Source organism: Haemaphysalis longicornis, unplaced genomic scaffold (assembly GCF_048455015.1).
Source record: "Haemaphysalis longicornis isolate Haplotype H1 unplaced genomic scaffold, Haemaphysalis longicornis Haplotype H1 scaffold_30, whole genome shotgun sequence".
NCBI lineage: Eukaryota > Metazoa > Arthropoda > Arachnida > Ixodida > Ixodidae > Haemaphysalis > Haemaphysalis longicornis.
In genome coordinates this window covers 3,214,114-3,286,202 of record NW_027526336.1, presented here as the reverse complement: position 1 = coordinate 3,286,202, position 72,089 = coordinate 3,214,114, and the positions used below count along the sequence as shown (strand labels likewise).

Genomic DNA, 72,089 nt, shown 5'->3' with positions numbered 1-72,089 from the left:
TTAGTCAGCGCAAAATGTTGTCCATCATGCGCTCGAAAGTGGCAGGTGCATTGCAAAGGCCAAACGGCAGGACGTTAAATTCGTAGAGTCCGTCGGGTGTTATAAATGCCGTTATTGTACGATCAGCCTCTGCCATAGGCACCTGCCAGTACCCCAAACGCAAATCGAGAGGCGAGAAGTACTCAGCTCCCTGTAGGCAGTCAAGTGCGTCGTCCTCAACAAGATCACCTTCCTGGTGATCTTGTTGAGGCGGCGATAGTCGACGCAAAAGCGTATAGATCCATCCTTCTTCGTCACTAGAACGACTGGTGACGCCCAGGGACTGTTTGAGGGCCGAATAACGTCGCGTTGGAGCATGTCATCCACGTGGACATCATTAATGCGACGCTCTTTCGGAGAAACACGAGAGGGTCGTTGTCGTAGCGGTGGGTGCGAGTCAGTGTCTATGTTGTGTTCCACTGCTGATGTTCGGCTGAGCGAGGCTTTCACGCAGTCAAAAGACGACCGAAATCGTTGAAGATGTGCCAGCAGCTTAGCTCGTTGAGTTGGGGCGAGGTCGTTGTCGATGGCCTTACTAAATACGTCGTAGTTAGATGCGTCTTCTGCTGACACTGGGCTCAACTCCAGAATATCAAGGTGAGGTGGATCATCGGGCACGTCAACTGTGGCATTATGATCGACAGGTTCAATCCAGCCGAGCGTTTCACCTTGCAGCAAAGATAACGGATGGGAGTACAAATTTGTAACCGCATGCGGCTAGCACCAGCGTGGGTCGATAAGAGAGCCTACGGCAGTGGAAGACGCCTGCGGCGGTTGAAGAGCACAGATGGCGTAAAGAGCACAGTGGCGTCAGTATAAGAGGCACAGCCCAGAAGCACAGAGACAGAGCACTGCGGCGGAATGGTAGTGTCCTCGCTGACGAGAAGTTTAGCGGTGGTCGCATTGTCACTGTACGCGTCACACTGGGAAGTAAATTCAACCTCCGCACGCGCACAGTCAATGACGGCATTGTGGCGAGCGAGGAAGTCCCAGCCCAGAATAACGTCATGGGAACACGAAGGCAGCACGATAAGTTCGATTATGTACAAGAGCCCTTGGATGGTGACACGAGCTGTGCAAGCCGGCAAGGCTTGAATGTGTTGCGCGCTCGCAGTACGCAGCGAGAAGCCACCCAACGGCGTCATCACTTTTCTGATCATCCGACAAAAATCTTCACTAATCACTGACACAGCAGCGCCTGTATCCACTACCGCCTGTGTAGGTCTGCTTTCGACTAATAAGTCAAGTCAATAACGTTCAGGGTAGAAAAACGAGGACATGAACAGTTTGATCGTAACGCAGTTCTTGCCTCGGGAACTGCGGTTGCTAGTTTTCCTCTCCGGAAGAGGGTTGCCGTCGACGCATCAGAGAAATGCAGCAGCGACGCGGAGACGACGAGCGACGATTCCCAGAAGCGCGGTGGTCAGCAGGTGAGGAACTGGAGTGATATTCATCGGAGACCTCGTGTGGGACAGGCGGCCAGTTGGACAAACCTTAAAGGGGCACTGACACAAAAATTTTGCATCTTGTTTTTTTTGTTGCGATAAGTAGCTAGTGACTTACTTATAATCTGTAGAAACCTCATTTGCTTCAGCGTGCGACGGTTGTTTAATTAGAGGCATTTTAAATGCGGCCAGTCGCAGTTTCGGTTTCAGCGAGTGCCGCGAAACGATGGATTTTGTGGATTTTGTGTGCACAAAGCTGACCACGTGACCGTCGGAGGGATATCACAGAGCAGAGCCGCCGTAGCACTGTCGAATCCGCATCGACGGCAGTTTCTGCGAATGCCCCCACGTACTGATCTCGTGAGGCGCTTAATTAAAAAGCGACCGTGGATGTGACGCAGGCGCTGCGAGTGCAAATGCTACCGCGGCTAAAGAACGACGCGCGACGCTCGAGACGGTGGGTGGCAAGACGCGCGCTGGGAGCAGCCGGCCGGTCTGCCTACAGGTCCGCCTACAGATGTGTTCGGCTTAACACTGCGCGGATATTCGAGTGCCGCTCTCGTAAGCGGTGCAGATGACAATTTTAAATGCAACCCGCCATCGCATCATTAACTCCTTTCTCATGTAACCACCATGGTCGGGACTTGGGGGCAATTTCGTGCAGCGGTAACAAGCTATCACTCGAGCTACCTGCGCCGGCCTGGGCCACTGCGCGGCCGTGGCCGCCGCCTGCACAGCGACCGTGAGGCTAGCTCAGTGGGCTTTTCGTGCCTCCGGCACGTTTTCGCATCCAATGGTAATGAACAGTAATAGAAACAGAGTGCCTGGAATCGCTGTAGAACTTTGGTCGCGGCCAGCTACCCCATGAGCTGACGAAATCACGGCGTCTCCGCCGCCAACGATCGGGTCGTTCGTTCTCGAGAGCAGAAGCTCCGCCCTCCGGCCCTCCGATTGGAGCGGCCAGCCGGGTGTGCCAGCGAAAAACGCCGGCAGTGCGGAAGCGGCAAACACAAACTCGTGACGTGTTTGCATGTTGTTTATTTACACGATATCCTCGGGATGTAGATTGCGTGTGGTCCTCTGCTGGCAGGTCGGTTCAGTTTCGCACACTTTAAAATTGATTTTATATATGTTCTAGGCTGTATTCGCCGCTGATATTTTGCAGATGATGTATATGTGTTCCCGCCAATCTATCTCCGAAGTTATCTCGCCTTCAAAATTTTGTGTCAGTGCAACTTTAAGTCGGCGGTCGGCGAACAGCAGTGGCTGGCGGCGTGCGGCGGCAATATTTCGCGACATGTCCCGCATAACGGCAAAGGAAACAAATTGAGCGGTCGTCCCACGTTCGTCAGCCATTGTTAAAGGAGCCATGAAGAGAAAATGCAAGTTGGTTTTATTCGAAAGATTTCGTGTTTTATAGTGCCCCCAGCGCTTGTCCGGATACAAACGGTGCTTTATTCACTGAGAAATTAAACAATTTAGGTTAAAATTTTGATTTTCCCGCTCAATCGTGCGTTTTCGTGGTCCCAAATGACATCACAGGAACCGACCGCTCTGCAGCCTAGAGTACCTTCATTCACGCATTAGCCGTACAGGGTAGAGACACGTATACGCTGGCGCCGCCACTTTCGGTTGCTCGCTCGCCGCCGAAGTCATTGTGTCAAAACCGCGCTAAAATTATCGCCGCAACGCGGTTTACTGAAGAAGTTTGAATCATATTGTCTGTTTCGCGTTGCTAGGTCTCGTGGGAAATGAAAAGAATAACGCGTTGAGCCCGTTGGCCCAATTGCGGCGGCACGGGACCGTTCAAAGGTTGTCTCCACCCTGTACAGCGGTGTTGGTTTGTTCCCGCGTTTCTTTACGTTCCGTAACCTAGATGGCGCCACCATACCGTGGCAAGCGTTTGGTTTGTTTTTGCCCGCATTTAAACCTGGCTTGTTTTTGTTCTGGGAGAAAATATTCGTTCCCTGAAACAGTGCTCGCTCGACAAATGGGGTCACGTAAGACACCGTTGCTTGCGTCAATCGGCCAGTGTCGTCTGAGATAACCCCAAGCCACGTAGTGCTGTGCAGCTAAACCAAGCATGCTGTGCGCAGTACGAACAGCAGAACGCATCAGTACTTCTATGTTTACATGTGCTTTCGTAACTTCCACTGTTTGTTCCATCATTCTTATTGCTTTGTAAAGAATGTACCCTAAATTTAAGCGCAAATCGCTCGTTCGTCTAATTTGTAAGCTCTACCTAATTTGCGTCTGCTTCTGCCAGCCTCTGCCAATCGTAGAGCTTAGCTCATGTGACATCATATGTTCTGTTGCGGGAAATGAGCTGGTGGGTCGCATGACCATTCCCGTTTTTCCTAATTATGTAGCTTATTTGAGCGAAGCTTACGTTAAAAGTGGTGTCAGTATGATTCTAACGAGACAATCTTTTGAATGAACCAAACTTGTGTTTTCTCTTCATGGCTCCTTCAAACTGGGGAGGAGGCCGAACTGGAGCAAATGGGGTCATTGGTGGTACCAGGCGCTGATAAAATGGTGCGGCCGGACGTTGAGGAACTCCCATGGTGTCAGGACATGTCATAATCGGCACCGAAGGCGACCGGGTGACAGTTTCAGCATACGTCATCGGCGCGGTTATCGCAGTCATGTGATGAGGATCCACAACGGCAGTATGCGGCAGGGCTTCAGCTACTTGCTTCTGAATCACCCTCCTGAGTGTCGGCACAACACGGGACGGAGTCTCGGCAACGCAAGGCAGCAGAGAAAGCTGACGAGCGACTTACTCACAGACAAGTTCCTTTATGCGCGACAACAAGGAAGGGCTTTGGGGGTCACCAATCAAACTTGCTATAATGTTGTCAGAAGCTGAAGGCCGCCGCGTGAGGCTTAGCTGCATCCGAAGCTCGTCGAAACTCTGGCAGAGGTTTACTACGTCAGCAATTGAACGTGGGTACCTCGCCAAGAGCATCTGAAAGGCATATATATATATATATATATATATATATATATATATATATATATATATATATATATATATATATATATATATATATATTGTAACGAAGACGATAGGTCCGTGTCAAGGGATTAAACTCAAGCCAAAATTCAAGCTGAAGCAGGACAATCCCCACGGCCAATCCCCACGCATCAAGCGCGCAGCATTCGCAGCGTGATCGTGTTCAGTGCTGGCTGCTCTGCTTCTTCAGGTACTCGAGCTTCTTCGGCCTGCGTCGCTTTCTTCGGCCTGCGTCGCTTCATCCCGGGGGGCGCTGCGATCGCCGGAGCGTTCGGACGGGATTCACATCGGCTCCGCAGGGAATGCTCTATTTCGGCGGTTCATCAATCCCAGGTGAAATAATTTTGTCAGGTGCTCTTTCTACTAAGTGAGTGGAGCAATTTGATACCTAAGTTGGGCCGGAAGACCCATTTTAGAGTAATTAGGACAGTTTTAGTGGCTGAGGCGGGGGCGACCCCGCTAAGCCTAACGTCGCCAACGTGCTCCGGCCATGTGCACGGTCGGGGAAACGCAGTCCGAGGCCTTGATGGCCTCGCCTGAAGTCTTCATCGACCAAGGTGGAGAAGTGCAAGTGATCCAGGGCCCTTTTCAAGCTATGGATACTTCGTCAGCCGAAGATTACGAGGTTTCCGCGCAGACCCGGGGTACAGGCCAGCTAGGCCTAACCACCACCGGTAAGCGCGGAAGGCAGCCAACGGAGATCGACGGTCAAGGAGAAGCGGAATCCGCCTCGACGAGCCTCGAGAACGGTGTTTCTACCGGGAACGGTGCCGACGAGGACTTTCTGTGTTCTGACTATGACCGGGATCCAACGAACTCGTGTGCGGGGTGGATCGTTGTCGGTTCACGAAGACGCCAGAAAGCCACTACGAGCACGGGAACCTCTCCGCAGCGAGGATCGCCGTCTGAAGGTAAGCCAGGCAGGGCAGCCTCGGCTTTGATCACTAAAGCTAAAGAGAAGAGACGAAAGGAGCTAAAAGCTCAATACGTCGCTAAAGTCAACGCTAGTATGGCAAAGGCAGCTAGAATGCCCATTTTCGCCAAGAGAAGCGAACACCGCGTGGTGATAAGACCACGAGGAGGACTCGCAATGAACAACGTTAAGCTCTCTGAGCTAAGAGCGGCCGTAGCGAAAGCAGCGGGACTAACGATGGAAGAAGTGCAGGACGACTCGATCGCCCCGAACTTCGCACAGAACATTGCAGTGTTGAGTACACCCAGCGAAGAGAGATCCTTTAGATATGGATCGATCAGAAACATTGTATTGGGAGACCGCACGTATGAAGCATACGCTTACAAGTGCACTCCAGAAAACACCGCGAGAGGTGTGATTAGCGGCGTAGGAGTAGACGAGACGGAAGAGAACATCACTCGCAGTCTCGTAAACAAGCAGAACCCCAAAATTTTGGCGGCCCACAGGCTCGGTAGAACCGAGTCGGTGGTAATACTTTTCGACGGAGATAAAGTCCCGTATTACGTGAAGTACGACGGAGTAGTAGCGAAATGCACGTTGTACAGGCAACACAGAGAGGTTTGCGAAGTTTGCGGGAAAGTCGGGCACAGGAGAGACGTTTGTCCAACGCCACAAGTTAAGGTGTGTTTTGCATGCGGGCGGAACAACCCCGATGAAGAACACGTCAATTTCTGCAAACCGAGATGCAAGCTTTGCGGTGGAGCCCACCCTACCGGAGCAGGAAGCTGCAAGAACAAGTTCAAGGTCCCGCCACAGATAAGGGCTCGCTTGGCTGAGAAGAACAAGCGAGAAGACAAGATGGCGACGGGCAAGATGGCCATGAAAAAGGAAACGACCTTTTCCCGCCAAATCGAAAGAAGCTCCAGAAACCCGGAGAAGATTCGAGAAGCCCCCCCACAGCAACAAAGGGGAAGGAGCAAGAGCAAAAGTAGGCCAGAGGGTATGACGTGGGCTGACGTCATAGCCGAAGGGAACGCGCGCAATAGGAGGGACAAGAGTGCAGGCCCCGCCCAGAGGCCACGCTCGGTTTCCAAGAGCGACAGGAGGGAGAGAGCCGAACCCGACAGCGGGAGAGGAGGCACTCCTCCGGCAGCAGCTGTGCCGACAGAAGGCAAAAACAACAAGAATATGGCAAAGAGCCAGGTGGCGGGCAATAAAGAAGAAGCCCGAGAAACAAAGACGGAACTCTCGAAGATCCAAAGAGAGCTACAGGAGATGAAGGCCGTTGTAGAGGCCCTACAGCGTACCATCCATCAACAACGAGAGCACATCAACAAACAGGACATCTTGATAGCCAAACTCCGCAAGGGGGAGCTGGACAATGAAAGCGGCGACATGGAGACTCAGGAAGACTCCACAGACGGGTCAGAGGAGGAACCTCCTATGCGCCCAAGACCAAAGAAAGCCAGAAAGGGCGGAAGTTCCGGAGGGAAGCTAGAACCGGCCGCGAACGGAAACGAAACAGCCATTCAGGAGGAGATCATTCCTGAAGAAAGCGAAAAGGACGAAGAGTCGTCATCGGTAAAGTCCGAGGAGAACACACACAGCATAAGAATAGCCCGGAGCCCGATAGGCTATGCTGGACTAAACAACAGAATCGCAAGACTGGAGATCATTTACAAGAAATGGGACAGAAATCTCGACGCTATGGAGCAGAGAATCATCCAGAGGTGTACCCAACTGGTGCAACAGCAAATCGCTCAACAGTTTGAGCAGCTTCAAAAGCAGGTGACGTGTCAATTCGACAACATGATGCGTCAAATACGCGAGGTCCTCCCAAACACTAACGATGGATCGTCGTAACTCAATAAGAGTATGGCATTGGAACGCCAATGGCTTCCGACGCCGCAGGGCGGTCCTACAGCAACACATCAGATTGCTGGAACCGGACAGGAGGCCAGACATAATCGCACTACAGGAAACCCACATGGAGCAGGAACCAAAGCTCCTGGGATACAAATCGCACTTCTGCCCCCCCTCCAACCGGACGGCCGGGAAAGGGGCAGCACAAGGGGTATGCACCCTCATCAGGAAGGGGCTAGCATACACGGAATACCCACAGTTTCTTGGGGACAAGAACATGGCGATGGAGACCTGCGTAACGGAGATAATCCTCACGGGCAAAGGTTCGTCACGCCGGAGAGAAAGCAGGAAGACCAAGACGTCCTTTCTGCTGGCGAACGTATATAGTAACCCGTACGATCGCAAACAGAAATTCAAGTCTCTGTTTGGGAAGATCAGAGCAACGCAAGAGCTGGCCAAGAGAGAAATGGCCGGCACGGGCAATGCCATAGCGCTGGTGTGCGGCGACTTCAACGCTAGCCACCTGGAGCTAGGGTACAAACGCACGACGGCCAAAGGCAGGGACTTGCTTGCGGACGCCGCGGATGCAGGCTTCACCCTGCTAACGAACCCGACGCAGCCGTCGAGGGTAGGCACGTCGGTAGCAAGCGACACTAACCCAGACCTGGCTTTCGCACTGGTTCCCGAGGGAGGAGCGGCCAGGTGGAACAACACCGGCCACAACCTCGGCAGCGACCACTGTATACTAGAGGTGGAAATCCCGCTGGCCCACGAAAAGGGCCGACGAGGTAACAACAAGGAGCACAAGATTGTGGACTGGGACGCCTTCAGGCAGTTCAAGCCGGGCCGCGTAAGAAACATCGACGAATGGATCAAAAGCCTTCAGAAAGCCGCGGAGGACACGACGAAGACCATCGAATCGGACGAGGAGGTGGAAGCGATAGATTCGCGTCTAGCGCACCTCCTGGAAGCCAGACGGTCGCTGCAGATGCGGTGGAAGCGACAACGACACAACAAAAAGCTCCGCAAGCGCATCGCGGAGCTCGGGAGAGAGATAGAGAAACACAGCGCTCGACTGTGCAACCTACAATGGTCTGCGCTGTGCAGTAAGATAGACGGGCAACTACACCGCAGCAGCCCCTGGAAACTCCTGAAAACGCTCATGGACGAGACCAAGGGCAGAGAGTTCCAGAGCACGCGCATGACACAAATTCTCCACACCACGGCCAGGAGGCTAGGAGAAGAAGAAATGCATAAACAGCTAAACGACAGATACCTACCGGAAACGAAAAGGGAACAACAAGAGGAATACGATGGCCCTCCAAACGCACATTTGGACCGGGACATTGAAGAATGGGAGGTACGTCGGGCGACGCAAGCCCTCAACGGCAAGTCGGCGGCGGGCCCGGACGGTGTTTCGAACAAGACCCTTCGAAACCTCAACGACGAATCCATCACGGAGCTCACGATATATTTTAACAAGTGCTGGAGGAACGGAACTCTCCCCAAGGCGTGGAGAACGTCCAAGACAATTCTCCTGCCAAAGCCGAACAAGCCACCGGTTATAGAGGGGCTGCGACCGATCTCGCTCACGTCCTGCGTGGGCAAGGTCCTGGAGCACGTCCTCAACGCCCGGTGGAACGACTACATGGAAAGGCACGGCTACTACCCCGACACGATGCTCGGATTCAGAGCGAAGTTGGGGACGCAAGATGCCATGCTACTTCTGCAGAGAGAGGTACTAGACCCCCCGGGAGGCGTCCCTGGCAAGGACAACCGAGCCATCCTGGGCCTAGACCTTCAGGCGGCCTTTGACAACGTCAAACACTCGGCAATCCTCAAGCAATTCTCTCGTCTGGGCCTGGGCGAAAGATCTTACAATTACGTCCGCGCTTTCTTGTCGAATCGCACGGCAAGACTGTCGCTGGGAGACAGAAAGCTCGAGGAAAGAAGACTCGGAAGCATAGGAACACCGCAGGGCTCAGTGATCTCGCCGTTCCTATTTAACACGGTGATGATCGAGGTCGCCAAACGGCTGAAGGCGCTGGGCCCCGACGTCCGTCACTGCATATACGCAGACGATGTCACAATTTGGGTGACGGGAGGGAGCGACGGGAAAATCGAATCGGACCTTCAGGAGGCGGTTAGAGCGGTGGAGTCCGCTCTTTCGAGCACAGGCTTGCGCTGCTCACCGCAAAAATCGCAGCTCCTGGTGCTGCCGCCACCGGGGCGATACAGGAAGACGGCGGCGCAAAAGGCGGCCAAGAACATCGCCTTACGAACGGAAGACGGCGAACTCATCCCGCACGTCCCCGGCATCATGCACGTGGACGGTGTCCAAACCAACACCACGGCGCTGAGAAACATGATCACGAAAATCGGAATAACGACCCGCTTGGTTAAGCGAGTGTCGTCGAGATACAACGGCATGAACGAGCGAGGGCTCTTGCGCCTTCTGCAGACCTTCGTCGTTAGCCACCTCGCATACGCACGAGCCTTCCACCGATGGACGAGATCGGAGGAGGGCAAGATCGACGCAGCCATACGCAAAGCGTACAGGAGCGCCCTGGGACTTCTCCCGGGGACGAAGACGTCGGCCTTGCTGGATCTGGGAGTGCACAATACACTCTCGGAGATCAGCGAGGCCCAACGCATGTCCCAACTGGTGCGGCTGAGCTGCACGAGAACGGGCAGGAGCATCCTCGACATGGCTGGCATCAACCCGCCCAAAGGAGGGGAGAACAGCGACACGAGCGACAGAATACCGCTCGGAGACGAGGAGGCGAGGGGAATCATCGTGTTCCCTATGCCGAAGAACGTAGACCCGGAGAGGGACAGGGAAAGGCGCCTAGCAAGGGCGACAGCCCTGGCCAGGATCTACAGACACGACGACGCCGCGGCCCACGTGGACGTGGCGAAGTACCCGACTACAGCGAACGCTTTCACCGTAGCGGTGGTCAGATCGTCCACGGGCGAGCTGATCAACGCCGCGTCGGTGAGGGCGAAGACCCCGGGCCAAGCCGAGGAAGCGGCGATTGGCCTGGCGCTGGCGACACCCGGCGTCAAGACGATCCTGAGCGATTCAAAGACGGCGATCAGGAATTTTGCAAGGAGTACGGTATGGGAAGGAGCGGAACGAATCGTGAGACTCGGACGGGCCTCGCAGGATCCGCGAGCCCACAGCCCCGTAACGACCATCAAGTGGTTTCCGGCTCACATGGGCCGGCTGGAAAACGTCGAAAACCGCCAACGACGACGCAGACGCTGCAGCCCGCGAGCTCACCATGTGCCGGGCCGGCGAAACGCAAGTCACCGCGGATCCTGACGAAGAAGCAACGAGCGCCGTCCTGACGGACTACGGGGATATCCTCAGAAGACATCGGGAGGCGAGGAGGGAGTACCCGAACCCGCATCGAGACCTCTCTCGAGCGGAGACGGTGCTCCTAAGACACCTGCAAGTGAAGTGTGCTTTGACTCCCGCGTGGGCCAGGCACGCGTGTCCCAAACTTTTCGTGAGTGCTGTGTGCAGTGTATGTGACAGTGAACTCGCGACTCTGTGCCACATCACTAGGTGTGGAAGAACTGCTAACACGGGCGATCCCGCACGGGGCGAGGAAGCCGAAGACTGCGTGGCGGGAGCCGGGGTGCCAGGAGACCGGCTCCCGGAGGGACTAGAGCGGTGCATTCGCTCGGACAATTACCACCAGCAAACGTGGGCGATCCAGCAACTCTAGGAGGCTCTGGCAAGACAGAGAAGAACGGGAGACCACACGCCGGACTCACCGGCAGCGGGACCCAAATACCCCTGTCAAGGCACCCCCCTCCCTCGAGTCCAAGGCCCGGTGTGACAAGATACTTTATTCGAATCACACTAGAGACGTAGTGCGAGCCCTGCGTGGCCGCTGACTACATCTTGCCGGATCTATAAATAAAGTTCTTCTCTCTCTCTCTCGCTTCATCCCGTCGGTTCCTTGGCTGTATAAATAAACCCCACTACATTTTGGTGGAGTGTGCGGGTTCGAGCTCAGCTGCCATCACCCTGGAACTTCGAAATCGGCGGCTTCCAACCCCAACCATGCCCGGTAACGACAACGCCTCTCAACCGCAGCCGACGCCGTCGCCTGTGATCTGCTCTGGCGCGCTCCGGGAGCGGGATCCTGCCAAGTTCACCGGCACTGGCGACTATGACGCTGACGATTGGCTTTCGTCATACGAGCGCGTCAGCAACTACAACAGATGGGACGACCCGATGAAACAAAACAACGTGAGTTTTTCCCTCGAGAAGGTCGCAGAGCTGTGGTACAACAACAAGACCGGCATTCATACCTGCACGGACTTCAAAACGCGCTTTTTAGAAGCTTTTGATCGCCCTGCCGTGCGTAAAATTCTCGCCGAACAGCGCCTTCGCGGACGAGCCCAGCAGGTGGGAGAAAATGTCACCAGCTACATCGAAGACGTCGTGGACTTGTGTAGGCGGGTCGACCCCGCAATGACGGATGCCGAGAAGATCCGTCACATCTTGAAAGGCATCGACGACGGTGCTTTTCAGATGCTCATTGAGAGAGATCCCACCATGGTGAGTCAAGTTATAAGTCTATGCCAGAGCTACGACGAACTGCGCACGCACCGGGCCGTGGCCCGTCAATCTTTGGGACCAGTGAATACCGTGTCGGGCCTCACTCTCCCTTCGGAAAGCCCTTCCCTTTGGGCAAAAATACAAGATTTTGTGCGCGAAGAGGTGGAGCGCCAAATTTCTTGCGTGCCCCACGTTCAGGAGACGTCATCATCTCTAGCTCCTGCTCTTCAAACTGCTATTAAGGAGCAAATCGCCGAAGCGCTTCCGACAGCTGGGCTTTCTGCTCAAGACGCCGCACCGCTCACTTACGCTCAATTATCGGCCCGAACACCGCGCCAGTTCTCCAAGATTCGTCGTGTGGGGCCAACGTTATCACCGGCTCCTTCTCAGATGACGCCGCCAGTCGCCACTCCTCGGCGAACACCTGACAACCGGCCTATCTGCTTCGCCTGCCGCATACCGGGTCATGTTGCACGTTATTGCCGCCGTATGCCACTATCTCGTCCCGACGCACTTCGTGCCGCTGCCTACTCACCCCATCCCATGTCGACCTACGAGCCGCCGCCGCTTTGTTGTGGCGCACATCCTGGTCCAACTCCTGATCAGTTTCCGCCCACTCGTGCCGTTGACGCCAGCCGCCGTTCAGAGTCACCACGCCGCCGCTCACTGTCGCCCATGCGTCGCCGCCCCGAAGATGTCCAAGAGGGAAACTAACGTGCGCAGTTCACGAGGCACGAACTGCGCACCCATCGAAATACACAAGACCTCGATCGCCCCCAAGAAATGTCATCGACGTAACAATTTACGGTATACGCAGAGTCGCCCTCTTAGATACAGGAGCCGCTATTGCTGTGATAAATGAAAAACTTTGTCGCTCATTCAAAAAAGTTATCACACCCCTCACAGGCCTTTCGCTTCGTACCGCAAGCGCTGAACAAGTCGACCCCTTTGCGACGTGTACAGCGCGTGTAGTTCTTCAAGATGCCATTTACCCCATTGAGCTCGTCGTCCTGGCCTCGTGCTCCCACGACATTATCCTGGGCTGGGATTTCCTGTCTCGCCATTACGCGATCATCGATTGTGCCCGTGCCGAGGTCGAGGTATCTGCTCAATATTATGAGATTTTGTGCGATGTTTCCGCTTCGTCCTCTTCCAGTGACAAAATCATCAACTCCGAAGACACTCATATCCCGCCGTACAGCTCTATCCTCCTACCTCTGTCGTGCTACTCTACCTCCGATGACACGGTTCTGTTTACTCCATCCGAAGTATTCCTCCGCCGGAAAAACCTACCCCTTCCTTTTGCCGTTTTGAAGCTCCAGTCTGGCTGCACGTCAATGTGGATTACGAATCCAACCCCCTGCCCTTTCAGTTTGCTGCGGCGAATCCCTCGGTAATATTGAACCCATAGCCTCCATTCTCTACTTCGACGATGACGAAAGTACGTCTGCCCTGGACATCAACCCTCTCACCACTCCGTCCTCCCATGCCCATCCGCTACCGGCCGACGCTTTCGCCTCTTCGTTGGACAGCAGTTTGATATTAACGCAGCGCACACAATTTCTCGCACTGCTAAGCGCCTTCCATTATTCCTTTGACTCGAACCAAACTGCCTTGGGCCGTACGTCAACTGTCGCCCATCACATCGACACTGGCGCACAGCCACCTTTGCGCCAGCGCCCATATCGAGTATCACCATCTGAACACCCCGTCATTGGTGAGCAAGTGGAAGCCAAGCTTTGGCGAGATGTCATCCGACCGTCGCAAAGCCCGTGGTCATCGCCAGTAGTGCTCGTCACTAAAAAAGACGGCTCCATACGTTTTTGCGTTGACCCGCAAGATGACCCGCAAAGATGCGGAAGATGACCCGCAAAGATGTGTACCCATTACCCCGCATTGACGATGCCCTTGACTGCTTGCACGGTGCGGAATTTTTCTCTTCATTAGATTTGCCAACCGGCTATTGGCAGGTTCCGATGGCCGAACCTGACAGTAAGGATGGTTGTGGTTCGTTTCCCTGAAGTCCGGTGTCGATCAGGAACCCAATCGCCCGGGCTCCGGTTGATTTGGCAGGAGGCTGGCAGGGCGATGGTGTTGAAGTTCTTGGAGATGGTGGTCGAATTGACGAACTTGCGAACAGGCTATTGGCAGGTTCCGATGGCCGAACCTGACAGTAAGGATGGTTGTGGTTCGTTTCCCCGAAGTCCGGTGTCGATCGGGAACCCAATTGCCCGGGCTCCGGTTGATTTGCAGGAGGCTGGCAGGGCGATGGTGTTGAAGTTCTGGAGATGGCGGTCGAATTGACGAACTCGAGGCGTTGAGGTTGATTAAATGGAACGAAGAGTTTATATACGGCTATTTACAGTAGGATAACTGGGTACATGAGCCTCTGTACATGGCTCTTCCTTTCTTCGTTCTCCCCAGAGGCGTCTTTTCCATCTTTTCTTTCGCAGCGACGTCTGTCTTCTGCCTGTCCTACTATGCAGGATTAATGCGTGCACCCGCGGAATTTAAACTCCCGGGCGCAGCCGCAATAGCCGGTGCGAATAATCGCACGCCACCGCATACATGGCGATCGCTTATTCCCTATCATTGAGCGTGTATTGTGACATTACGAAGACCCGCTAAACATATTGTACTAACCCAGCAGATGTAGGACGCAACTGAACGACGACGACTTCAGAAGCACCAAAGAATGAGCAAGAGTAATATGGAACGCCACAACGTACAGTCTAGCGTGATTCTGCTTACGGCAAATCGATGCAGCGCAAAAATTACCCTCTGTTGTTGTCCCGCTCTCCGGCCGCGTGCTTAATTATTTATGCTGCTTCTGCGCACGAACAACGCCTACAAGGGTCACCCGGAGACTCCATCGGCAAATGGCAATGATACACACATTTCTGTGCCAATGACTGAATTGGACGGCTGCCCTATTGTATTAAGAATACAAAAACACTGTCCCCTTGATAAGGCACCCAAGAATATCAAACGCAATCTTCGTTGTAACTCATGCCGCACCTTACCGCCCGATGGTCACTGTCGCTGTACGGTCGTGTTATCTCGTCGATAACGCCGCGGACTCCAAATAAAATGCTGCGATTTGTATGGCTGCAATTTTGGGCCTACCAGGTTTCCCCGGCGTTTTTTTTTAAGCGGCTGACCAGCAAAACAACCGGCCCGTTAAACCTTTTCTTTCGGCGTGTCATCACCACAATAGGGTCCGGTGGAATTCAAATATCGCGAAATGAAGGCTTGTGAAAAGACCGCACGGCCAGGGCCTTGATCTTGAGCAGATTGAACAGGGAGCACTGCTGAACTGCTCTTTCCCCTACCTTTTTACCTCTCTCCCCCCAGGGCATCTGGCCTCCTTACCTCAATAAAGCAATTCTCTCTCTCTCTACGTCGCGGGCAGTCGCGGGTTGTGTTATCGCGTTTCGGTACTTTTCTGATGAGTGTGTGAGTGCCGGTCCGTGTTCTAGGCACACTCTGTTTTGGACGTAAGTTGGAGAACTACGAGAAAGCTGCGGGAACTTTTATAATCGCTATTGATCAGAATCAGTTGCTCCTTTCGCATTTTGTAAAACCTGTTAAACACAGCCGAATTGGTGTTCACAAATTTACAAAGCGGAGTCGCATTTTCGGCAAGCACTACGGAAAAGGTAGTGTTTGTATAGCAGCCATATGTCTATATGTAGTCTCTACATTTTGTTTTCCCACCATGCAAACCAATCCTTAACGCATCATTGCCGTACGACCACTCAATTCCTTCGGGTCCGGGTTACGCAGAAGGTGCTGTCGAACAAGTTAATCAAGCCGTGCGAAGGAGGAGCACAATGAACACGAAGCGGCGCCAAAGCAGGCCCAAAGCACTCCGTGCCCAAAACTACCGTCGCCGAAGCAGACGACAAAAGCCGACGGAATGCGTACCGCCAACGCACTCGCCGGCGCACGGGGAACGCCGGCCGCTTAGCCGGTGCCCCATTCGCTGCGCGATCTACATTGTGCTTCGCGAGTGATGGACATTAAGGGCCCGCCGGAGAGAGCGAAGTCGGCTCTCCTGTTTATCCTGCTCCGTGGCTACGATTACGCGCACTTCACTGTGCTCGGTAAAAGGAACGAAGTACGAGCACGACATGCGCGCACGCGCGGTCTGCTGCTTTCTGATTGCGCCTGCGAGCCACCCGGCGCTCCGACGCGACTCGACCAGCACCCCGTGTCATAGAGTTTCTTATAAAGTATACCAGAGAGGAAACTGCGCCTGGTAAGACAAGTCGCCATGGGAATTTATGGGAAGATTGATTGATTGATTGATTGATTGTAGGGTATAACGCGCCGACGCAAGGCAGGCGCGCGTAGTGGAGGGCTAATTTTGGCCACCTGGGAATCTTTAACGTGTGCCAAATGTTGTACGCACAGGTGTTGTTGCTCTTCGTCTCCAGCAGAAAAGCCGTCGCCGCAGCCGGGAATTGAACCCGCGCCATCGTGCTCAGCAGCACAACGCCTTAGCCATTGTGCCACCGCGGTGGGTTTATGGGGAGACCCCCGCTTTTGTCTTGGGCTTGGCATGACAATTGGGTTCTTAAGCGGTTTTGGGGATTTGCTTTCTTCACTATGCATTAACACTTCTACTAGCTACGAGGAAGCCTAAATCCTCGCTGCTTTGTGGTAGCCGTGTTCGGTGTAGCAGCAGGCAGTACGTTATCGTGCCTGACGTTGGTCGTGCCGCAGTCGAAGGACCGGGTAATTAGCAGCCGCGAAATTTGGACCGGACTAAAAAAAGAAACAAAACGTACTTCAACGAAGAGAAGATACAACAGACACGGGCGCCTGTATGCGTCCTACCTTGTCACCGTCCACGACTGTTTAACGCCACGTTTTCTTTTTTCTTCAAGTAAACTGTAGCTGACGGTCGGTGCACCGGTTCAACCCACCACGAAGGCGACGTTTTCATAGGCACGCTCAAAAAACTTCCCCAACTCTACGAACCACTTGTTAGTCGAAATCATGGTAAAATAATAAAATAAGTGTCTCTAATGAGTTTCTCCCTCAAATATTAACATTGTTCGTAACTACCATGTCAGGGGCTACGAAGAATTCGCTGGGGGCCGACGAACGAAAGGAAAAGTACGAACGGAAAGCGGAGAAACGGCCCTGTAGCGTATACGACACCGCCACAACTTACGCCCTGAGCAAGCGCAGAAACGCTTGCAAGACCGCGGCGCCTCGTGGTGAGAACTTAAATTACACCAACTGCCTCCCCGAGACGCCGCCCGTGTTTATTCGTACCATCACGCGGCCCCGAGACGGCGCCAGCATTTATACGTGTTGTGTGCGTGTGGCTCGGATTTCGGACTCTCTCTTCTGAGCGTGAACTTTGTGCGCGGAGAGTCGCCCCACCGCCGCACAACGCGACGGACGTTCTCAGTGCTATTTCCCCGATCCCATGACGCAATGTAATCAGTTTTCCTGTCATTAAACAGTTTAATCTCTTTCCAAGACAAGTCCTTACTAAAACCGGCCTCCCTCTGACATTGCGCAGTCGACTACGGAACTTCACGGCGACAATAGACCCTATGCACAGAGCCTTCTATTTACAAGAGTTCGGTCAGGGGGAGGAGCCTGTCATACTGTGACGTAACGATTACGAAGTACATCACGAAAAAGTGTTGTCCCACCGCCATATTTACGCACAACGTCATTAAAAATCGTTGGTTCCGCCATATTTACGCCGCGCCCATAGAGGAAGTATGGGAGTCGCCGCCGAAGGCTCCAGGGGAGGGTTCCGCGGAGGAGGGCAGCGTAAACATGGCGGCGCCCGGGTGTGTGAAGAAGCTCGATCGGTCATGTAAGAAAACAAGGCCGCGGAAAGCTATTTTCACGCCGATAAACAATCCCTGACGTAAATATTCAGCGCTTAGGCTACTGGCGTATGCGTGCAGAGTGTTACCGGTCTCTGTAAATGATATTTAGTTTTTGCGCGAGCTCATTATCGGCCGAAGTGTTCCGTACGTAGGCTTAATTTACGCGTCCATGTACGCGTCGACAGACTGTGGGGCTGCCGTTGAAAATGTTCTGTCGGCTGTCTTGGACCACGTTATTAAATTGGGGAGTTGGGAAGAAAAAAATCATTAAATCATTTGCGTGTGGACATGGGCATGTCGAAGTAACAGCGGTAACAGCGTGTATCCGCGCTACCGGCTTTGAAAATCGGGTGACCGCACCAGCTGTTGCGGCGGTCAGCTGTTACTGCAAGAAAGGCGCCTGGGTTGTGCCAAAGAAGTTGCTGTTACTCGGTAACGTAGCGGTGTTGTTCAGCACTTTTTCCCCAGCGTTTTAAGAGTGCTCAGGGTCACGTAGCTTATTTAGCCCCTAAATAAGGCTTGTTGAACGCACACGGAACATTTGGGCCGTGTTGGTAATGATCGCAACAACACTTAACGAAAGCTTGAGGAACAGGTTTTCATGCTGCCTTTTGTTATAAACCGTGACCCAGCATTACGTAATTGTAAAAGCGCCTTGTCAGATAGACGAACTTGAGTACCAAGTTTTTACGTTTGGTTAGCCTTGATCGTCGCCGACGGCAGGCATGCATGTGCACGAATATTTTGACCGGTTATGACTAATAGCTGGGTTAATATTTTTTTCCTTTTCATATTCAGTTCTGTAAGTTGTGGATATTGTTTTGCATGCATTAAAATGTTGTGCAAGCTGATTGAAGAGCGTTCTTGTTGTTTTTATCTTCACTGAAATAAATAGAAGTTACTGTACCAGTGCTTCATTTCGAGATATAACCACACTACAGCCTGTATATCTCCGAAAGTGCAGTGAAATATTGCAATACTCACCCTACAAAAATAGTTCCCTTTCTGAATTGTCTGAAAATATTTCAGACGTTCCACCTTGGTTTTACAGACTAAATGGGGAAGGCTGTATTCGTCAGTTTTGCAAGGGTAACAGAAGAGCTTAAACGTTCTCTCCACAAAGCACAACCGTTCAAAAACTGTCAAGTTATATTTACCTGAACTCTCACCTGAACTGGAGCTCACCAAAGTTTTCTGTCGGCCCTGTGCTTCTTCAGCGATTGCGTAGGTGTTAGTTTTTCATGCATTTTTTGATATGCCGCCTCTCACAACGTGCAACATGCTTGCAGACGTATCACTAGACAGCATGACATTTAATAAAGCAATCGTCTGAAAAAAGCCTCATAAATCTTTTGAAGTGTTTTATAGTTCTTACCGCAGCGTGCATGTATCTGCTTTTGAAGTAAGTGTCACCTATGGTGAAGCCAGTTTATTGTTCAAAAGGCTTTGTTATAATGGTGGTATACTGTACATAAATTAATTTGGCTTGTAAGAACAGCTTTCAATAAAAAACGTGCCTTGCAATGGTGACCCTAAAGATGTTTCAATTCAAACTTTCACCGAGGAAGTCACACTGGCATTCATGTTATTGAAAATAAGTTATAAGTAGTTTTTATTCAAGTAGATTTTGAATTAAAAAGTAAATTTACTTTTCTGAAGCAGGGAAGCAACCATAACCAATGATGACACACTGTTCTCATTGGCCTAGTCTACCTAAATTTCTCAGCGGTAATTCACTTATCACTAATTTTAGACATTACTTTTTTTGTAAACAGAGTACCTGTCATAAGTTATTTCCCTTTTCCCTGACTACTCTTCTCACATGGATTAGCAATGTCAGCCACAGATACACAGAAACTTTATCAGTCACAGGATAGCAGAACCAGATTAGAGGCCTAGGTCGAGGCAGCCGCTGAAAGCTTTCATGGTGTGGGTTGCCAGTTCCCGTTGTTCTTTGAGATTTGCCGCAACAGCCAACCACTCGTGTATTTGTGTGAATGTGTAGTCTTGTCCAATATCAATGGCCCATGAAAAACAATGTTTATGACAAAAAATGGTTAATTCAAATTGGCAATTTTTGCTGAGCAGTATGGAATAAAGCCAGAACAGGACACACAAACGCCTTTAGGGGCACTATGTACTGCAGACAGAGTTACATTAAATTTTCATAACCTCCATTCTGAGCAGGTGCATGTCAGAAAGGCAGTGGAAACAGTTGACTGCTTTTGGTGCACAATATGAGCAGCACACAAACCTTTCTTGAGGGAGGGGAGCAGTATTATTTCAAACATTTTAAATTGCAGTCAAACAAAAGTCAATCTGCCTGAGATCTTGAACACGCAAGAAACAGTTATTCTTGTTAAAAAACGTGTGTTAAAAAACTTTTGCTTTCATAGAAGTTGAGTTGAGGGCTTCTTCATTTTTTAAATATACACAAATGCTGGGAAGTCACAAGGAAGGCACGACAAGACCAGGTAGCAATTGTGTTAGCTGTTTTGCAGATGTTACCGGCCTTCTTGTTGGGAGGCGGGCAAAACCTTGGGGAATTAATCACAACGGCCTCTGCACAAAGTTAATCAATTCACTGTAACAGCTTGAGACTTGTGCCGTCGTACGACATCAAATACGCCACAGTGGTTTTACATTTCTTTTTTCAGTTTCAACAAAGGCTGCACTGTACACAAACTTCTTTTCAGTCTGTACCGTCCTAGATTCTCATGCAATGTCAAATGACACCGTTTCTGAGGACAACTTCATGCCGTAGCTTCCAGCTCCTATGTCTGTGTGAGGGCCACATTGCATCTAGGCCAACTCCAAAATCCCTGCGACACATTTTCTGACATCTTGCCCACTGAAGGAATAGCCTGCAAAGAAAAAACAAACAGATACCTGTTATTATTCAGTTTATTGCATATTAGTACAGCTGCTTCTTAGTATGGTAAATTTTATCTCACCACTTTGCCTAATCAAATTTAGAGGTCCCACCCAAAAACTCTGCGTTGTAGTTTGCCAATAGTTATTATATTTTCCGCTTAGCACGACCACCTTTTAGTGGTCCTACAGGAGTGTAATTAATGAGCGTAGAGTGTACATATTGCAGACTGAAAATGTTCAGCCTTATCAGGGCATGTTCAGACTGAATATGTTTACCTTTATCAGCTTTTCCATCAATCTTTATAAGAGGGTAGGACACCATGCTTGTAAGGAATGAGGGCGTATTTCTGTTTTCTCTTGTCTTCTTTCTGTTGCCGTACACGGATGCCCTCCTTACATTCTTTCAGAATGTCAGGCGCACAACTGTTATCAAGAGATGCTCGGGAACCAGTCTTAGGTCAGTTAAGTCCAGGCTTTCTGCCGTGTTGCGGGGACAAGATTTCCTGAGGCTGTTTAGAATACACAAGTTAGCTACACCCCGCTTTACAATCTGCGAGTGTCCAGACGACAAAGGAAGTAACGATTGGCATGCTCGAGGCTCGTACTGCCAACACAGACGGCCATCATTGAATCGTTGTTTTAGGTCTATCAATTTTATCGTGTTGTCCGGGATAAGTTCACGGGTTAAACTGAACGGCTGAAAATGCTGAGGGAAAGCAATGAGTGTGGCAGAACAACTTGGTTGATAGGCAACAGCACCTTTAAACACAAGGTAGTCGTGCACAAAGCGAACAAACTTAACTTTGTTCTAGCTTTGCTGTAGCAGTTCAAATAGCCTGTTAGTCGGTCAAAACCGGCAAAGAATACCTCAATGAGAACTGGAGCCACACAGGACACAATGCACATTTTGCTTGCTGGCAGATAAATGCTGTCACACCAATCCATGAAAGCTGACTTTAAATAAAGTGAAAGCAGTTCGAAAAACCCCTTCACTGTCAAACAAGCAGAATTTTTAAACTTGAGCACCGCATAAATGTCGATGTTGTATAAACTTTAACAGTCGACCGTAAGGTAAGCTGTAATACAAGTCTTTAATGTCGACCGAAAACACTGTGAACGTCTGCTCGTCGTTGTCCTTAAAGAACGTGGCCTCTGATCCCTTGATCGTGAACAGGCCATTCAAATTGGCCATTACTAGCTTCTCTCGAAGAAGCTAGTGAGGTTGTAAATCTACAAACTATCCGAAGCTTGAGTGACAGAGATATGCTGTACTGAGCAGTCACTCGCACAGACGGCGACTGTCTGTGCAAGCTGCCTGAACACTCTGGAACACAAGCGGCTTCCCCAAGAGCCAGAAACAATAATTGGCTGCAGCATTTATTGACACGCAGTAATAACGGTTAAAGAAATTTCATCACACACATACAGCTACTTAAGTGCTAGGCTGAATGGCGATAAGGATCTGCAGGTAAACAAGGAAACAAAGCAGTTCTTTTGTGCACATTTGCACGGCCCCTTCATTACGCAGAGGTGTAATATTTATGCAATATTTGGCAAATGTGAACGTACACTAACAACTGGAAAGACGAAATCGCAATGTTTGGAACCCGTAATGTTGCCCGAACGAAGTTTCCCACTTTTTCCATCGGTGCAAGTGAAACAAATACCACGACTTAGAAAGGCATAACCATACCGCTAGATGTGGAAAAGAACCCCACAGCAAGGAGTACGAAAAAGTAGTAGTTTGTTGGCTGGCTCTCAGACGAGGGCATATACCTATGTAGAAGATCGGGAAAGAAGCTGCCTACCGAATAGTCTAACTGCATGCGGGATCCCTTTCTTTTCTTTGGCAATGTGTTAGACATTTTCTGTTGAATGGTGCAGCTGATAGTTGCTGGGTTCTTGTCTTTTCACAAAAGTTGGAGCTGAAAACTTGAAAATGACGTGACAATACATCTCCTCAAAACCACTGAAAAAGCAGCCTTTCCAATTGAACCACAACTCGGTGCTACTACAATATGTCCAGTTCAGACCCAATGCTTTCCAGCTGCCAACAAGCTTCAGGCTGTCCAAACCTGAACGCACTGGTGTGCCAGGCCATTCGTGAATGAGCTCAGTTGATCCCATGCCAAAGCCGTCACAAAAATGGATTGACACAAGCGCTAGCAGGCCACCCTTTGAGTTGTTGTACCCACAATAAACTTTTGTAAAATCAACAAACAGACTGAAGAACTTGCGTAAGATTACAACTCTGAGCTCGAGTGGAAAGCTGTAGAAGCATGTCATGTTCTCATATGTGGGGCTAAAGCTAAACTCTCACGTCGGAGCAAAGAAAATCAATATCCACAATTGGCAAAAGCCCCGATAAATAATGCAGGGTCACTGAGTGCACAAGGAACGTTCCACGGAGTGATTCAAGGTGAGCGCTCCTTTTGGGATGAGTATGAAGACACCACACTACAGTTCAAAGCTGTCAACTATTGACAAAATCAAAGAACTCAACAAATACCTTGTTAAGAAGGCACAAGACAAGATCAGCCGCCTTTCCCTTTCTGACAGCAACTACCAAATAGCGGTCAATCTACTGGAGGAACACTGTGGAAGGAAGGACCTTGCAATTAACCACAACTCTCTTGCTACAGCTGCAGCCATGCCTCAAAAAAATTGGACTTGAATAGGAAGAAATTGCCTTACAGTGTGTATTGGTTCATATTTTCATGATCGCTTGTTCATGACTATGTCAGGACTTGAAGAAAGACGATGTACAGCTGGATAACATTACAGCAACGTTAGCACGCACATCTCAAGAACTGAAGCCTTATCCAAGGCAAAAAAGAAAAACGACTGTACACAAGGCCAATGTACACAATGACAGCACCCTATCAAGCAAGACAGTTTCTGCATAGATTGAAAGACAAACGTGACTTGACGGTGGCCAAAGCAAAGAGCAGGAGCTGTCGAATGCTAAACAGAGATAGCTGTTCTGCATTGTAACAAGCTCAAGCAAACCAGCCCCTTGTCAATGTTTCCAGCCCTCAACAGAGCTTCAGTATTGGTATAGAGGTACATGAAGAGCACAAGGACACCCCGCCTATCAACGAGAAAATAGTTTAAGCGGCTCTCCTAACAACACACTCCCACAAGTGCCCTCCTCCACAGCAGCAAATATATGGAGAGGCCTCTTTGTGTGAAAAGCGGACAGGTTGTGCATCCGAGGGCACTAGTTCCCGTCTCCAAGCCTACAGAGAAACAGTGCACGCATTCCGTTGAATACAAAGACTATCCTACTGCTTGACGACCAACTGTTATTTCGACGTCCTGCAAGAATTTCGATGAAGCGAGCAACATAAACTCGTCACCTTTTGATTGGCCACTGGGCCACAAAAGCTGCTTTGTAGGCGATGCTGTTCCTGAAGTAGAAGGACACACAGAAACACCGTTGGAAAGTTCACCTAGGACATTCGTACTCAAGTGTTAAACATGTAGTTGCAGCCAAGGAGCGCAACAAAAACATAAGTGCTGCAAGCAGTGAGGATTCACAAGAGACGAACAGCGAAGGCACTGCAATAATGGAGGACCCTATTTCCATGGTTGTTAAGCCCAGGGATTTCCAGCTGCCTCTCCAGAAGTGGAACAAGCTGCACCTGTCGGAGAATAGGACCCTGGCCATGCACAAGACAGGTCAGAAGAATCGAGGCAAACAAGTCTAAGTGAGCTGTCGAATAATGCAAAGAAGACATGACTACTAAGGACGGCGAACTCAGGAAAGCAGAGAGCAGTGAAGAAGCCATTGCAGGCAAAGTTTCAACCTTTCAGAGGCCTGAGTTAGCGAACTCCTTGGGAAAGACGGTGAAAGGAGTTCAGCAACAAGGAATATATTACACATAGAGGGCAATTTGATTCGACAATTTCCCTAGTTCACAAATTGACCTACTTTGTTTTTGAGTCTTTGCACAGCACAACTTGAAATAGTGTAAATGCTGTCACAGCTGGGAGGATATTGGGAAAAGTAGTAGTTAGTTGGCTGCCCCTCTGACAAGGGCACATACGCGCACAGAAGATTGGCCCAGAAGCTACCCTCCAAATGGGCTGACTGCAAGCATGATCTTCTGCTGTTGCCTTTGGTTATGTGTTAATAAACACCTTCTGTTCGATGGTGCACCCGAAAGGTGCTGGACTCTGGTCTTTTCGTTAAACAGGGTGTGAACAAATCACTGAGTCCCATGTGCATTTATTGGCTATGTTTGCCATGCCAGGCCTTACTCTGGCAAAAGTGGGTGCATGGCAGCTCTGGAACTTGCACACACTAGAAACTAAAAAAGACCCACAAGCTCAAAGATCAAGATGCTATCATACCAAACTGAAAAACACTACTTCAACATCCCGTGATAATTTCAGAAATGGCGGGGAGGGTGCCTGATGCTGAGCGTCAGAAATAGACAGATTTTTTACTTGCACTATAAATAAAACAACTAATTTCCCTTGGAGAAGTGCAGAATTCCCACATAAGTAAGGGCTCCAGAAATTCACTTCCAGGTAATTTTATGAGCTGCCGGTGTTCCTGCATTGAACAAGAAACTTCCACAGCTCAGATGCCAAAGCACTATGCAGGAAGACGATATTGGAGTGGGTTTGGAATGCAGATTGTGTTCACTAGCAGTTATGGGCCGAAAGTCCTCTTCCACTCTACTATTTGTGCATGTCATTCTATTTTATCAGTTGATAGGTCTAAGGGACAGTCCTTAAAGTATTAACAACGCAATAATATCAGAAAGAAGGAATTAAAAACAACAGTTCAATGTTGCATCAGATTTGCTTCGAGGAAGAAAAGCAAGCTAATATTCATGCTCTCAGCTCTACTGGTATATTATTCACACGGTGTAATAAGACACCGTAAAAGCATACCATTCTGGGTCTGGTGCAGGTTCCTGTACCTTGGGGTCTGGCCAAAGTAGTGCTGCACCCTGCAGCAGAGAATTTTTAAGCACAAAGATTTGCAAGGAGTAGGCACAAAGTCGACGCACAGAATGTATTTACATGCATTTGTTCACTGTTAAGTCCAGTTGGAGGCTACCATATTAACGAAGCTTCTTCACACTCCCCCTCCCAATTTAACAAACTAGAGGTTGTCTAAATCAACAGGGCCTTCCGATTTGAAAATTCTGGGAACCTATACGGCTTTTCAAAACACAATTCAATCACTACTTCTGGTGTCTATGTATTATTTTTACTCAACCATTGCTAAATTTGAAATCAAGCTTGCGAGATTATTAAAAAAATAGTCTCACAAGGTTCCCAGGATTTCATTGCCACCACCCCTCACTGCACAGCTTGCTCTTTTGTTTGCTTGTAATTGTTTATGAGATTAACCCAGCAACTAAAGTGCTTTAAGAAAATTTAATAAAAACACTATCAGATAATAAAATACAAATAAACGTTCAAGTTAACCTGAAAAGTAAAAAATAACGCCTCTTAGCCACCGGTGTTGCTTCCTAAGGGGCCTTGTTGCAGTTCACGTAGAAAAAAAGGACGGAAGGTTCTTTATTGGTACTGGTGCACAATGCATTAGAAATTTTGTGATTTCAAGAAAGTCATCCAAAGAATGTGATTCCACCATACAGTGTGAGCTCTTTACAAGAAACATGAAAGGTGCAAGTTGAACTGTATGTATGAGGTGGTTAATTTTGCAATATTTTATTGTGTTACTGACACGACCTACTTTCAAATAAAAAAGGACATACAGAGCTCTAATGGTAGTTTAGTTAGGTCATTCGAGCTAAGTCATTGGCAACACTCTACTGCCTGCCATATTTTAATGCATTACTTGGGTACTTGTCCCAAAATCTGTGCCTGTGTGAACCCAGCCTGGTAGGTAATGTCCCACCACTCATTCACGCTCTGCACTCCAGTTATTCCACAACCAATCCTCACGAGTGCAACCAGCATGCTTGCTCTTTGCTGTCTTTTTTAAGTGAGGATGGAATGGCGTCACAGCCTCAGATGAGGACACTCCCCACTTCTGTGAAGATATGCCTAGCATTCCTAATAAGGAACCTGGTACAGTTCACACAGTTTTCCATGTCAGTGAGCAGCATCATCCCACCTTTTTTTAATATTTCATCATTTTGCCACAGGGCGTCAAAAAACACGGGGAACCTATCTTCACAACAATATCGGTTCTCATTTTAACCTTTACGCCAGCATGTAGAAGGGTGAAAAAGCAGTTACTCCGCTCTTTACGCCGTCCTTTCTAGCGGTAAGGCACACAGGATGCCCTAGCACCAAAGGGTCGCAGAAATGCTGTGTGATTCTTCCATCACTGTGCGACCCCACTGTTCAGCAGGATGGAACAACCTGGCAACTGCCTAGGCAAAGGCAAGTTCCCCATCTCTGTGCTTACTTCTTGCCCCATCCATTTAGGAGGATACTCAGACCTGGCACAATGCTTAATGAGGTTCCATAGAAAGTGTGCATACCACATCTACGTTGGAGGAGCTGTCCGTGACTTGCGACTTGACCACAGAGGCACTTGCACGCGTGTGAGGCTGCGGCAGAGTAAAAATGGCTTAGAAAATGTGCGGTTACAAACCAGCTTAAGACCATTTGAGACCTTTTCCAAACCCACTCTCAAAAAGGTTGCTCCTTCACACTTTAAATTACTGTGGCTTATAAAACAACATAGAAACTTTCTTTCCGTGTATCAAGGTAGAGCTTGTGCGTGTGCTTAGAGCTAGCAAAGTGGTCATAATGTCTCCAGCAAGCCTCAAAGCCTGGAAGAGAGCGATGCCTCAGAAACCCAAGTGGCACAGAAGGTGAAGAAGGCGGAGGAGGGAGGTCAAAAGACAAAGAAAGGAACACGGGGTAAGGGAAGGAAACACAATGTATGAATAAAGGTCTTCAAAAGTAACGAAACATATACATTGAAAGCACATCAGCACACAAGTGCCTCAATTAATTTGTTGCAACATGTCTGTTTGCCAATGGACAGATGAACCAAGCTAGTCACGCAGATGGGATTTGTAGACAGCTTAAAAATTCTGCTGGACTTGTGCAGACGCCTTAAAAATGTAATGACAACTTTGTGCTTACCATTACAGACATTCTAGCCGTGAAAAAAGGTTGATGGTGCCCTTTTTGCACTGGTACTTGACGCTAACCAAGGCCATAGGAATGTAGGCTGCAGTGGAGCATTGGTTTGCTGATCAAACTGTAAGATAAAAAGGACATTAAAGGGACACTGAAGTGATTTGTAAACATTGCGGGATTACTAGCGCAAATTGTAGTTCGGAGTCCGTAGGCATTGTTTCGACCACTCTGGCCGCGTTTACGCGAATTTATTTAGTAGAAAAATCAATTCGAAAATGCTGTCCTCCTCTCTTTACGCTCGCCCATTTTCTGTGGCGTTTTCGTGTGACGTCAGCAGGAGATGAGCTGGAAAATGGCTGCGCTACTGCACGGTTCGCCGACCTACCGATCGAGTCAGTCGGCCCAGCGTTTCGTCCGCCGGCCGCCGACGGGTCGTCGCTATTCGCTCGCTCAATTGAAACTAAGCCACAACACCTTTGTGAATGAAAGAATGTGCCTTTCTTTACTTTGTTAGTTTGTACACTGTGTCAAACTCAGTGTCCGGGTCGCTCCACACAAGCGCTGCACAAGTGCACATGCGACGCTTCGCTGACTTTACGCTAGTAGGAAAATCTAAGGCCAAGGCGGGAGAAGAGTCAGCGAAGTCAATATAGGTACTAAGAAAATAAAATCAACTGGAACTTTTACCGTACAGCGCAAAACTAGGGAGCAGGAAGCATTTTTTGCGCTGGGTAAACAAGCACAGCGGTCAGCAGCACGACCGCACATCTGCAAACGCTTTTCCGTCAAAGAAATGCAATTGCTAGACGTGAGATATTATGGAAGTCTGGGAGACGCTTACTGCAGGAGCGCTATACAACAAATAGTCACCTAAAATACTTGAAATGCTTAAAATAAATAAAAGTGTAAACTGGTTATACATTATAGACCTTATATATCCACCCCGGTCATTGTTGGCTCGTGGCCTAGTGGTCTGAGGCGCTGCGGTTACTGTTTTGAAAGTCGCAAGTTCAAATCCCCGAGAGTACGTTTTTTTTTAAGTTGATTTTTTCGTATGCGGCCGATGTTTTCTGAACTGAGTTTACCCTTTTTGGGCCGTAACGTTCACTGCTCCACGAGCGAGATCGCAGAACGCGCGCATACTGGCAATGACGCGCTAGCGAGTTCTCGTTGGCGTGCTGTTGCCACAAGCACCGACTGCTTGCGGGCAGTGGGCCCAGGCCTCAATCAGCACACCCTTGGCCTGGTGCGAACTAGCTTTTTACGAACAGACACGAGTGAGTAAGGCAAGCTCCGAATATGCGAAAAAAGCGCATGGCATTTGAGAGTCTGCGGGGACGCGGAGGGCGTTCATGCACTGCGTACACCTCGGCTAGTGAATGCTACGATTCCAAGCCGCCCTGGGAGGTTTATCTTAGACATTTGACAGCCGACAACATGGCAGAAGCGCGGTACGGCGATTACTGAGATATCGAGAATGGCCATCCAACAACGCCATCGGATGTCAAGCATGTTGTTTTACAGAACCGAAACCGAAACCGAAACTTGTTTGATTGCTAACCTTGGGCATCGTCCAATCACGGTGCCCCCCTCCTGACGTCAGAGCCTTTAGTTGGTGCGGCCGCCGCAAACCGCGCATGGTAGTTTTTCTTCTTTCGCGCTTTGTAAAATAATTACCGATTTGTCAACCGGATAAACGATGAATAGTGTGTTAATTTGAGCCAGTCTACACAGTGCAAGCAAAAACGGGAGCTTGACAAATTCACTTCAGTGTCCCTTTAATAGCTTATGTCACCCAGTCTGCAACAGTACGTTTGCAGCAACCCAGAGGTCTGTACTGCAGGCCATGTCACTGCGAGCATAAAACAAAGCAAACAGCAATACAGACAAAACAAACACGATTGAGCATCCCACAAAACCAGTGGCACCGCTGTTAGTGAATTCAACTACAAACATTGTGGTCCCATTTGCTGGTTGCAACAAGGGCCTCTCAGTCTGGCAACAAGTCTCGATTTAGTTGTCTGTGACACCAAAAGCATGAGTATCCAACCTCATGAATGCTGCTGAGCTAAGGAACAAGTGAAACAAAACGTTGCAAGAGCGGCTCATTACTGCCTGAATTACATGTTCGGCTAGAAATGCATAGTTCAGATAGACGCATATTTATTTACGTCCACGTAAAGATGTTCGCACTGTCTCGGGCTGTGTAATATTTGTTTCCTTGATTTTGCGCCCGAATACTGCTCGAACACATGCCTTAGTTTCCTTCAGCCGTCTGCAATGTGTTATGTATTGCTTATGCACAGGGAGCGGATACAAGGCTTTTGCGATGGATCTGGAAAGCTTTGCTTGCGAGAGGCTTGAGGCAAGCAATTATCCCACACTTATCACACTTCTTAAAAGTCCAATAGGTCCACTGACATCCCCCAGAACTTTCTAGACATCTGCGTGAGCGCCCAGCGATACATGCATGCACGTAAAAAAGGAGCCTCGACGGTTTCGACTACCGAGCGCCATATCGTATTTCGCTTAGTGCGCTTTTAACTTTCGGCACGATGCTTCCATAACGGCCAAGAAGCGTGCAAATGTGCACCACGAAGTTTTTTGTTGTTTTAAATTTCGGTGACAGCGCGGTGGCGGTCTCCTAAGATTCATATCCACGGAATCTTACGAGCGCGCCTGCTTGATTTGAATTGCGTCTTTGTTATTAACTTGCGAAAGGCGTGTTTTACAACGTTCAGTTTGTTTCAACGCTAATTATGCGGTGCAAAGTTCGCATATTAACAATTCGACGTAGGCGCGCGTGGTTCCCATGTTATACGTATCGCCAAGCGGTGGAGAAACACGCGAGAGAAATCATTTTCTAACTGCGCACTTACCTCGCATAGCTTCGCACGTTTTTAGGCATCCAGTCGTTACGGTGATGCTCTGTAACCATCGCGCCGCCTCTCTGGGTCTTTTGAGAGCCTAAACAGGCGAGGTATCGTAAGCGCTGCGGTTGCTGCCCCAACACAGCAGCAACCGATCGCACGTAAACGCGGCGTCGTCGGAGTGGTCGCAGCTCGGCGGTGGTTCGGCGTCTCCGAAGTACGACCCACTGGGCTCACTCTCCGCGCACTGCGAAAACGCTGATAAATCCCCCACGCTGATAAGACGTACTGTATCTTTTGGCCGGCGTGTAGCAAGCCTCGTTGTCGGCGTCGTTGCCGGCGCTGCCGGGGCCGGACGCGCGCGCGGGTGACGGGTCTGGCGGGTTCCTATGAGAGACGTCACGTTTTATAAGCATGACGTCACCACTATTCGTGTTGAGCGCCCGCTCGCAGAAATGCATTGATGGCCGAACTCTTAGTAGTATAGAAGGCTCTGCCTATGCAAATAGCGCCCCGCCATCTCACATCGACTCCGGTAACTAGGTCCGCCATTTTGGTACGCTCGTTTGAAACCGAAACCAAGTAGCAAAACATAGAAGGCGGGCATTGACCGCTCTTGGTGATGGACTACAATGCCGTAGCATTGCTTCGTGCCGCAGTGCACGCAATGCGGAAATACCGATCCAAATGGAGAAAAGGTACGTGAAGTTCCACGCTTTTGAATGAACTTTCTGACGCGAACTATGCCGTCGCGAGCAACCTTTGTGACACGCTGGGCGCGGTGCGCTGGGAGCGAATATTTGTCGTTGGTTCCCTAAGCGCGGGATTCCGTAGTCGCTGTCCGGATGAAAAATACAGCTGCGTTGGAGTTCTGTGGTCCAGCCTTTGTATTCTAAATGAAGCCTGAGCGTGCGCCACCTATTCATGCGACTGACAGCGGCGCTCGATCGGGAAAACAGTACCACACGTTGCCAAAATTACGCTGTTTCTTCACTCGTCCCTGTGGCTCTGCGCCCGCTTCTTTTCATTGTTAGATGCAACCGCTTAGCCCCTATACACGAGCCTTTATTTTACCTAGGGCTGTAAACAAACTTTTCTTGCCGCACTACGCCGTCACGGCGCGGTTGAAAATTTCCTCTGTGGCGGGCGCGCACGGTATGAGAGTGTGTTGTTGGTTTCTTTTACGTTGCATTTAGCCGCATGTCGTTTCAGAAGTGGCGTACACTGTTTTATTATGATCTAACGGTGGAAAATTCGAGCTTTTGCCCTTGGTTCCCGATTTGCCTGACTGAATTTGTTTTTACGTCAAGTTAACTTGGTGCCCATTGTCATTTCAGCCACGATGTATTTACTGTCGAATATTTTGCGACTAAAATACACATTCACTCCTCTAGTTTATCATATGCTGCATGCATGCCTCCGACGTAATGATAGTGGCCATTGATGTAGGTAGCTGAGACAATTTTCTAGTTTTATTCAAAAAAAAAAAGTAGACGGCCAGAGTTGCATCAGGCCGCCGCGCATCAGCTTGAGTGCTTTTGCATTTTTTGTATCCACAGTGAAAATCTCAGTAAATTAAACTACTTCGCTGATTTATAACACGTGCAGTATAGCAAACTGTGGATATAAATGGAACAAAGGGAAGCATTCGCGCACCCCTGCATGCCGCGGTCTAGTAAACACGACGTTGCCCAGCCTCTGCGTGCTCGTGAGATGACCACGGCGTGATGTGGCTTGAATGCTTGCTGGTTGCTCATAGGTGACCCTCCAGGTGCCATGTCAGTCCTTGCTTCTGTTACTGTGGGGGGTGAGGCCAGCAAAACTGAGGCAAAAAACCCATTCCAAAGGCTACCAAGTTTTCTCCCAAGCGCCTGCACGGCACTTTGTTGCTGCTCGCATTGCTCCTGTGCTGGACGTGCATCGAACAGACGCATTGGCAAGGGAAGGGAGGGTCCATTTTTTCGCGGGCTTCTCCAGTCAATGTCCTGGACACTCGCTGGCTTGATGCCCTGCTGTCTCGGACGTCCCCACTGTGTTGGCAGCTCAGTGCACGCAAGCTCCGGTGGCGCCTCTTAAAACCTTCGGCCTGCAAGAGGGGGATTAGGCGCACAGCAGCCAGGAGGTGACTCCATGCTCCACTGCAACCCGCCGGGCACTCGCACGATGCCTCCCCAATCGCCCCACTGTCCGTCTCAGAGGTGAGGCACACAACATAGGGCCGGCCACTTTTCTTCTGGGAGCGAAAGTAGCTGCTGACCACATGGATGAGGCCCAACCTGAAAGAACAGAGAGAGTATCAGTAAATAACACTCAGGGAAGAACAGGACTAGTCCGCTAGTCAGCTACAGTTTATGGTAAAGGGACAGAGCAGAAAGAAGTGGCCGCAAGGAACAGACTCAAAATGACCAGATTTTGTGTCTTGCTTAACACTGTTGCAAGGGCAATAATCCACACCTCAAACAGCAATGGTGTCAAAGTTGTTTGTCAAGTTGGAGCGTGCAAGTATCTCTGCATGCTTTGTTAATGCATTTTCAAGAGAAGGAAGTTTAACACTTATAAACCTCACCGTGGGTAATGATACCAGTACCCGCATATTCGTGTTTGTCATAGCTTAAGCAAGCAATATGATTATCTGGAACTCACTTCCAGAACCTTTTGAGATAAACAGGTAAACATTCGGGCTATACCGATGACCCATCGAATTAAAAAAATCTAGTTCAGTGAGTTCGAGCTAACGAGGTTTCACTGTATTATTTATTCGTGCACACCAAAAACATGCGCTTTAGAAACAAACACTACCACCCCACCGTCAAACAAGGAGAAGAAAGACACACAAACAGATTTTGCGGCAGAACATGCGCAATAAATAATTAGAAAAAAAGAAAATTCATGGAGTATGTGCGCTTTTGTAGTTGCCTTCGCCGCAAAGCGCGATTGCTTTGCGGCAAACGCGCGGGCGGACGACCGTCACAGAAAACGGCCGCAACCTTTCCGTAAACATCTTCGCCAAAAATCATCCCGTAAATTCGATGTACAGCATTTGAAAATACCTAATCCACCAACTAGCGGTACGATCTGGCGATTGTCACTTTCCTCTTTCAGGGTTACTGCAACAGGGTCGCCGCTACGCATTTGCATGGCAAACAACGGTGAACAAAGTGCTATACAAATGCTCATACCGGTTAACTCGCGTCAAGTAAAAAACAAAGAAGGATTTACTTACCGCGGGTCGCACGTGTTTGTCCGCCCCGATGAAGGCGAGCAATGGCTAGGCGGCATGCCGTGCTCCGCTGCCGCTCGGATGGGTCTTCGGCGCGGCACCCCGAGTGGTATGAGTCTTCAGACACAGTCGGCAGCGCAGACAATTCCTTCGTCTACAATCCGCGGTCGGGAGCCGGAAAACGCCGTCCAGTTTGAGCCATACCGCGTTACCGTCACCTGCTCTTCCACAGTAAACAATACGAGACTTCCCGACCGGCGCCCGTACCAATATGGCCGACGGTCTCGTCTACATCAGTGTTGCTAGATCACCAAGCAATTTCGCATAAGGTCTATTGAAGCGCCGTTACCCGAAATTATCGGCAACCTAAATTGAAGCGGACGGAGAATGGCGGAGCACTCGACGCAAGGATCCCACGACGCTGACTCAACTCAGACACGCCCCACTCCGGGGTCTGACCTCCTATCATCGGAAGACGCCAGTTCCCTGGAATGGACCTTTGATGATGATGATGCTGATGCTGCTGATGATGATGATGCTTAGTGGCTTCCCCTTTGTAACGGGGTGGCGTTGCACAGCGGCCTTAGTCGCAACGCCACTGTACAATCACCTCGGAAAAAAAAATACAAACATAATAAATAAAAAATAATGTCAAAATAAAAAGCAAATACTTTTACGAAATTTTTGTGCTAGTCTGACTTGTTTGTTCGCATGTCTTCCCAGATTGTTCTCTGCTCTTTTCCCACCAACATTCTAACCTTCTTTTACAAACCTCTACGGCTGTACAGTTCACTTTCCCGCTAACCTTAAAGGGGTCCTGAAATACCTTCCGCCGATGCGTGGATGTACATGTAACCAAATAAAGCAATGTATTAGCAATCTCCTCCCGCAAAAATTTTGTTGAAGCGATGAGTATTAGCTGAGAAATCGTAAATCAAAAACCGCGTATTATCGTCGCGCCGCGTTTCCTCATCCTTTCAACTTACTCTCCGCTGTTGACGGCGAGAGAGCCTTCCCTCCCATGGTGCTGCGCTCCCTGGCGGTGACGTACTTCCGCTATTGCGCTGCTCACACAGCCGTCTGCTACGGGCAAGCTTTGTTGACACCATGAATCCCGCTCTCCGCTCAAGGCTGGAAAAGCGAACGAAAAATCTGGCCGCATGATTGCGGCGGCCTGGCCTTGCCCTTTCGCGGTGTACGTTGCTGCAGAACTTTGCTATCGGCGGCACGCGACTCTTTATCGGCGGCGAACTCGCAGCCGCACGGGGAGGATCCTGCGCTCGCTCCCTTGGATGCACAGCGCACTGTTCATCCAAAAAGCGCCGTATCAGATGTGGCCCCGCTGGTGCCGGGTCTTATTTTGTGGCGGTGGTAATTCCTGGCGGCGGCATTTGAAAAAGACATTTTAAACCGATACAGAACCCGTGCACAAAACGCCAGTTCAGCTTGGGGCGACGCGTGGTGGAGAGCGGCAACGTCGGAAAACATGCTCCTCCGCGGCTCTGAGCTTTCTAGCGCTGGAGCGAGCACCATTTCTTTGAAAATATCAAACATCGGTTGCCCTGGCAACAAGGCACAAACCGTTCTAGAAGTCAGTTACGGTTGCGTGATCCCGGTTCAGCTTGGGGCCCCACCTCGCGGCATATGGGCACTGCAGGCATACTACTCACTCTCCCATTTGGAAGTGCGAGATGCGTTTGGCATTACAGGAGGCGATGGTGTGTGTGTTGTGGACGCCTTTGTTTCGCGATGAAATGCGACGTTGTGCTTCTGCGGGTGGATAGTGCTTCCCATGGTCTGGATTATCTTTCTCAAGCGGCGTACGACTCAACCTCGCATGGCGTATGTGCAGTGTGCGTGGCTAAAAGCCATCTCGGCTTGTTCACCAGAGTTAAGTGACTTGCTGTTCGTCCCCGCAAACCGCGCGCGAGGTGAGTGCCGAATTTACGAGGGGCAGGAGGAGGCAATCCATCGTCTGTCAATCGCGGTTCGGACTTGCAACGCATGTTGTGACGTTGTGTTCCTTCGAAACGCATCTCTGGATTGTTTGGAAGTTGAATAAAATGTATGCGTAAAACCCGGGCATTCGTCTCAGGGCGTTCTCTGCGATTGCAAGAAAGAAGTGCCACGGGGCTTCAACGCTTTCTTTATGGAACGTACTCAAGTAAGAGAATATTCATGTCGTGTTATGGCCCTGTTGCATTCAATACAAACGGTTAAGCGTTTGTTTACGCTTGTTTCGTTTGTCGTAAAATGTCCAAGCACTCCGGCACTCCGCTGGCAGATCGGCCGGCGAGCCGACGCTGAGCAGACAACTCATCTCTTTGCCGGAAGTGCGTGAAAAAGCCGCCCAATAGCAGGATGTCTAGCTCATGACGAACATCTGGGAATCGATGATGTAGACATGTGAAGATGGCGGCGTCCAAAAACACGAAGGAAAGGGTGAGAAAAAAGCGACAAACTTTGCAACAAACGTGTGAGCTTTCCGCTGCGCGTAAAAGAGTAATACTTGGCACAGATGATGCTGACGACCCAATGTAACGATTGCGCTAGTCAATTTAGTGCGCTCAAAACGCCTTTCAGGGCCCCTTTAAAGCCAAGGGCCTCCGGAACCTGGAAGGCTCCATCACGGAGGACTGGACGGATACTTTTGCACTCCGTTACAATATGTCGCATGGTTTCTGGCTCATTTCCGCAGCCTGCGCATAGCTCTTCCTGTACCGGCTCGCGGATAAGCGTTTTTGTCCGCAAGCAACCCGCTCGGTCTTCAAAAAGCAATGCACTCCCTTTGGTATTATCGAATAATTTTTCCCTTGTGATCTCCTGCTTCCCGATCCTGTAGATATCTAAGGACTGCTTCGTATCCATCCTCTTTTTCCAGGTCGTTGTTTCTGTTTCTTTCACTTCATTTTTTATTGCCTTGGTCGTTTCCCCTGCACTTCCAGGTTTTATATACTTTGTCCTGAGCCTTCTGGTTCTTTTCCTCCATTGTGTGTCCACGCTTTTCATGTAAAGATACCGTAACACTTTGGCCGCCCATCTCTGATCATCCATATTTCTAAGTCGTTCTTCAAAACATATTTTGCTCTGTGCTTCTCTCACTTCGAAGGATGCCCATCCCATGTCTCCCTGCACTGCCTCATTTGTTGTTCTACTGTGTGCTCCTAATGCCAATCTACCTACGGCCCGCTGATTTACTTCTAGCCCTGAGTGAATCTCTGATTTGACACACACTACTGCGTTTGAAAAGGTGAGTGCTGGTACCATTACTCCCTTCCAGATTCCTCTCACTACTTAATATCTGTTATATCCCCACAGCGCTCTATGCTTCATGATAGGGGCGTTTCTTCTGTCTTTCATTCTTAAATGCTCTTCATGAGTTTTTAGATACGCCTGACCTTCGTTTAACCATATGCCCAGATATTCGTATTGCGTTACCCACGGTATTGCTGCTTTTCGAACGAATACCGATTCGTTACGGGCGTTGTCATTGAAAACAAGAACTCCCGACTTTGCTGTGCTAAACTCTAAGCCTAGTTCAGTGGCTTCTTCCCCGCAGATATCTGTGAGCTGTTTCAGACACTGTTTGCTGTCTGCTAGTAGTACTATGTCATCTGCATATATCAGTTCCGGGATACGTTGTTCCACTTCTTGTTCTTTGCGGCTATAACATAGATTGAAACCTATTTTACTGCCTTCAAGCTTTCTTTCTAGTCTAGCCATGTACAGCATGAACAGCAATGGCGACAGAGGACAACCCTGCTTTAAACCTCTATTTGTGACTACCGGTTCCGTGCACTTTTGGTCCTCCCAGGTAATTTGCACCTCGCTCTCATTGTAAATTCCCTGCAACAGCTGTATAAAGTCCTGGCCTAATCCCACCAGCTCCATAGAAGTTCTCTATCTACGTTGTCGTAGGCTCCCTTTACATCGAGAAATCCTATCCATAGTGGTCGCTCCTGAGCCATTGACACCTCTATGCACTGGGTTAAGACAAATAAATTGTCATCTAAGCGTCTGTCTCGCCTGATACCATTTTGTAGTTCTCCCAGTATGCTGTTCCCCTCTATCCACGCCTGTAGTTCCGCTTTTATAGCTTGCATTGCCAGCCTGTATACCACTGAGGTAACTGTAATAGGCCTGTACGAATTGGCATCAGCCCTGTCTCCTTTACCTTTATATATCATTTTTGTCCTGTTTTTACGCCAATTGTCCGGTACTTGCTTCGTTTTTATCACTTTTTCGATTGCTCGAATCATTTGTGCCTTGCTTTTTGGACACAGTAGGTTGACCAGCCGTATAGGAATTCCATCCGTCCCTGTTGCCGTATTAGCTGGAACATTTTCTTCAGCTCTTTTCCAGTTTAGATTCTCCAACTTTAGCTCTCTATCTGTACGCACTTCGCTTGCCCCACTCCCTGAGTGCTGTAGCCCCCTCTCCGTCCTTCTGAACTTCTCTTGTATCATTGAGCGCATGTGAAAAACCACTTCTTCCCCTTTTAGTACCCGGCCTTCGCCGTTTATGACATGACGTTGTACTTCTTCGGTCTTTTTCCTTAGTTCCTTGACATGATTGCAAAACTTTCTCGGCGCGCCTTTATCCTTTGCCCGTATATTCGAGACCCATCGCTCACTTTCTCGTTTAAGTTTTTGCTGTACAAGTTTTTGTACTTCCAGCTTTTTAAGGCGGTACCAATTCCACTTCAAAGTTATTTCCTCTGTTTGCATTCCCACTCGCTTGGCCTCCCTGTGCTCTCTCGAGGCTTGCTGCCTTTGTGTTATAGCTTCCTTGATTTCCTTGTTCCACCAGCTTCTAGGTTTTCTTTTTCCTTTCCAGTAGTTGCGTTCTTTCGCGCTCATTATCTTTCCTTGAATGAAACCAATCAGTTCGCTGTATTCCCAATCTTTCGTAGGTTGTCTCTCCATTTCCGTCTCCAGGCTTTTGGCAATATTAGCCATTTGCTGATCGTTTAATTTCAAGTCATGTACCACCGATTTCTGGTTTTGACCTTCCATTTTTCCAAAAGTCAATGTTATCCGTTTATGGTCACTTCCTAAGCTGTGGGCACCTATTTCATCTATTTCCATTACAGTCAACCTTCCATGCACTCCTTCTGAAAGGAGTCTGTAGTCTATACTGGACTGCTTTTCCCCTCGTTCCCAAGTAATTTGTCCCTCACATTTATTCTTTCTGTTTACTACAATGAGATTATGTTCTTCACACATATCTAGTAGGAGTTTGCCGTTGCGGTATGTGTGTCCGTCCAGGTCCTCAATGTGGGCATTCATGTCTCCTACTAGAATCACTTCTCCCGATTGTCTTAACTGATCGAGGTCCCGCTTAATGCATCCTACCAGTTTTTCATTCTTTTCTCTAACCTCCCTGTCATCACCTGACCACAGATATGCGACTCCCAACAGCGTTTCTCTTCCCGCTATCGTGCCCTTAACCCACATATGTTCTTCGCAGTTTTCGTTTACTCTGTGCCAATTGGCTCCCTGTTGAATAAACATGCCGACCCCTACTCCCCTTCTAGTACCTACCGTTCTGTTACAGCCTTGCCATATATATTCATGCATTGCTGGGGGCTCTTCTAAATCTCTAAGAAAAGTTTCTGTAAAGGCATATACTTCAATTTGTTTCTTTTGTTAAGGGGTTTATTGGTGCTCAGGAACACCGAGGAAGCAGTCAGTATACAAGGGGTGATGCCGAGCCAGCTGAACCTCTTCTTCACAAGCTCCTTCTGATGATGATAGATGAGGTGTGCCAAAAGCACGGCAGTGATGATGATCCACGATAATGCACGGCAATGGCGCTGTCAGGGAATGTCCCGTCGTCTTCGCTACAATTTCCCCCCGTGGAAGAAGACGCCATCCTGGCGGCGAATTACGGTGCAGACGAAACCAGAGGCTCATGATAGGGTTTTAAGCGCTGCACGTGGACAGTCTCACGCCCACGACGGCGGAGGTCCGTAGAGAGGGCCATAGGCTCAACGATGTAGTTGACGGGTGACGTACGCTCCAAGATGCGGTAGGGGCCATGATACTTGGCGAGAAACTTCGTAGACAATCCCGGGGTTGTCGAGGGAATCCATAGCCAAACCAATGACCCCGGCGAATAAGTCGGTGCCACAGCTGTGTCGTGTGGCGAGATTTTTGCCGCCACTGGTCTTCAGCTGTGAAGGTTTTTGCAAGTTGTCGGCACTCTTCCGCGTGTTTGGCGGCTTCTGATGCTGGGGTGCACTCCGAGACATCCGGACGATAAGGACGCACGGTGTCGAGAGTGCACGATGGTTCTCGTCCGTAGAGTAGGTAGAAAGGGGAGAAGCCGGTTGTAGCCTGTATGGCCGTATTGTATGCGTACGTCACATAGGGGAGCACAAGGTCCCAGTCATCGTGGTCGGAGGAGACGTACATGGACTGCATGTCACCAAGAGTTCGATTAAAACGCTCAGAGATGCCATTAGTCTGCGGGTGGTACGCAGTAGTTGTGCGGTGGATAATACGGCACTCAGTGAGGAGCTTCGCGACAACATCGGATAAGAAGACGCTTCCTCGGTCACTTAGAAGTTCTCGAGGCGCTCCGTGGCGCAATATGAAGCGACGTAATAGAAAGGAGGCGACGTCTCGTGCTGTGGCGGTAGGCAGTGCAGCGGTTTCAGCGTAGCGCGTGAGATGGTCGACCGCAACAATGACCCATCGATTCCCGGCGGCTGTGTAGGGCAAAGGCCCGTACAGGTCAATGCCTACACGGTCAAATGGTTTCGCTGGGCAAGGAAGGGGCTGCAGCGGACCAATAGAACGTGACGGCGGTGACTTGCGGCGTTGGCAGGTAGCACATGATCGGATGTACTTGCGCACAAAGTTATACATGCCTCGCCAATAATAGCGCAGGCGGATACGCTGGTATGTTTTGAGCACCCCTGCATGGCCACAGGTGGGATCGGCATGAAGAGTGTCACAAATGTCGATGCGCAGATGACGAGGAATGACAAGCAGCCACTTCCGTCCTTCGTTGTCGTAGTTGCGGCGATACAGCAACTCGTCGCGAATCGTGAAGTGCGAAGCTTGCCTGCGCAGAGCCCGAGATCCGTGAGCGGGTGACGTGCCAGAAAGCAAAGAGATGAGGGAAACAACCCAGGGGTCTTTTCGCTGCTCTGTTCGGATGTCGGAGAAAGAAAGTGGTGACATCTCAGCGTGGTCAGCACGGAGGCACGCGGAGTCGTGGGACACTGATATTGGAGAACGGGAGAGGGCATCCGCATCGGAGTGTTTGCGGCCGGATCGATATACAACCCTTATGTCGTACTCCTGGAGCCGCAGAGCCCACCGTGCGAGCCGCCCTGACGGATCTTTCAGTGTGGACAGCCAACAAAGTGCGTGGTGATCTGTGACCACGCCGAAAGGGCGACCGTACAAATAGGGCCGGAACTTGTCCAGCGCCCAAACAATGGCCAAGCACTTCTTCTCCGTCACGGAATAGTTGGATTCGGCTCGGGTAAGGGTGCGGCTGGCGTAGGCAACGACGTATTCATCAAAGCCTGACTTTCGCTGGGCCAGTACAGCGCCAAGGCCGACCACGCTGGCATCAGTGTGGACCTCCGTAGGCGCGTCAGGGTCAAAATGTCGGAGAATAGGAGGTGACGTAAGAAGTCGCCGCAACGTCACGAATGCCTTTTCACATTCAGGGGTCCACGCAGAGAGATCGGTGGAAGCATTACTGAGTAGCTGCGTCAATGGCGCAACAACGGTGGCAAAGTTGCGGACGAATCGTCGAAAGTAGGAGCAAAGGCCTAGGAAGCTTCGCAGTGCCTTCATAGAGGTCGGCTTGGGGAACTCAGCAACAGCCTTGAGCTTAGACGCGTCGGGCAGAACACCGTCCTTCGAGACAACGTGACCCAGTATGGTTAACTGCTGTGCAGCAAAGTGGCATTTCTTTAGGTTTAGTTGTAGCTTTGCGCCGGCAAGACAGGTCAGAACTTGCTCCAGGCGCCGTAAATGGGTGTCGAAATCTGGGGAAAAAATTACGACGTCGTCCAAATAGCAGAGACATATCTTCCATTTTAGTCCGCGCAAAATGTTGTCCATCATGCGCTCGAAAGTGGCAGGTGCATTGCAAAGGCCGAACGGCATGACGTTAAACTCGTAGAGTCCGTCGGGTGTTATAAATGCCGTCTTTGCGCGATCAGCCTCTGCCATAGGCACCTGCCAGTATCCCGAACGCAAATCAAGCGACGAGAAGTACTCAGCTCCCTGTAGGCAGTCAAGTGCGTCGTCCTCAACAAGATCACCTTCCTGGTGATCTTGTTGAGGCGGCGATAGTCGACGCAAAAGCGTATAAATCCATCCTTCTTCGTCACTAGAACGACTGGTGACGCCCAGGGACTGTTTGAGGGCCTAATAACGTCGCGTTGGAGCATGTCATCCACGTGGACATCATTAATGCGACGCTCTTTCGGAGAAACACGAGAGGGTCGTTGTCGTAGCGGTGGGTGCGAGTCAGTGTCTATGTTGTGTTCCACTGCTGATGTTCGGCTGAGCGAGGCTTTCACGCAGTCAAAAGACGACCGAAATCGTTGAAGATGTGCCAGCAGCTTAGCTCGTTGAGTTGGGGCGAGGTCGTTGTCGATGGCCTTACTAAATACGTCGTAGTTAGATGTGTCTTCTGCTGACACTGGGCTCAACTCCAGAATATCAAGGTGAGGTGGATCATCGGGCACGTCAACTATGGCATTATGATCGACAGGTTCAATCCAGCCGAGCGTTTCACCTTGCAGCAAAGATAACGGATGGGAGTACAAATTTGTAACCAGCATGCGGCTAGCACCAGCGTGGGTCGATAAGAGAGCGGACGGCAGCGGAAGACGCCTGCGGCGGTTGAAGAGCACAGATGGCGTAAAGAGCACAGTGGCGTCAGTATAAGAGGCACAGCCCAGAAGCACGGAAACAGAGCACTGCGGCCGAATGGTAGTGTCCTCGCTGACGACAAGTTTAGTGGCGTTCACTTTGTCACTGTACACGTCACACTGTGAAGTAAACTCAACCTCCGCACGCGCACAGTCAATGACGGCAATGTGGCGAGCGAGGAAGTCCCAGCCCAGAATAACGTCATGGGAACACGAAGGCAGCACGATCAGTTCGATTATGTACAAGAGGCCTTGGATGGTGACACGAGCTGTGCACGCCGCCAATGCTTGAATGTGTTGCGCGCTCGCAGTACGCAGCGAGAAGCCACCCAACGGCGTCATCACTTTTCTGATCATCCGACAAAAGTCTTCACTAATCACTGACACAGCAGCGCCTGTATCGACTAACGCCTGTGTTGGTCTGCCTTCTACTAATACGTCGATAACGTTCAGGGGAGAAAAACGAGGCCTTGAAGAGTTCGACCGTAACGCAGTTCTTGCCTCAGGAACTGCGGTTGCTAGTTTTCCTCTTCGGAAGCGGGTTGCCGTCGACGCATCGGAGAAATAGAGCGGCGACGCGGAGACGACGAGCGACGATTCCCAGAAGCGCGGTGGTCAGCAGGTGAGGGACTGATGTGATATTCATCGGAGACGTCGTGGGGGACTGGCGGCCTGTTGGACAAACCATAAGTCGGCGGTCGGAGAACAGCAGTGGCTGGCGGTATGCGGCGGCAATATTTTGCGACATGCCCGGCATAACGGCAAAGGAAGCAAATTGGGCGGTTGTCCCACGTTCGCCAGCCATTGTTAAGCTGGGCAGGAGGCCGAACTGGGGGAAATGGGGCCATCGGTGGTACCGGGCGCTGATAAGATGGTGCGGCCTGACGTGGAGGGACTCCCATGGTGTCAGCAGACGTCATAATCGGCGCCGGGGGCGACCGGGCGGCAGTTTCTGCATACGTCATCGGCGCGGTTAACGCAGTCATGTGATGAGGATCCACAACGGCAGTACGTGGCAGGGCTTCAGCTACTTGCTCCTAAATCACCCTCCTGAGTTTCGGCACAACAGGGGACGGAGTCTCGGCAACGCAAGGCAGCAGAGAAAGCTGACGAGCGACTTCCTCACGGACAAGTTCCTTTATGCGCGACAACAAGGAAGGGCTTTCGGGGTGACCAATCAAACTTGCTATAATGTCGTCAGGAGCTGAAGGCCGCCGCGTGAGGCTTCGCTGCCGCCGAAGCTCGTCGAAACTCTGGCAGAGGTTTACTACGTCAGCAATTGAACGTGGGTCCCTCGCCAAGAGCATCTGAAAGGCATCGTTGTCTATACCTTTCATGACGTGCTTGATTTTATCAGCTTCGGCCATGGATGGATCGACACGCCTGCATAGGTCCAGAACGTCCTCGATGTAACTGGTAAACGTTTCACCAGTTTTCTGCGCACGGGTGTGCAAGCTTTGCTCTGCGAGCAGTTTTCGCACGGCAGGACGGCCAAAAGCTCTCAAGAAGCGCGTCTTGAACTCGGACTGGGTGTCTATGCCCGCGACGTTGTTATTAAACCACGTCTCGGCGAGTAAAGTTAAGTAGAAGCCCACGTTGTTGAATTTCATCACATCATCCCACCTGTTGTACGTGCTCACGCGTTTGTACGCCGACAACCAGTCCTCGACATCCTGGTTTTCCGCTCCGCTGAACTTGGCAGGATCTCGTTGCCGGGTCGCGCCAGAACAGATGATGGTTTGGGCCGGAGGAACCACGGGCGGGTCAGGCATGGCCGTAGGGATGGTCCGACTGCAAAGTTCCAGGGTGGGGACAAGGACTACGCACTCTCCACCAAACTGTTAAGGGGTTTATTGGTGCTCAGGAACACCGAGGAAGCAGTCAGTATACAAGGGGTGATGCCGAGCCAGCTGAACCTCTTCTTCACAAGCTCCTTCTGATCATGATAGATGAGGTGTGCCAAAAGCACGGCAGTGATGATGATCCACGATAATGCACGGCAATGGCGCTGTCAGGGAATGTCCCGTCGTCTTCGCTACACTTTTTCTAGTTGACCGCAAACCTCTAACCATTTTTCCCGTGATCTGCCGCCGTGCATGTTTATGTAGTTAATCTTAGTCGCCCCACGCTTTTCTTTCAGTTAATTCTTTTCCGATGTTTGGGATAAGAGTCGGTCACAGGGGGGACGTCGCTTGCCTCCTGGCTTGCCTGCATTGCTACCTCATGCCCCTATCTACGCTTTTGTGCGCCTTGTGTGCTAACTTTGGTTCTTTCCTTTGCGCTGTACATTCGACTTCGATCGCAATCGCTTGTCCCTGCCGCATTTTCACTGTGCCTGTTATTTAGTCCAGCTTCCGGGATGCTCTTGGCCCCCCTAAAAAAGCTACCGCCCACGCAGCTAGTCGCCTCCCCACCGGCTCCGCTACGCCCTCAGTGAAATGTACTCCGTCCCGAACAAACGCCCGGCCCCGGCCCGCACGGTGCACTTCCCGGTTGAGGTCAACCACTTCAAAATTCATTGCTTTAGCGAGCGTCCAGATTTCCCTGTTGGCTTCTATCACTTCCCTTGCTACGTGGCCTCCTCTGCCCTCAACTTCCGGCACCGTGCAGACCGCGATCTGGACGTCGTCCGAAACCGCCCGGAGTTCACTGACCCCTTTCGCCACCTGCTTCGCTATGCCTCGTCCTCTTCCCTGAAGCACGTCGTTTAATCCCCCCATTATCACCACTAGGTGCTTGTCTGTCATATGTGCCCCGCACCTGCTCTTTCGCCTTCTCCATCACCACGCTAACCACCTTTCCAGGGAGCGTGCTAGCCTTAACTCTCTGGTCCTCCCCGACCCTCTTTGTAATCACCTGCTCTGCCCTGCGCATGTTCAAGTCGCCCACAATGGTGACTCGCCGCTCCCTTGGTTCTTTTTGCTGCGCAGGTGTTTTTGCCGCCGAGGCTTTCGCGCTAATTGCCTCTGAGTAGCTCTTGCCCGGCGGCGACCCCTTCCCTTCTTCCACGACAGCGTTAGGCCCCTCTCCGTGACCAGCGCCGTCACGTCCGCCTGCTGCCTCATGCTCAGCGGCCCTGGCCTCCCTTGTCTTCCCGCCTCGGAGCCAAGCACCCTCGGTGCGCTTGCCCCGTGGCGTACGCCATTGCTTTCCGGAATGGCATCCCTCGGCATACACACGCTTTCTACCTTGGCTAGCTTCCCTTCCAGCACCTCCCGTTGTTGCCTTTCGGCTTTCAGCTCTTCCACTAACCCGTCCACCTGTACTTTCAGTTGCTCCTTCTCCTGCTCTAGCCGGTCCAGGCGCGACTCCATTACACACATTCTACACATGAAGTCCTGCCCTTCCGCATCCTCAGCTGTCTCGAACCTTGTATCCTCGAGTGGATACTCCCGCTTGCACCTCATGCACGCAACGCCCGGCTTCTTCTTCGTCGGCATGTTTCGAAGCTACCTGACAGCCGTTCACAAAGTTATTACTGCCGCTTTCTTCCGCAGGACAAAGGTCAAACACCGTGGGATGCTTGCCTACAGCATCTTCCTTTGTTGGTGCCCTGTCAAAAGGGTGCTTAAACACACTACTAGCGGCTTAAACACACTACTAGCTTAAACACACTACTAGCGCCTCTAGCGGCGACTGCGGGAACCAAGTTTGATGGCTATCGGTTCTCCCAAGCCCGCAGCGACAGCACAGCGTGTTACCCCTGTTCTCTCGTTTTCCAAGCTGCAAACTGAACGTGGACTGGTTTTTTACGCAGTGTGTATTTCGGGACAGTCTACATAATGTTGCCGATTGAGAACTTCACGAAGTTTCATGATCCAGGGGGAAATTGGAGCGACGACTTGTCGTTTGTGCCCGCGATCAGCCGCAGTGTGATTGACGGCCACTTCGGTGACCGCCAGTTAGGCAGGGGTTGGGCGATGAAAGAAGAGCTGTACATTCGCCGCATTGTGCGCTCCATCTACAAGCATTCCCCTGGGTGTGAGTTTGTTGTAGTGAGGATCATATGCCTCTGCTCGATGAAGCCCGGCAACTACAGACAGCTAGCCGCGCTTCAAGATGTGGCTGGCTCATCGAAGGTTGTCCAAGCACATTGCGACTGCGTCGCGGGGTGAGTAAATCCTTTTATCACGCGTACGAAAAACAAAAACGCTTTTCATGTGTAACGTATTTCAGCGTTAGTTGCGTCAGGTGTTTCACGCTTAGGAAATGTTTGCGTTTAAGGTTAGTAACAAAACACTTTAGGACAATAGCTTGTTGGCGTCTCGTCGCACGCATCCTAATGAATGCGATTGCCCACAGATATACTGATTTAAATACTTCAGCTGCGTCTGGCTTCGTTCGCGTTTTATTTTCCCGGCCAGCGGAAGTAGGATTACTTGAGTTTTGTTAGCTGCTTGAAGGGACTAGGTCGCTTCTGCATTTTACATTACCATTTTTTTTCATTTGATGGCTGTTGTTTTTCATGTTAGATATACCAGATATACAGATGTACTGATACAAATATACCAGTTCAGTAAAATATTGAATCGGAATTAATGGTTCAGCAATGCTTTTTATTGAAGTATCTAATTTTCAGGGCTGCAAAACACCGCGCACGCGTTGCATAAGCTTCATTACTGCACCACTTTTCACATATTTTAAATTTCCAATCGCAGGCTGGGCCAAAGGTGTCAATACATTGCTGCATTGTTGATGGCGATACGCAGCATAGAGACACCGTCTTGCACCCAGGTGCCAGCCCGATGGATATCCACAACACAAGGTGAGAACATTTGTACGTGCATAATATTGTAACGGCGTAATTTGGTCCAGCACCGCTACTGCTGAAGGATGAGTCCGGCGATGAAGCACTCAGATAGGTTTCAGATGTTCAAATGTTAACTGGTTTAATTATTGACACTTTTATTTGAAACACAGAGACAAAACGTTACAACTGTCACATAAAACAAGGAGAAAACAGGCAATGAAGAGTACTTAACGAAGCATAGTTGGCGGGCGAAGGGCTCCCGGCGTCTGGCCCCAACGACCGGCAGCAAGGCTCTGGTGCAGCTGCCGCTTCCTCGCTCCCAATGGCCAGCGGAGCCGCGTTATATTCGCTTCAAGCGGTCCGGTGGGGGACGTATTGGGTGAAAAAGTGCATCCTGGAGCGTGCGGACCTAATGGAGCAAGGCATTATGCAGCCAATCCGTGAGACGCTTCTTAGCTCCAATCAGCTATGTTCCCGCCAAAAGTGAAAAAGGAAAAATCAAACACAGAAGACACCAAGTTTAAACTCGAAGGCGCCCGTTTCCGGCAAAAAATTACTGGTGAGAATAAAGTAGTGCATACAAACTCGAAAGGGAAAAGACAGGCGGTCGTTTGTACCAGACCGCGGGTTTGAAGAACAGAGCGGCCCGCGTAGACGCAACGGGGGGTCGGAGACGCCACGGCGGCGCAGTAACCTAACCCACGCAACAGCCGTGTCCTCTTGGTCGGGGGGGGGGGGCACCTGCGGTCGCTTGATCAGAAGGAGCTTCCCGACGTGATAGCGATCCAGGAAACACACGCTGAAGACCCCAAGATCACCTCGCTACCGGGTTACCGAGCGTACGCCCGCCCGCCGAGCGCCCGCACCTGTGGGAAAGGCGCCGCGCAGGGCGTGTGCACGTTTGTGAGGAAAGGCATCACGAGCGTAGGCAAGGACGAAATCCTAAAGTACAAAGACTCCGCCATCGAAGCCAACGTGACGGAAATCATCATTGCGGGCAAGAAGGGAAGATGCAAGAACAAGGCTTCGACCACGGTGTACATAGCAAATGTATATAGCAACCCACAGCACGGAAACCAAAGATTCAAGACCCTGTTGCACAAGATCCGCGACGCCGCCCACGGCTCTGGGGCCGCGGCGGTCGTCTGCGGGGACTTCAACGCACCGCACGAGGAAATGGGGTAAACCCGCACAACGGTGAAGGGAAGGAGATTACTGGAAGACGCCGAGGAAGCGAGCTTCGAGCTGCTCACCGACCCGGCACAACCAACACGAATCGGAACGTCGACAGCCAGAGACACCACGCCCGATCTTTCGTTCGTGCACCTGCCGCGAGGCGGGACTGCGCGATGGAAGAACACGGGCTGGAATCTCGGAAGCGACCACCACATCGTCGAAGTCACGATACCGCTCGCCCACGCTCGCGTGGTCGACGGAACGACCAAACGACGTCAGCTGCTCACCGATTGGCACAAGTTCAGGGAAGCCGATCTGGGCGAGGTGGACGACGTGGAGAGATGGTCGGCGAGCCTTGTCTCCGCCGCCAAGGACGCCACGACCGAAGTCGAGGTACCGGAGGAAGCCGATCGGGTGGACCCGCGCCTCGCCCATCTCGTGGAGGCGAGGAGATCGCTACAACGAAGATGGAAAAGACAAAGGCACAACCGAACGCTGCGCAAACGCGTCGCGGCACTCGGGAAGGAAATCGAGCGCTACAGCCGCCAACTGTGTGCCCAGCAATGGTATGCCATGTGTAGCGAAGCGGACGGCCAACTCCATAGGGGAGGCACGTGGGCCCTCCTGCGCCACTTCATGGACGAGACCAAGAGTAAGGAACATCAACGACACCGCATGTCGCAGATCCTCCACGCCGCGGCCAACCAGCTAGGCGAGGCGGAGATGCATAAGCGGCTAAACGACAAGTACCTCCCGGCCACAAACCACGTGGAGCATCCGGAATACGACGGCGCGCCCAACCCGCTGCTCGACCGCGAGATCGAGGAGTGGGAGGTGCGCCAGGCAACGAACGCCCTGAACTGTCGCTCAGCCGAGGGACCGGACAAAGTGACAAACAAGGCTCTACGTAACATCAGCGACGCTGCAGTCTCGGCCCTGACGAAGTACTTCAACGCCTGCTGGACGAGCGGAAGCCTTCCCAAGCAGTGGAAGACGGCCAAGACGATACTACTGCCCAAGCCCAACAAGCCGCAGGGAATAGAGGGCCTGCGCCCCATCTCGCTCACGTCCTGCGTGGGCAAGGTGTTGGAGCACGTCCTCAACAACCGGTGGCAGCGGTACTTGGAGGAGAACGGTCACTACAACGACTCCATGCTGGGATTCCGGCCTCGCCTGGGGACGCAAGACGCGATGTTGCTGCTGCAACGCGAGGTACTAGAAACAGCCGGAGGCGTTCCGCAGAAAAACAACCGGGCCATTCTCGGCCTGGACCTGCAGAGCGCCTTCGATAAGGTGGAGCACTCGGCCATCCTTGCCTGCGTGGCGAAGCTCAACATGGGCAAGCGCACGTACGACTACGTAAGATCCTTCCTCACTCGTCGCACGGCGAGGCTAGAGGTGGGAGGCGAACGACTCGAAGAGAGGGAGCTAGGAAGCGTCGGAACCCCGCAAGGGTCCGTGATATCCCCGCTTCTATTCAACATCGTGATGATTGACGTCGCCAAGAGCCTTGACGCGCTTGGACCGAAGATCCGGTACTGCATCTATGCCGACGACGTCACGATATGGGCGACGGGCGGCAGCGACGGCGACATCGAGGCCGGACTGCAGGCAGCGATCGACGCCGTGGAGACCACGCTGAGAGACACGGGGCTGAAGTGCTCGCCACAGAAGTCCCAGTTATTGGTGCTCCCACCACCGGGAAGATGGAGAAAGCGGGCCGCGGAAGAAGCGGAATGCAACATAGTCGTCCGAGCCAGCGACGGCACGCCGGTCCCGCACGTCCAGAGCCTCCGAGTACTGTGCATGTACGTGGACGCCCACCGCACGAACGGGACGGCAGCCAACCACATAGTAACGAAGATCGGGATAGCGACGAGACTCGTCAAGAGGGTCACGTCGAGGTCCCGAGGAATCCGAGAAGCGAGCCTCCTGCGACTGCTGCAGGCCTTTGCAGTTAGCCACGCAGCATACGCGGGGGCCTTTCACAAGTGGACGGAAGCGGAGAGGAAGCGAATCGATGCGGCCATCCGCAAGGCGTATGCGGGTGCCATGGGCCTGCTCAATGGCACCAAGACGACGGCCTTGCTATCTCTGGGAGCGCACAACACGCTCTCGGAGATCGGCGAGGCCCAACGTACTGCTCAATTGACGCGCCTGGGCCGCACCGCGGTCGGCAGGCGGCTGCTGGAACGAGTGGGCCTGTCCTCCCCCGAGGAACAAGACCACGAAACGTCTCCACTCACGGAGTCAACCATGCGAAGACTGGTGCTGTATCCGCTGGCAAAGAACATGGGTCCCGGCGAAAGCGAGGTACGACGAGCGGCGCGAGCCAGGGCGCTGCTGCTGCAACATCAGAACGACGAGGGCGCCGTCTACGTGGACGTGGCCAAAGCCAGGAACAAGGACGCCTACGTGGCGGCGGCGGTAGCCGCAACGACGGGCAAGATCGTCACGTCATGCAGCGTGCGTACGCGGAGCGCGAGCCAGGCCGAGGAGATGGCGATAGCCTTGGCGGCGCGCTCCCCGGGCGTGCGGACAATACTCAGTGACAGCAAGACGGCCATCCGTAGCTTCTCGCGCGGAGCCGTGTGCGGGGCGGCTGCTAGGGCGTTGGTAAGCGACGAGTCCAAGTCGAGGCTGACACTAAAATGGTTCCCGGCCCACATGGGTAGGGACCTGATACCAGGATCTCCGAACCGCAACGAGGAGGCGGATGCCGCGGCCCGTGCACGTGCCGGACCGCGGCCGCGCCCGCCTCCGAAGACGCGACGGCGACCGAAGAAGAAGGCGAGGAGCAGCTGCTCGATTGCGGCGACATCCTCGCGTGGTACAGGGAGCAACGGCGTGGCTTCCCGCCTCCGCACAGGGATCTTACTGGGTGGGAGGCGGTGGGGTTGCGCCAGCTTCAAACCGAGACTGTGCTGACCCCATCGCTAGCGGGACACGTATGCCCCGAACTCTACGTGAGTGAAATGTGCAGTGTGTGCGCGAGCGCGAGAGCCACCCTGGCTCACATACTCTGGAAATGTGACTGACGCAGACAGCGCGGACGGTCCGGTGTTACCGCCGCAAGTAGAACAGCGTGTGGGGTCTACGGACCCAGAAGACCAGCGAAGGGCCGTCCGGCAGCTCGAGGCCGCACTGGCGCTGCAAAGGCGAAAGGGGGACACCCTCAGTAACGCGAGCGGCGCCGGGGCACGAAGGCCTTGAGGTCTAGGCCCGCGTAACATTAGGACTTCTAGTGTAACGTGAGATAGGGTGAACCCCGCGCCCTGCGCGGCCGGAGGGAATCCCGCATGCTGGAACCCAATAAAGTCTACTCTCTCTCTCTCTCCTCTTGGTCGGCCGACGGGCAAACACACGCGCCGGAGCCGTGTCTCAGAAAAAAAGGGGGGCAGGGCCTAGCCGCGTCCGAACCGTTCTCACACAAAGCACTTAGAAGCGAGGGCCTTGGCCGCGGGCACAGAACCAAAAACAACCAGAAAACATCAACAGACCTCCGCTTCGCGACAATATGTGAATGTGCATGTCCCCATAAATTACACACTGAATCTGTGGGCAAGTAAGGAAGACACTGACCAGTAAACAACTTGCAACTGGTGAAAGCTTTAGGTGGAGACAACGGAATGTAATACGTACTCCAAAATTTGGAAATGATAAACCGTTATGCCGAAAACAACATGAACAAGGTTTTTAAATGCGAATGCATTTATTAGTCGGGGGTTGTCTTGCGTCCATCGAGCGGCGTGCGCCTGCATTCCTCCAGCGCGAGCGCACGTGAGCGCGCGCCTCGTAGTTCTGCCTTCGTCGTCGTCGTCGTCGTAAATGCGAATGCATTTCTTAGTCGGGGGTTGTCGTGCCCCGTCGGTGTGCGCCCGCAGGTGTTATCTCTCCGCGCTCAATGCCGAACGCATGCGCTTGAAGCGAGCTGTACTAGTTTGCTCGAAGCGGTAAGGACGGCGAGTACTGCGGTGTTAGTCTCGTGTCTAACGTGTATGGGAACTTGATATCGCACGCCGTTGCCACGTCTCCCGTTCGAGACACGTCTCCGTACAAGGACTTGTACACCCTTGCCTACACGGGAGACGGAGTCTTTGTGGTGACCGTGTACCTCGCGCCCAACCTCGCTCGAGACGCCGTTGCCGCGCAGCTGGACGCGGCTATGGAAAGTGTGCGCGTGCGCTCCAAACCCTCTGACCCCGTAGTGTTGGTTGGCGACTTCAACGTTGACGTGCGCAAGAAGAGTGGCGAGTGGCTGGTCGAGTACATGCAGACAAGGCACTCTATGCATTGTCTCTCTGCCGGCTTCGACACGTGCCCCACTACCATTCACGGGAGTTGCATTGATCTGGTCTTTACGCGAAACTGTGACGCGCGTATCCTTCTCAAATACCCTTTGACCGTGCACTTTAGCGATCACAAGGCAGTGATTGTGGCCGTCAGGTACAACGATAACACAAACAAGTGCTGCTGATGAATAAATGATTACGTTCACACTCTCGTCATTAATTGCGCCTTTACTCGCAACACACTCATCGGTGCACCCAATGCGTTCGCATTTCTGCACGATTCCCTTCGGGGAGGGGCGGGGGAATTTTTTTATTCACTCTGCCGACACAATACTCTGTTTCGCATTGAGCCTCACGTTCGGTTTTCATATTTTTCTGCACTGACTAAAGCGGCACCAAATGCAAAAAACACGTTTCCATCGACAGACGTACAGCTTCAAACATTTTTCAGTTTAAAACCTAATGACTTGCTGCTGCCTGCAGTACTTTTTTCACTGTGGTATAGTGTATTGCGATGGACCCGTCCAGTCGCAAGGGAGGAACGCCAAGGAGGAATGAATGCACATTTATTTCAAAAGCACTTGATATAAGCCAGCATTATCACACGCAACTCACCTGGAAAAATGATTAGCAATGGTGGAGTAGCACTGATACAAAACCTGTTTTTTTTCAGGTCAGAATCGTTTACCAACAACACCACTGCAAGAAATCACATTTCTGGAAACACGTCGTCAACAAGGCTGTGCCAGCAAAAAAAAAAAAAGACAAAACTGGTGCATGGACCCCAACCACATAGACAAGACCTGGCAGACTTTGCCGACAAGATGGGACGTGACGCCGCGGATCTCCTCTAAAACCGCTACCGAGAAGGAAGACCTGCGCCACTGCAAAATGCGAGCTGTGTCGCTGACACGGAAGACCTGCACTCAAAGAAGTGCTTGTTGTTGTGTGACGAGTATTTTAAAAGCGGAGTGCCGTTTACTGCCGCCGAAAGGCTTAAGGTATGCGAGCGCACTGTTGGTCAGAGTGCCAATCCAGAGTGGCACAAAGAGAGGGTCGGCCGTCTCACAGCCTCAAATTTTCGAAGAGTGCTACACTGCCACAAGCCTGATGGGCTTGTGAAGGATATTCTATATCCTGCAAAAAAAAACCGCTCAAGACCGATGACCCCCGGATGTAAGGCCTCAAAAATGAAGCGGCAGCTGTAGATAGCTACATCACCTTAATGAGGCTGTACGAAAAGAACATTGAAGTCGCTGAAACTGGACTACATGTCCATGAGGTTTATCTTTTTGTTGCAGCATCGCCTGACAGAGTACTAAGGGATGACAATGAACTTGGCCTTCTCGAGGTCAAGTGCCCAGCTACAAAAGCAGGAATAGCAGTTAGCATTGCTTGTCAAGACAAGAACTTTTGTGCGCAGCTTGTTAATGGTTCAATAACTTTGAAGCGTGACCACGCATACTCCTACCAGGTTCAAGGTCAGCTTGCTGTCACGAAGAAGCCATGGTGCGACTTCGTCATATTCACCAACTGCAGCGACTTGCAAAACGCTATATCCGTGGAACGGATTTACTTTGATGAAGAGCTGTGGAGGGGTATCTTGGAAGGCCTGGTATAGTTCTACAAAGCTGGCATCATTCCAGAGCTGATCACACGGCGCGTCAAACGTCTCGGCTTTCTGTATACCACTGGTGCCGGCTACGCTTCCTTCAAGCGCTACAAAGAAGGCTTCTATATCATTGACCATCACGACGAGGCACTAAAGCTGACCCTGAGGAAGCTCAAGTAACCACTTGTCAAGTTGCACAATAGCTCATTTGCATGTACAATAAAGCATACATCCATTCAAAACAAAGTTAAAACACGTGGCGCAAACTAGACGGGACAAGAGAGACAAGAAACACAGAAACCCGTCTAGTTTGCGCCACGTGTTTTAACTTTGTTTTGAACTATGTACCAACTAGCTCAGCAACAAGTTTTGTTAAGTCATACATCCATTACTTGACCATGTTTTCTGCATCGGTTGCTATTCACAATCTTCAGACGCTTGCTCCCTTTCATTGTTTATCAATGGCCATCTGAAGTTGCTCAGTAAAGCACATGTCGTAAAGACAGCATCTGCTACATCCAACATATTAATCGGGTACGGCTTGTCAAAGATGTGGAACCCCTTTATTCTGCGAATAACCCTCTCGATGTGCACTCTTGCACTTGCAACATTTTGCGTCGCTTCAACATCACGTGCACTCATCTGAGCTTCACCTGGAACCCGGAAGGGGGGAATATTAAGGGCAACTCCTTGCGGCAACAGGTCGTCTACTTTAAATTCTTTGTCCACCATGACGCCATCACCTGGCTCAAGGAGGTCAAGTACAGCAGACTGCTGTACAATGGCCCTGTCACTAGTGCTCCCACCGTACATTGCTGACACAAAACTTACATAGCAATCTGGTGTCGCACCTACCAAACACTTCATTGTATTGGCGTATTTGTAATGGGAAAATGTTTGTCTCTGTGCGACAACACTGAAAGGCTTCTGAATGCGAACTTCCGTTGGGTCAAGGATTATACACGTATTTGGGAAGCGCCGGAAATGCCAAGGAATGTGCTGCTCCACTTCTGCCAGGGTGGGAAAGCTCGTCATGGTAGTGAGTTCTCGCTGCAGCACAAGAATCCACTGCGCAAACATGCGGCTAGAGACTGCAATAGAAACAGAAAAGTTTCGTCAGATCTCCTTGGTTGCCATGCCCGTGCGGAATCCATCTGTTTACTGGACCATCTGTTGATGGTCCAGTAAAATCAGCCTGTCGTCCATGCAGAGGCCGTGTAGTGTCAGGGTCCCCAGTTGACTGGCTCGGTGCTTGGCAGTTGTGGCGGGCAGCTGCTTTTGAGCCTGCGTGAACACACAAACGTGTATCAACGGGGATGTGTTAGACGAAGTCAAAAGTAGTATTTGCCACAAAACATGAGAAAATTTAGTGACAGCGTAAAAGGTGTAATGATCTTGGTCCTCTCTAAAAAATATTTAATTTGTCCCCAAATGCTACTTGTTTCAGTATTTATTTGGTACATAGTGAACAAACAGCTGCGTTCATACCTCTCGAATGAGAAACGACAGACGTAAGTATAATCCAGTGTAAACGCAAACTTTGTCTTTTCTGGGATCTCTGAAAACGGGAAACAGCCGAGGCATGGCTAGCTTTCTTGTGCTTGAATATTGCCGGCACGTAGTCCGGGTGGGCTGGAAAACGCGAATGCTCACCTCAGAAAAAAAAAGAAATAACGGCTGTGAGATTCCAAACTTCGCGCTGCCAGCGAAAAGAAAAATAAATATGCCGAGGCTGCGATCGCATATCACCCACCACTCATTCCCCCAAAGCGTGCATTACTGATAGCGCGAGCCACCCGTTTTACTAATGATAAGAATAGATGGTATCGTTCACGGTCAATCAAAAGACAGGAGCGGAAACTGACGAGACGCGAAACAGTAATCGTGACCTCTGTGCCAGATGCACACCGGGTGTGAACATTACGCTAGCCCCGCTGCGAAGAGGCACGGCTGACCGACCTCGCCGCTTTTTACACTTTGTACTGACACTCGATTTATGCCGTCACGAGTCGTGAAGTACTACATGGCAATCGTCAAAGTGGCTCCCTATCAACCCAAGCGGATGGTGTGCTTTAGCTGCCACATGGTTGGCCATATGTCTAAATACTGCCCACGAAAACCTGTCTGTAAAAAATGTGGCCGTACACACGACGAGACGCTGCCTTGCGAGCGCACGCTCGTTTGCGCCGCGTGCAAGAGGGATGGCCACCTGGCTGTCGACCCAAAATGTCCCAGTCGAACAGCTACCCCTCCGCGGACTACTTCGCGTATCCAGGAAGGTATTACGTGGGCGGACCGCGTTGTTGGACGCACCAGCCCCCGCACAGATGAGGCAGCGCCGCTTTCTTGCCCAGCTATGGAAGGCTCGACGCCGTCTAACACAAACGGACTTGTCAATCAAGACATTTTAAGACAGCTCGACGACCTGCGCACAGAGCTGAAACAGTTGCGCGAGGAGAACCGGCAGCTCAAAGTGGAACTCGCCGCCGCGCGGCAGGGGACGCCAGCGGTGTCCATTGCAACAGCAGATCCTCCAAAAAAGTCGGCTCTTCGGGATCGTTCGGCTACTACAGCCTCTTCTCGGCGCAGCCGTAGCATTAGTCGCAAACGCACCCCCACCTCCCAACCACCTTCTGAAGCGCAAGAATTCATGCAAGTTCTCAAATTCATCCGAGCCGACCTCCAGCAGGAACGCCGCGAACGTCTCGCGGATATGGAGAAACTGCGTGTGCTTACTGACCAATACGCCACGCAAACTTCAGCCATGATCGGGTACATTACTAAGTACCTTCCAGGTATAACTGCGGAGGAGGACAAGCAACCACCAAGAAAGGTAACAGTACGCGATACGACCGCAGAATGAAGCAATCCCTAAGAGTTCTACAGTGGAACTGCCGCAGCTACTTTCAAGCCGGACCTATTCTCGCCGCTCGTGTCTCCCAAATTTTACCGTTTCTTATTTTCCTTCAAGAAACCCGCGCTCCTCCATCTCTTCGAGGATACACTACCTTCACAGAACCAGCCATTACTCACGTTAGCAAAAAGCGCCCACCCTCTCAGCCACTGGTAGTTGAACAAGCAGCTGTACTGGTTCGTTCAGATCTTGGATGCCGCCGTGTCAGTGTTCCTGGGCAGTGTTCGAAGGATCACGAGGTCGTCATCGTGCACATTCGGCTCCCGGACGGTAAAGATCTGATTGCGGCGTCGGTTTACTACCGCCCGGTTAGTGGTTCTCAAACGCATGTTCGGTACAATTGGCTACAACACCTGGTGTCTCAGTTTCCTCGAACTCCTTTGCTCATAGGTGGCGACTTCAACGCCGGCAGCACCACTTGGGGCTACCCTTCTACGGATGGCCGGGGAACTCGGTTGGAAACCATGGCTGACGATTGCGGGCTTCAAATTCTTAACGACCCTACTCTTGTTACCCGCATTGGCCTCCATCCTTCCCAGCGGAACACCTCCCCTGATCTCACCATTGCGTCTCACGGCATCGTTCGCGAATGGGCCCCCTACTCCACAACGTGGGGTAGTGATCATTTCCCCATACTCATTACATTACACGGCAAACGCTTTCGCACGCGCCAACGGCTCACATGCACGGACTGGGGGGCTTTCCGCGCACAGGCTGTTCTCGCAGGTCCGATAACCCTCTCGACGCTCATCAATACCATCCAAACGGCTCGGGATAGTGCACTTGAAGATATTGAATGCGACTCCTCAACACCAGCCCTCGACGCTCATATGGCCAACCTATGGAAACGGGCGCATGCACTAAATGCCCGTTATGCCCACAACGGGAAACGCCATTCAGATCTTGTAAAGCTACGGCGCCAGTACAAGTTGATCCGGGAATACCAGCGAGTACTATCAAATGAGCATTGGCACAGCCTCTGCGACAAGCTAGGGCAGGAAAGAGGGCTATATAAATTGTGGGGCCTTTATCGGGCCCTTTCTAATAAAAGGAAACCGAAATCTTCTCTGTTTGCCTCTCTTACCCTCAAAGATCCACCAACAACGGTCGAGCATCAGCTCATCACGACTTTCTTCCCTCACGCCTCCCTCCAGCAGCATCCGCCATTACCAGTAATCACCATCCCAGCCCCCTCCGCGGACCTTGACTCGCCGTTTACTCTTGCCGAACTTCAGGCTGCGCTCTTCCAGGGTAAACAACGCTCGGCCCCGGGACATGATGGCATCACATGGCAACACCTTCGTAATCTAGATGGCTCCACCATTGCCGCACTCTTGGACCTTGTTAGTGATTACTGGGCCACTGGCGAAGTTCCAGAACAACTCAAACTTACGCATATTCATCCAATACCAAAACCGCACAAAGTCTCTACAAATATATCTAACCTCCGACCGATCTCCTTAACCCCGGTGCTTTGTAAACTCATAGAACGCCTCATTAATAATCGCCTTCAACATCATCTCGAGTATGTCTCACCATGGTTCCATTCGGCGCAGACGGGTTTTCGTCCAAATCTGAGTACCCATGACTGTCTTTGGCTGCTACGCCGAGTCTTAAATCGCACCTCCCGGGTGGGTAACCCTGACTACGTCCTTTCAGTTGACATGCGCAAAGCATTCGATCGCGTTAGTCAGGCTGCTATTCTCGAGGAGTTAGCTCATGCATTCCCTAGTCAGAGGGCCCAAAACTGGGTACGCAATTTTCTTGAGAACCGGCCCATTCGTCTTAGCAGCACGTATCCGGGATGGAGCCCCAGGACCTACTACTTGGATAGGGGCGTGCCCCAGGGCTCTATCCTGGGGCCTGTGCTTTTCAACCTAGCCATGACCCGGGTTGCTCGTACGCTCGAACGGGACTCTGCCGCTCGGTTTGCAATATACGCTGATGATCTCACGGTTTGGGTAGAAGCCGCCGACTTTTCCGACCCGGATCACATGTTGGACGAACTTCAAGTTGCCGCTAACAGCCTGAATGAAACCCTTCCGACACTAGGACTTGAGATTGCCCCGGAAAAGACGGAATTTCTCCTTGTTCATGGTCGCCATCAGCTCCCACCGGATGTACGCAAGGTCATCTACCTCGGCGACACGCCAGTCTACCCTAAAAGTGGGCAAATTCGTATTTTAGGAGTCCCGTTGGCCAGCAACAATAGCGCTAAGTGTTGGATCAGCCAGCTTAAGCGCAACTGGAAACCCATGCTTCGTCTCATTTCGCGCATGTCTAACAAGTACGGCGGAGCATGCCAGTCAGCCTGCCTTACGCTTACTCGAGCAGTGGCAATGAGTCGACTTACGTATGGCGCACCTGTCTATAAGCTCAACAAAGTGCATATGAAGCATCTTCACGTTCTTCATCGGGCCGTTCTTCGCACTATTACTGGACTTCCGCGCCATACCCGCACGCAAGCCCTGAATCAATCAGCCCCGGTACCCCCGCTCGAACTGCTCCTCGAGGAAACCCGACAGCTGCACGAAGATCGGCGTTCCTTGACCTGGCAGGGTGCGGCTCTTACAGCTTGGGACTCGCAAATGGCGCTCCCCCAGACGCTACCGCAGCCTCCCCCTACCCCATGGAAACGGCCCTTAGGGGTTGACAACGTGCAACGCATAGGCGTCCCAAGATCCCGATCCAGAGTTCGCCATCATGCTGTTTCTCGCACTCTGGAGGCTAAACTCCCTGATGAACAAGACATTTACACAGACGCGAGCGTGTCTGCTAGTCGCATGGGACTGGCTTCGGGATGTCCAGGTATACCTAGTTTAGATGGCGCTCGAACTCGACAAGCATCCACTACTTCTATAATGGACGCTGAGCTACATGCCATCCTCGCAGCCCTCGACCACTTGATATACGAGACGTCTGCCCCATTACCACCCCGCATTCGGTTCCTGACTGACTCCCAAATGGCGCTACGTGAGCTCCGGAAACCCTTCTCCGATCACCATTTGGTTCATCAGATTCAACATATGATTAATCTGCTTGCTCGCAATGGTACCTCTGTACGTGTTGCGTGGATACCGGGACACATGGCTCAGGGTTCTGGCAACCAGGCTGCCCATGAGGCAGCGCAGGAGAGTCTTCGAGTAACTCCTCCACTGGTTGACAGCCCTGCTCCCCCGCTCTCCCTCAGGCAACAGCTGGATCACGCTCGGCAGGCTAGGCACAACCGCCTTGCCGCTGCCACTCCTGTAGGTTTCCTGCATAACGCCCCATCCCTAACTCGTCCTGCCGAAGGTTTTATTAACAAATTTCGCGCGAACGCTGCATTGACTCCCCACATAACACGCAAATGGCACCACCCGAACGGCGATCATCCGCCCTACTGCCCATATTGCAAGACAGCTACAATAGCAAACCTGACCCACCTTATTTGGCACTGCTCTGCGTACCAATCCTTCCGCCCCATCCTGTTGAATGCTCTACCCAATCCAAGCGAGATACCTCCCACGACACTCAGCGACCCCATTTCCTTGCTGCCCTTGGGCGCTTCGCTCTCGAGAGTGGCCTCGCAAAAGTAGTTTAGCCGGGGTCTACCACCCCTATGTGTGCATTCAGGAACTGACTATTCCTCTCCAGGATCTTCAAATGAACATCACCTCGTGACCACCTCTTCCCTCCCCTTTCCCCCTTCTCCCCCTTCCGGCCCCTGGGCCCTCCTTGTGTTAATAAAAGACCTTCACTCACTCATGCCGTCACTAAACGAAACAAAAAAGACAAGGCAGTTGCTTTAACTGTGAGGAAATGTTCGCTGCAGACGCGTGAGTTTCCATTCGGCGCCCAAGGTGACCCGTCTTCGTTCACGCGACGCATCGCCACGACCCACTTCGCTCTTTTAGCGGCGTGAAATGCAGCTGAGGGGAATCTGAAGAACCGGACGGTTGAAAATTTGCTACTGGCATTACTGCAGCCTACAGCAGAGCACCGCTGCGGCATTGCAAATGCTTTTCGCAGGCGTCGGCCTAGGCTGAGCCAAGGAAGAGCGAAGGGACTCAAGGCACTCAGGGGTTCCTCATAGCCACCAATGCATATGGCGGCCGTCGCCCTCCCCAGCAAGCACTGCGCGGCCCGCCGCGCATGCGCAGATGGTTCTCCTGGAAAAGGTTCATTCTGACCGACGAACTCAGGTTTCGCCTTTTGCGTCACATAAGTTTTCCTGTCATTAAACAGTTTAATCTCTTTCCAAGACAAGCCCTTACTAAAACCGGCCTCACTCTGACAACCACCTTAGCCGCACAATAGCAGGCACAACCGCTCCGGCAAAAATACGCTTTACTTCCTTTTTCCTGAGTTTTAAAACAGCCTGTTTTATTTTTCATTGACATAATTGCACACTATTCTTTGGGTTTTTGTGGCACTTTGTTTAAATTTGCGGTCACTGAAAAGTTTCAATCCAAGCCGACGATGAAACTTAGGCGAGCACATGATGTATGGCGGTCCGTGCCGACACAGGCAGCCTTGATAAGAGCCGCATAAACGCTAGCGCCAGATTACTCTCTAGTGTATATTGTAAGAAACTCTATGCCCCGTGTCACTTGTACTCGCGACGCACGCATACGCTCATTAATGTGACGGTGAAGCGCCCGTATGCGAGGACTGGAATCGTCGACCGACGTGACCGCCTTTCTCCAACGCGTTCTCCAGCGCTGCTCGTCTGACATGGGCGGCGACGGCCTTTTTCAAGGCGGCGCAACTCGGCGAGCAGGAAGCCGTCCCGCCGGCCGCTGCGGCGACGCTTCCTGGCGGGGCCAGGTGTTGTTATTAACTGCGGGGTCGAGCAACGCGACGGCGCGCTTGCATCATGCGCCGTTGATCCGCCGCCCAGCTACGCACGTCCAGAAAAAGGACGCCGGTTTTCCGCCAATGCGACTCGGCACGCTTACCTCCGCCTCGCCGGCGCGAACAGCCTATGGACCCTTCCCAATGGGTGCATCCGCGGCCGGTGCTGCTGGCAATGGGGTTTTACGCGAAACTGTATTGCGCTGGCTTGCGACCAAAACTGAACGCGCCGATGAGACAGAGAATCATCGTACGCGCTCACTGTAGAGCTGGTGTAAAATGCCCTGTAACTCTCAATTTAATATCGCCATATCAGAAGAAAATTATACATACTGTAATTGCCGCTAACGCGACTCTCGTCACGCCGAGTCTGCTACCATCACACGTGCGTCTACGGAGCCAGTACGGTCACGCAAAAGAGATGTACCTTTTGTTTCATCGGAACTATTCGCAGACAAGTTATCTGGGCAATAACTTCGGAATAATTGCGAGGAAGTTATGTTTCCGAGGGTTCATTCGATCGCTATAGTAGGTCGTCATACACAACAACCTGATATGCTCTTCCACCAGCAGCGTTCCGCTGGTCTTCCATCTTCACAATAGTGTCACCGAAGAGCTCCAAATCCAAGTTTCTGGGACTACGAACTATGAGGGTCGCTGCAAGATCAAAACAAACGGCACAAAGCGATTCCTCACTTGCAGTTCTGCCGAAAAGGCGATGATTATTTCGTGAGGTGGAAAGAAGAGGAGAAATGAATCAGCAGAAGGCCGTTGTTTTGTTTTAATCTTTTTGTACCTGTGTATGTGAGGGCCGGTAATGCTGCATGCGGTATCAGTTGCGGAAAGAAATTAGGATGCGCGACGTGATACCTCGACTGCTCTGCTTCTCACGCGCCCTTCTTCACCTCGTGGATGCTATCTGGCAGTGATCATGCTGCCGTAGCGCCTGTGGGCGGTGGATCATTTCCCGGTTTTAGGCGAGTTTTGACTTGGCTCGTTTTCGCAACCACGGAATGGCCGTGACAACAGTCCCGTGTGTAAATGAAACCGATTGCCCAGTCTCAGTCGGCCACTCAGTCGGCGAATAACCCCACCCAAGAGCGCAACTGAGTACCGCCGTATTTGCACGATTCGAACGCGCACACGATTGTGCCGCGCGGGCAAGTTTGTTTGGAAGAAAAATTGGCCGCAGCTTGCACTAGGGGTGCAAGGGAGCTCTTCTTGAAACATAACTAGTGAATTTCTTTTCCTGAATGTTTTTCGCCCGTGTCCATCATGTCCTTGCTTGACATGTCTTACTATATATATATACATATATATATACACAAAAATGGTTTCGACAACGGTAAAAAAAGAGAACAGATTTAATAACGTTTCGGCCGAGGGACCGGCCTTCGTCAGATACAGTGATGGCATTTGTCGTACAGCTTATATGTGTTTCAAAACTACAAGTCGTTGCTCGTGTTCTTGGTGTTTATAGAGACAACCTTGTAAAGATAACCTTGCTTTTGTATAAGCACAGACATCGTGCAGAAAACCTGTATTGATAATTCTGGGCACCATAGCGTCTATGTAATGCTTTAGACAAGCGCCTGTATCTCGTGTTTGCCTCTTTCCTTTTCTTCCCTTTCCTCATTCAACTGCTGTAGCTGATTTGTAGTTTTGAAACATATTGTCACGAAGACAAGGACGATGCAGTTGTCTTGAATGAGAAACACGTTTATTGGAGCGAACTTGTGCTCCCCTAACAACTCAAAAGAATACAGAGGCGGCGAAGCAGCGGTCAACAAAGTGACTTGCACAGGCGAGTGTCGTCGAATCGAATGCCCCGGCGTCCGCACTGCAGGCTTTTTATCTTTTGGCGCGCGTGGTTCTCGAAACGTCGATTCGCATCGAGAACATAGCAGATCCAAGAAGATTATTCTGGGCTGTTCACGTTAGATCAGAATGCTCTCCCTATCACAACAGATAACACATGCGGCACAGAAAGAAAGAAAGGAACACGCGCTTCCCTTGGCGCAGAGATAACACAGACCGGCGCAGCCGGGCGGTAAAAGCAAAACACAAATAAACAAACCCAATGTATGGTTCGCGGCATTACCCCCCCTCTAAGAGTGCATTGACCCGATGCTAACATAAGGGACAGTCCGAACAAATGAAAATAAAAGTTCGTCATCGTCCGTAGAAAGGTTTTAAGCGAACCACGTGGACGACTTCAGGCCGCGTGCGTCGTCGTGATGTGCCGGAGTCACCACCGGGGATCACTTCGTAGGTAAGTTGGCCAACACGTCGTAGAAGCTGGTAGGGTCCGAAATACCGTCGCAGGAGCTTCTCACTGAGTCCGCGTCGTCGGATGGGAGTCCAAACCCACACACGATCCCCTGGTTGGTACTCGGCGTCTCGGCGTCGGAGGTTGTAGCGGCCCGCATCCACCAGCTGCTGGTCCGTTATACGAACTCGAGCGAGCTGGCGGGCCTCCTCCGCACGTTGAAGATATCCGTGGACGTCGGCGTTGAGGTAGTCGTCTTCTACGTGCGGAAGCATGGCGTCGAGCATCGTAGTCGGCCTTCTACCGTAGACAAGCTCGAACGGCGTCAGCTGTGTCGTCTCCTGGATAGCCGTGTTGTACGCAAACGTGACATACGGGAGCACTTCGTCCCAAGTCTTATGTTCAACGTCAACGTACATTGACAGCATATCTGCGATTGTCTTGTTCAGACGTTCTGCTAGTCCGTTCGTTTGGGGGTGGTACGCCGTCGTTCTTCGGTGATCCGTGTTGCTCTAGCGTAATACTCCTTGCATCAGCTCCGCAGTAAATGCCGTTCCGCGGTCTGTGATTAGGACTTCCGGGGCTCCATGTCGCAGCACAACTTGGCTTATAAAGAACTTTGCCACTTCTTGTGCAGTCCCCCTCGGAAGAGCGGCGGTCTCTGCGTAGCGCGTCATGTAGTCTGTCGCTACGACAATCCACTTGTTCTGTGATCGTGACGTAGGGAACGGGCCTAAAAGGTCCATTCCAATCTGTTGAAATGGTCTCGATGGGACGGCGATCGGTTGCAGAAGTCCGGTGGGTCTTGTCGGCGGCGTTTTTCGTCGCTGGCAGTCACGGCAGCTCCGGACGTAGTGGGTGACGTCAGAGGTAAGGCCGGGCCAGTAGTACCTCGCCTTGATTTTGCAATAGTGCGGGCTGTGCCCAGATGTCCGGGAGACGGGTCGTCGTGGCACGCTTCCAAAATTTCGTCACGAAGGTCCACGGGGATGACGAGAAGGTAATTCGCTCTTGTTCCGGGGCTGAAATTCTTCTTCAAAAGGACGGAGTTTCTCAGGCTGAATGCTGGTAAGCTGCGTTTGAAGGTCCTAGGAACGGGAGTTGCATCCCCCGAGGTACTCGATTATGACGCGTAAGTCGGGGTTGGCACGCTGCTGGGCGGCTAGGTCGCTCTCCGTCAAGATCCCGAAGAACGCGCTGTCTTCATCAGGGTCTTGTGGTGGTGGGTCGACGGGGGCGCGGGACAGGCAGTCGGCGTCGGAGTGTTGCCTGCCGGATTTATAAACGACTATAACGTCGAACTCCTGCAGGCGCAAGCTCCACCGCCCAAGACGGCCAGAGGGGTCCTTCAAATTGACGAGCCAACACAGCGCATGGTGGTCTGTTACAACCTTGAATGGCCTTCCATACACGTATGGGCGAAATTTTGAAATCGCCCATGCACTCAATCGCCAGGCACTCTTTCTCAGAGGCAGAATAGTTTTTCTCCTCCTTCGACAGACCACGGCTGGCATAGGCGATTACCCTTTCGCAGCCGCTTTGCTTTTGGACAAGGACGGCACCCAAGCCTATATCACTGGCGTCCGTGTGCATTTCCGTTTCGGCATTTTCGTCGAAATGAGCGAGCACGGGCGGGCTTTGCAGGCGTTTTTGCAGCTCGCCGAATGCTTTTTCTTGGTCGTTTTCCCAGCTGAAAGGGGTGCTATCTTTCGTCAAGCGCGTGAGTGGCTCTGCAATGCGTGCGAAGTTTGCGACGAAGCGCCGGTAGTATGCGCACAGCCCGAGAAATCTTCGCACGCCCTTCTTGTCTTTCGGCCTTGGGAAGTTCGCAATGGCTGAATTTTTTGCCGGGTCAGGTAGGACTCCCGCGGCGTTGACGACGTGGCCCAAGAACTTGAGTTCCCCGTATGCGAAACGGCACTTTTCAGGCTTCAGCGTCAACCCGACGTACGAATGGCCTCGAGTACAGACTCCAACCTTGCAGGGTGTTCGTCGAAAGTCCGGGCGAATACCACTACGTCGTCGAGGTATACGAGGCAGGTGTGCCACTTAAGGCCAGCTAGCACAGTGTCCATGACTCTTTGGAACGTAGCTGGTGCTGTGCACAGCCCAAACGGCATCACCTTGAACTCGTATAGGCCGTCTGGGGTTACAAATGCAGTCTTCTCTCGGTCTCTCTCGTCCGCTTCAATTTGCCAGTAGCCGGTCTTCAGGTCCATCGATGAGAAGTACTTCGCGTGGCAGAGGTGGTCGAGGGCGTCGTCGATTCGGGGGAGGGGGTACACGTCCTTTTTCGTGATTTTGTTCAGTCGTCGGTAGTCAACGCAAAACCTTAATGTGCAGTCTTTTTTCTTTACGAGTACGACGGGCGCAGCCCAGGGGCTTTTCGATGGCTGTATAATGTCGTCGCTGAGCATGTCGTCGACTTGAGTCCGGATGGCTTCCCGTTCGTGTGAAGAGACGCGGTACGGTGACTGTCGGGTAGGTCGGGCTCCATCTTCGGTTATTATTCGGTGCTTCGCTAGAGGGGTCTGACGTAGTTTTCCGCTCGACGAAAAACATTCGCTATAGCGACGCAGCAAAGCCAATAATTTTTTCCGTTGTTCTTGCGGTAGCGCCGGATTCACGTCGAATGGCTGCTGGAGCTTGAAGGTTTCTACGGGTGTGCGTTCAAAGTCGGCGACCGCGATCACATCACTTGCTTCTTGCGTTTCTTCGAGGAACGCAATTGCAGCTCCCTTGTTTAAATGCTGGTACTCTTCGGTGAAATTAGTGACCAAAATGTGAGATTGGCGTTGCTTAAAGTGCGCAATGCCTCTTGCGACGGAGACACCGCGGTCGAGAAGCAACCTTCAATCACTCTCTACGATAGCGTCGATGTCAGAAGCAGCATCCTCACAGTAGACGGCGATCATCAAGCTTGCGCGGGGTGGCAGGGTGATGTGATCGTCGGCGATCCTGACAACAGCACGGTGATCGAGGTTCGGCTGCGGCGTCGTGGAGTGATCGGAGGAAAATGTTATGAACTTGGTCTGCAGATCAATTATTGCGCCGTTGTCCGTCAAAAAGTCCATTCCGAGAATCACGTCGCGGGAGCAGTTAGGCAGAACGACGAACGCCGCAGGGTACGTTGTGCCGTCTATGGTGACGCGCGATGTGCACGTTCCACTTGGCGTCACGAGGTGGCCTCCTGCTGTGCGTATGTGCGGACCGTCCCATCTGGTCATAACTTTCTTCAGTTTAGACGCAAATGGTCCGCTCATTACCGAATAGTCAGCTCCCGTGTCAACGAGGGCGACTACGTCAAAGCCGTCGATGGACACCTTGACGTCAGATGCAGTCTTCCTCGAGTTCCGGGTTCGTCGGGGCGTCGTATCCCTGCTTGTACGTGTTGATGGTCGGGAACTGTGCATCGTCGTTGTCGTCGTCTTCTCAACGGACGTCTCGGTCAGGTCGGGTACGCGTCGCGCCGTGTAGCTGTCGTCGTGTTCGGAAGTCTCGTCAGGGTTAGGTCGGGTCGTCGGGATGAGGGCATGTCGTGAATCACTGTCTTCAGCGCGTCCTTGCGTCGTTGGAGGGTTTCCAGTTTTTCGCCGTAGAGCAACTTCACCTCCAGAAGTTGCCGCCTTTAGTTTCCCCCACGTGGGCTGGGAGACCTTCCACGTGCGAAGTCAGCACTGCTACGGCGGTCCGGCGACTGGTACGGGTAGGGCGACGGCGAACGGTTGAAGCGGGCTGGTCCACGGCTGGTGTTCGACAGGTATTCTTCAATCTCAGATGGGCGCGGGCCGGGTCGGGGGCATGGTGCGTCGACGGAGAAACCAGGTAGTCCGAGTCTCTTGTATGGGCAGCGACGGTAGATGTGGTCGGCCTCTCCGCAGTGGTAGCACAGAGGACGATTATCCGGTGTTCGCCATACGTCAGTCTTCCTCGGCGTCTGGGTTTGTGCTACCGGGGGTCGGGCGGGCGACAGTGGGCAGCGGTAGGGCGGGGCCTCTTGACGACGTGCCTCTTGACGACGTGTTGGAGCAGGGCGGGGTCGGTGAACAGCCGCGGAGTACGTCATAGCTTGGGGCTCGCAGTGTACTTCGGATGCCACAGAAGTTCCCAAAGCGTTTTGAACTTCTTCCCGGATCACGTCAGTTAGGCAAGCGACTTGGGGTTGCGGCGTCGTCGGGAAAAGTTTCCGCAGCTCCTCTCTTACTACTGCGCGGATGGTCTCGCGTAGGCCATCAGCCGGAATCCGCATGTTGTCGACGTAGTGCGTACTGGCCGCGTCAACAAAGTTCCGGTCATACTGCTTAGCACGCATTTAGAGAGCCTTCTCAATCGTGCTGGCTTCGGTCACGAATTCAGCGATGGTTTTGGGCGGGTTGCGGACAAGTCCAGCAAACAGCTCCTCCTTCACACCGCGCATCAAGAAGCGTAACTTCTTTTCTTCCGTCATTTCGGGGTCCGCGCGGCGAAATAGTTGCTTCATCTCCTCAACGAAGATCACGACCCCTCGTTGGGGTGTTCTGTCCGAGTTTCAAGCAAAAGCGCAGCTCGCTCTTTTCTCACAACGGTCGTGAATGTCTTAAGGAACTCCCTTTTGAAGTGAGTCCAGTCGGTCAAAGAAGTCTCATGGTTCTCGAACCAAGTTCGAGCAGCATCTTCTAAGTAAAAGAAGACATGCCGGAAAGTTTCTTCGTCGTCCCACCTGTTGAAGATGCGGACGCGCCGCTCCAGCTTCTCCAACCATTCTTCGGGGTGTTCAGCGGGGGCTCCCCGGAACGATGGCGGTTCCCGGGGCTGCTGCAGGACGATTGGCGACGTTGTTTCTTGCACCATGGTGTTGGTTGCAGCGTTCCTTTTCTTGGGCCCTTCTGGCATCAAACCGAACTCGGGTGGTAAATCTTGCAGGCAGGGGCTGGCTCTTGTTGGACTGGCTTGGCGGCTTCCCGAGGTTGTAGTGGGCATGAAGGGTGCGTACCCAGCACCTTTACCAGATGTCACGAAGACAAGGACGATGCAGTTGTCTTGAATGAGAAACACGTTTATTGGAGCGAACTTGTGCTCCCCTAACAACTCAAAAGAATACAGAGGCGGCGAAGCAGCGGTCAACGAAGTGACTTGCACAGGCGAGTGTCGTCGAATCGAATGGCCCGGCGTCCGCACTGCAGGCTTTTTATCTTTTGGCGCGCGTGGTTCTCGAAACGTCGATTCGCATCGAGAACATAGTAGATCCAAGAAGATTGTTCTGGGCTGTTCACGTTAGATCGGAATGCTCTCCCTATCACAACAGATAACACATGCGGCACAGAAAGAAAGGAACACGCGCTTCCCTTGGCGCAGAGATAACACAGACCGGCGCAGCCGGGCGGTAAAAGCAAAGCACAAATAAACAAACCCAATGTATGGTTCGCGGCAATATATAAGCTGTACGACAAATGCCATCACTGTATCTGACGAAGGCCGGTCCATCGGCCGAAACGTTATTAAATCTGTTCTCTTTTTTTACCGTGGTCGAAACCATTTTTGTGTATATTCTACCAGCGTCCAGGAAAACTTTGTTCCTGTACATATATATATATATATATATATATATATATATATATATATATATATATATATATATATATATATATATATATATATATATATATATATATATATATATATATATATATATATATACAGAAAGAAATGCCGGCAGTCTACAACGCCAAAGAAGGCATAGGGGAATGGTAGGACTATTTTTTACCGTTAGTGACGTTACATTATTATTATGTTTTATTAATTACATTATTACACAATTACATTAATTACATTAATTACATTTTATTAATTAATAATTAATTATTAATTTGAGTAATTATTAAAAATAATAATAATGTAACGTCACTAACGGTAAAAAATAGTCCTACCATTCCCCTATGCCTTCTTTGGCGTTGTAGACTGCCGGCATTTCTTTCTGTATTTCCTAACGAGCCCCTCATTTGCAAACCCTATATATATATATATATATATATATATATATATATATATATATATATATAGAGAGAGAGAGAGAGAGAGAGAGAGAGAGAGAGAGAGAGAGAGAGAGTATAAGTAAAGAGTCGGACACACAGCAAGAACAATATCAAATAAGGTTTACTTACGTAGCGGCAACGGGACTTGCCTTCATCAGAGTACAGTTACATGATTTTGCTGTTACAAACATTTGGAACACATTTCTTATATAGCTTTGCAGAAAACTGCGAGACGGAGCGGAACATGTTTCGGAAACGGACAGTATGCATGCAGTTGGGCTACGCCTGTGTTACAACACCAACAATAACAACGAAAAAGAGGGAGGGGGGAAGAAAGAGAGAAAGGGGTCTTGTTAACAAAGCAGCGTTCAAGGTTGCACCATGACGGGGCAACGTATGGGGCGTGGGCTGCAAGTTCAGACAATGTAGGAAACTGGACAATCCCGGTTTCAAAAGAAAGCGAAGAGTATACAGTAAAGTATTCAGAGGCTGGGGAGACTGGTTGGGGCGGAAGCGAAGATGGGTGTGCCCCCCGCGGATGAAGAGAATAGATACGGGGCACAAAAGAGCATTTCACAGAAGCTAGCAACTGAACAGGAAATAGGTAGGGTCATAAAGGGTTAAACATGAATAGATCACAAAGGGTTAAACATTCTCAAGTGGTGGTGGAAACGAGGCCTCCTTCCCCAGGACAAATGGCATTGTTGAGCCGCATTAGGCTAATAAATCTGCTGTATTTGGAGCGTTTCTGCGAATTTTGATGGGAAATTCAAAGGTAGGATTAATGAACATAGTTATAAAAAATTATAAGGCCGCGAATTTTAATCGAGGGATAAGCACGTTAGTTTTCCGTAACTTTCATTATTCTTAATGTGGCTGACCCAAACTTATAAATGAGATAAGATTCCCGAACATCGCGGTGGTGGTGTGTTTTGATGCGGATTCTAAAATTGTTGCTTTAAGATGTTCAAATGCATGCCCTGGATTGTTCACATGTCTTGACAGGGGCATACAAGGGCAACTTTTTGCATGAGAGCGGTGATTATTGAACCGTATTCGGAAGGGCGTTTCAGTTTGGCCGATATATTGTTGCCTACAAACAGTGTACTCTAGAAGGTATACGACATTACCCGAGTCACAGTTAAAGTTACCTTTTATATTTACGTAGTAGTCTGAAGCCGTGATGGTGGCGCGCTGTGTAGTGGTCATGTGTGGGCATACTTTACATCGGGGTTTATTACGTACAGGGCATGCAGCCAGTAGTTGCCGGTCGGTTGATACGAGAGTTAGTCAGAAAGTCGCCTAAATTCTTATTACGCCGGTAGACAGTGCGTGGTGGTTCGGGGAATATGCTTTTTAAGCGGTCGCTTTTCATTGGGATATTGGGATGTTTTTTTAGTACGGTTGACACTCTTGGAGCGGAGGATGAGTGGGTTAAAATTAAGTTACTTTTCGGGTTACCGTTCGGGGCTTTTTTCTTACAGATTTTGTTACGGTTTAAATGGTTGGCTCGCACAATAGCGTCGTCGATAACTTTTTCCGGGCATTTTTTATTCAAGAG

The 72,089-nt window shown here is 51.1% G+C and overlaps 1 long non-coding RNA gene across 1 annotated transcript; it reads right to left on the bottom strand.

Moving 5' to 3' along the window:
- Positions 1 to 19,379: 19,379 nt before the first annotated feature.
- Positions 19,380 to 30,724, bottom strand: LOC144177709 (uncharacterized). The gene is made up of 5 exons (XR_013323832.1): positions 30,553 to 30,724; positions 27,677 to 27,794; positions 27,064 to 27,132; positions 25,493 to 25,551; positions 19,380 to 20,577 (listed from the first exon to the last, which is right to left on the bottom strand). It is a non-coding gene; the product is annotated as an uncharacterized LOC144177709 (long non-coding RNA).
- Between the last annotated feature and the right edge of the window lie 41,365 nt (positions 30,725 to 72,089).